General features: G+C 39.8%; 1 protein-coding gene across 1 annotated transcript; it reads right to left on the bottom strand.

Moving 5' to 3' along the window:
* Positions 1-18,115: 18,115 nt before the first annotated feature.
* Positions 18,116-68,109, bottom strand: syt9a (synaptotagmin IXa). Its single transcript, XM_089135392.1, has 7 exons — positions 67,691-68,109; positions 56,841-57,285; positions 50,541-51,093; positions 32,598-32,718; positions 31,281-31,452; positions 22,166-22,295; positions 18,116-18,758 (listed from the first exon to the last, which is right to left on the bottom strand). Exons 1-7 carry the CDS (start codon positions 67,836-67,838, stop codon positions 18,690-18,692), a joined length of 1,638 nt encoding a protein of 545 aa, XP_088991518.1. The 5' UTR covers positions 67,839-68,109; the 3' UTR covers positions 18,116-18,689.
* Between the last annotated feature and the right edge of the window lie 3,980 nt (positions 68,110-72,089).

Here is a 72,089-nt window from a genome sequence, read left to right as displayed (position 1 = left end):
GTGTAGGGTTTTATCGATTTCCTTCAAAAAAAAGTAAATTTATCCAGCGGAACCTGTGGGTGAGGAGGTTAAAGCGAGTGGACGTCGTCAAAAGTAACAGTGCTACAGACAAGACGGCAAGACTGATTGGTGGCGGATTAGCCATTTCTATGGGGGCAGACTGGGAACCAAACATCCATCATCGGGTTTGTGGAAGACATTTTCTCACAGGTAATGTATAAAATGTTTGGTTTGGTTGTCTTTGACTTATTTAGCAAAACATATAGCTATCCTGTTAGCTAACGTCAGCTCTCAGTTTTGGCGTTTGCCCAGCTGTAAATAAACATCCACAGCAACACAGCTGATGGCTTAAAACTAGCTGTCACCGTCTTGACTTAGCTCCATCAATATGCTTTCCAATTGACACAGTACAAGGTGAATTTAAATGTGTAAATGTAAATGTGGGAGCTGTATACTGAAAGCTTGCAGTCTTTTTTAATGTAATGTAGTGCAAGCAATCTAAACGTCGACTAACTTATCGTCAAAGTGTTTGTTTACACTGAAAAAAGACTGCAAGCTATTACTGAACAAAAGTGCCCCCTTTTTTCTAAGTCGGCTATTCTACTGAAGCTACTGTGTTATGTGCAGTTTTTTAAAGGATGAAACGTGAACTGCCCTACTACATTTAAATTAAAGTTATAACGCTAGCCTACATTACAGAGGGGACCTTTTTTCTACAATTAAAGTCTAGGCCCAGGCTAACAAACAGCAGTGTTCTTTGTAAAGCTTGTTAGGCCTAACTTGAACTCTCCAGTGTCTAAAATTTAAGTTGTTAACATTTGGTAAAATATAGTTACTTAAGAGTACATGCTTAAATGATCTATGTCCTTATGTTTTTATTATGCAGGTTGTCCGAACCCTGACCCCGACCACCCTGACTTTGCTCCTTCCCCAGACAGCAAACTGACATTGAATCAACGTGGAAACGACGTCTCTCATAACATTGAAACAACGTTGATTTTGCTCATCGAATTAATGTTGAACCAACGTCAGACGTGGCATTCTTCAAAGCTAAATGAAAATCGAAAATTGGTTTGCTTTCATAACGTTGAAACAACGCGTTGATTTCAAGTTGATTTTCCGTTAGTTTTGAAAGAATGACGCGTCTGACGTTGGTTCAACGTTAATTCGATGAGCAAAACAATGTCAGATCAACGTTGTTTCAATGTCATATTTCCACGTTGATTCAATGTCAGTTTGCTATCTGGGTCGCAACACCTTGGACCTGAGTCAGCCGATCCAACCGCATCTGCTAAGAGAGCAGCAGATACACATGGTCGGTACAATCAAGCAGTAAAGAGGAGAAAACTTTATTCTGCAGCTGGATCAGAAACAGAACCAGAACCAGCACCAGCACCAGCGATTGTTACTGACTTAGAAGACAACCAGGAAGAAGAAGGGGACAACCAAGAAAATGCAGGGCAATGTCAAATGTGTGAAATGCTACAGCAAGAGGTGCATAGGTTGCGATTAGAGAGAGACGCTTACAAAGACAAGTTGTCAAAATTGTCCATCTCTTCAGAAAATTTATTTGACACAGAGAATGATGCAGCTAGTCAAATTAAGCGCAAACAGAAATTATTTTCATTTTATTTTGGACTGCCATCTGCCATCTGTTTATTTGGATTTTGAACTTAATTGCACCGTTTATTTCAGAAAGAAGGGTTATCTCCAAGGAGAATCAACTTCTTTTAACTTTGATGGACTTGCCCATTTAGACCTTGCTTTCCGGTTTGGTGTGTCCTCTGCATGTGTTTCAAATGTTATAAACGAAGTCATACCTGTCCTTGCAAAGCGTCTCCAATTTTTAATCTCCTGGCCATCTGCAGAGGTTCTTCGGAAAAACATGCCACAGAAGTTCAAGAAAGGGTTTAAAAATTGCGTAGCTATCATTGACTGCACAGAGTTTTTCATTGACAGGTCATTCAATCTCAGGGCTAGAGCCCAGACCTGGTCAAATTATAGACATCATAACTCTTAAGGCTCTAATAGGTATCACGCCCTATGGCTCAATATCATTTATTTCCAAAATGTGGGGAGGGAGGATATCAGATAAAGAGATTAGTGGTAAGTCTGGCTTTTACAGTAACATTAATCCAGGAAATCAGGTCATGGCAGATAGAGGTTTTCTGATAGGTGATCACCTGGCTAGGCTTGGTGCCACACTGGTCATGCCTCCATTCTTGAAGGGGAGAAAGCAGCTACCTGGGTGTGATGTTGAGAGGGCCCGCCAACTTTCAGCATTGCGTTTTCATGTGGAGCGAGCTATTGAACGCATCAAGATCTTTAGAATTCTGAAAAACACGCTCCCTCTGACCCTTATTCCTCTCTCCAGTGACATATTGACCATCTGTTGTGCTCTAAGTAATCTTAGACCTAAACTTATTAAATAATACTGCTACCGGACTACGATTGCTTTCCTCTCACTTTTTAACAAATTGTTAAGCTAGAATCTCTTGTGATTACTCTTGTGAAAATGTTTTTGCTGCGTAACTTTTGTTGTGTACTTCATGGATTGATTTTTGGATTATTAGTGGGTGCTTGCCAAATGCAAGGCAATGTTTTATTTATTTATAAATAAATAAATGTAGTTATTAATGTATTCATCTTATTGTTATTATTTACTTTTTTGTATTTTAAGATAAATATGTATTTACATCTTTAAGAAATGTCCATTACCTTTGTATACTTGGTTTCATTGTCATGTTCTACCCCCCTTAATGCTGTACCTATAGAACTAGCCTCATCCACAACTGAATAAACAGCACATATCCTAACATAACTAATAAGGTATTATTCATTCGTGGAGCATAAAGGTACACAAAGATTTTTGCAACATCAATAAATATTTATTTGGTAAGTGTTGTCTCTTTTTTTTCTTTTCAGCACAAGTTGAGCTAACAGTCTACTTTCTATTTAAAACATTAAATGAAAGCACAATAAAAACAATTACAATATTTACTAGATGAGAATGAGGCAAGAATAGATCAAATATACTAATTAAGATTTACATTGAATTGAAAAAAAAAATGAAATTGAAGTAGTTAAAGTGTTAGTCATGTATATATTAATGTCTACATTATCTACATTTGCCACACAGCCACTGTTTTGTCTTTCTTTTGATGCCTACACAACTGTAGTGGTACATTTTCACACTGCAGTTTTCATTAGAGCATATTATGGTCCTTCCAAACTTGGGTCTTCTGCAAGTGCAAATGACTGCATCATCCTGAGTTGTTTCCATTTTTTTATTAAGGAGTTCTGGGATAAGGTGTGTTTTAACAAACACTTTAGTTTGGTGCAACACATTAGTGATATGATCTTCATCTCGAGACACATTGACGATGATAAGGCCATGCTTTGTCCAAATAACAAAATTGCACTGGGTACAGTTGGTAACTAGCATTTGTGTTTGTACCTGATCAGAATACTGGTGTGACTTCTTTAGATTACCATGGGTATCTAAACAAAAAGTTGGATCTTGGATTTGTAGGATCTCAATAGAGCACAAGTCCTTGTATTTGAAAGGGCATTTAATTTCCAGAACTGCGTCTCCATGACAGTCACATGTTGAGATCCCATCAGGTGATGCTGCAAGGAATGGGTAAGGCTGGTAGATGACAAGGCCTGTGCGTTTCAAAACAAAGTTTGTGAATACTGTTGTCATGTGCCAATAAAACTTATCTCTTGCAGTGTCTTCGTGTTCAGTACCCCATTTTACTGAGGAGATGTGGGAGATGTTCTTGGTATCATACTGCATGATGGTCCTTACAGCTGAAGCTCCATCTGCTTTGCATTTGATGACCCTATGGATGTTGCTGGCAGTCACTCTTCCTCTTCTCTGGGCACTCCAAAGATGTGACTGGGATTGAGCAACAGTTGCTTGAGACAGATTCTCAATCTGTGCCTTGGTGGGAATGGCATCATCGATTATAGTCTGTGGAGAGCAATTGTTAACATTAATTAGTCTTGCTAATCTGTATGGGAGTTGTGGATAGTCTACAGCATCCTCTGATTCTGAATCTGTGTCAGTGTCACTGCTGTCCCTGTTGCTATTCAATACCTTACCATGCTTTGGATGTGACATGTCAAGATTTTCAGCAGTACAGCTAGCTATGTTTTGCTTTTCACATTTCTTCCATTGACATGGGATATATCAGTACATGACACTTCAGTTCTGTCTCTGCTTTGTGTAATGCTTTCAATGGCAAACAGTAGAGCAGCAATGTGGCTGCAGGCCTCTCCTAAACCTGCGGCACAAGTGCAGTGGGTTGCAACAATACAGCCATTTCTACTAACACAAACCCATGGTTTGTATTTTTCTTCTTTAATCCGCTGTCCTGGCGCCACTGTGGCAGTGACAAAAGCAACGGGACTTGTTTCTGATAGATCATGCTGCTCGATGTTTTGGAAATGATCACAAACAAAATAGTTATAAGCCTCTAGTGACTTATACGCTCGCAAAGCCTCACCTGTACAAGGGCCTGGAGTGTTGATCAGGTAGTTAAAGGTCAAGATACTGAACCGGGGGCAATTTATTAGCATCAGCAGCATACCAGCCATCATCTAGATTGTATCAGATTTGTCCAACTGAAGAACATATGCAGAAAGATTAGACTCCCTCAGTCTGTCTCTGAAAGCAACTGCCTGCCTTTTATCTGTCTGGACTTCTATCTTTCTGGACTGGATACTCGAGTCCTGCCTGTCTTTGGGCTCCCTCTCATTGACACACTTCTCTATTCTGCTTTACTCTGTCAGGTCCCTAGTGTTCAAAACAAAGTGGTTCTGTTAAATTGCAGAGTGATGGGAAGAATGTGTAAACAACCAATATTAAAACTGCTAAGAGGAAATTTTAATGATCTCCTAAATTATGATTCATCCAACGTTTACCTTTCTGCTGCCAACCCTGCTTGCTCTTCAACTCTGCTTCCATGTATTCTCAAAACTGTTAAAACGGTTGAACAAACAATAAAAAAATATTAAACAGTTTTAATCGAATCGTATCATCTCCTGACTGTGCCGACTAAAAGTTATGGATTTTCTATTTATAGATGGAACTGTTTTCAGCAGCAAAGTTGAAGTATGATGCCAAAATGACTATTCAGGCTATATCTCAGCAATGCCTTAACATATTGACAGTAAACTTTGTATTTGTCTTTGTCTCCTCACTCTGACCACACCTCAATTTCGTAACTGTGCCACCCACTGGTCAAAAATATCAAACCATTAAATAATATTATTAATGACTGTCTATGTTTTTTTTTATTATATAATAACCCCGATAATGACTGCTTGCAGCTATGTTTGAATATTAAATTACTTGAATTTTGAGTGTTGACTGAATTTCCATTCAGATATTAAGACTCCTTTAAAATGTTAAAAACAAGTAGAAAACTGTCCATCTACAAAATCATAGCAGAGCATAATTATCTTCAGCTATCTTCAGCTAGGGAAGACTAATATTAGTAAACTTGAGGTCTCTTTTGAAGATCAGACTCATTGCCAGTCACTGCCTTAAAAAAAATATTAATACAAGGAAGAGACAGAACTTCTAGTGTCTTGTAGGCTACTGATCAAATGTCAATGGAAGAAATAGGAAAAGCAAAACATAGTTGTAGGCTACTGCTGATGGATGATTGATGTGTGTATCACATTGTTTTCATCATCACCGCCAGTTTAGTTTTAGTGAATACCTAACGTTAACTGAGTAGCGCTAGACTGCAGCACAGAGCGCACTATCCATTTCACTTTCAAAAGTGAATTCACTTTCCGATTAAAGAAACAAAAAACCATAGCCTTTTAAGTCAGATAACAGGGAAATACACCATCTAATGGCGCTTTTCCACTGCATAGTACGGTACGGTTCGGCTCAGTACACTTCGACTCGGCGCGGAACAGTTCGGCTCGCTTTGCGTTTCCACTGCAGTAGTACCCCTTCAAAGTGTGTGGGGCTGATCGTTATTTGCGCGCGCCTCTACTGCCATGACATCATCTTAAAAGCGCCACATTTTCAAACCCACAACACAGGAACAATGGAGACTATCGAGGGGATGGTGTTCCTGATTCTCGGTATGTGGTTGTTTTTAACTGCTAGACGGAAAAATGTGTTTAAAATGAGGCTGATGGCAGCAAAACAAAAATACTGATAAAAAAAGTGTCTTGTGTCGCAAATCCAATGACGCTAGTAGTGACGCTGGTAGTGACGATTCTGTCTGACCAATCAGTGATCTGCAGTGTTTCACGTCACATTTTAGTACCGGTACGGTACGCTTGGAACCTCAACAGACCAGGTACCATGCAGTGGAAAAGCACCACAAGTGAGACGTACCGAACCGAACCGTACCGTACTATGCAGTGGAAAAGCGCCTGAACGTTACCATAGCCTAACATATTGTACGTCAAACAACAACACAGTCACTAAAATAAATAACAAATGGTAACTTAGGCTGAAGCTCATTTAAAAATTATGGTAACGGTAGACTAGCGCTACATCTACTACTATGACCAAGTTTAGGCATTTCATTTATTGCCATCTCCTTAATTAGTTAATCAGTCCCTCAATTATCATGTTAACTATATCTGAATTTCCACCACGTCTGTTTTTAAATCAACTTACCTGTTGAAATATAGATTAGGCTGTTCTGTCGATTTTTGCTGCCTTGTCGAAAAATGCTACCGTAGCGCGAATTGATCACAGAATGCCGATTAAAGTTGTATGAAATACAATTCTAATACAATTATGAGTAGCTACTGTATACTGACTACTGTTTTTATTTTTAAAACGGTGTGAAAAGTAAAAATTATCATAAAATATTCATCTTTGACTTGTCAAAGTACACCTTTTCTTATAGTAACTGAAACTTTCAGTTATTCCTTTTCAGCTGGCTGACCGTACAAATATTCATATGGTAGTAAGCATTTTTTAAAGGGAAATTATACATTATAACAGGAAAATGTACCTTTTGTAAAAAAAATTAAGTCTGCACATGCGCATAACTGGTAAGTAGGAAATCTCGATGGGTAGCATGAATTGTCAGAACATAGGCTACTGCCGATGGTGGGTCTCCCAAGCAAATTACTAGCGTTGCCATTAGGAACGCTTCAGCTTTTTTCCACCCGGAAGAGCGTCTGTTATTGTTGTGACGTCATGGTGAATTGTCGTATATAGAGAGGAATAAAGTTGATAAAGGCGACACGCATGCATTATGAACAAAGTAATCTTAACATGTAATTATATTACATGATTTTTTTTTATTTTATTTTTTTACCACAAGGTTAAAGTCAGTGTTGGTAAGTACAGCATTGTTACAACAAAATTCTCAATATCAGATGGCCGACATTACAGAACTTATTAAGGTTTAAGCATTATTAAACTATAAAATAATACCCATTATTGTGTGGCTCAATGATTCTAAAAAGCTCAAGCTCATAATTTAGGTAAAAGTATTCAAAAATTATTTTCTTTCTACCCACATACTGTAGTGTACAAACTATACTCAGGTGATGACATTTCAAGATTTGTTAAAATAGCTCAAAGAGTTGAGAAGACACAGCATCTATTTTAATTTGATGATGGATGATTTGGTACTGCAGAAAGCATTTTCTTTTTCTTTTTATGATCATAGTATGAATATAATTTTATCCTAAAAGTGCTTAACGTGTTCCAATATATGTAGAAACAACACATGCAAAATATTTTTCCAGTACATGATGATTTAGGGGTGCCACCACACATCTGTTTTTGTTGGATAAAGTGATTAAAAGTGCTCAGTGTTAGCCATGGAGATCTGAGGTAAACAGTACTACAGCTCAAGAAAACTGAGGTGATATTTCTGTTTGAGTTATTCTTTCTGTGTTGGGTATGTATTATTACATATTATCATATCTGTAGTTGTGTCTACTTATTTATCATAAGACATTTAAGTCACATTTATAGGCATTTGGTGCTTATTATATTTAGCTATGTAAGCTATGCTATTAAGCTTAACATCAACAGTATTCTAGAGTGGACAATTCCACTCCTCCTGAACCAGGTTTTCACAGACCTGAAGGTAGAGTCATCACGTTCGCCAGAGGTTACCTCATTCACACGTCTGAGAGAGAAATGGAATCTGTTACCACAAGAATCCAGCAGCCAATGGTCCTGCTACATTCCTGGCAACACCGAGCAACCACTCCTGGGCAATTTACGTGCTGAACTTGTGCCGAGCGTGGTGTCAATCTCACATCCGACTCCGTCGAAGTGGCAAGGAAGGAGCAGCATTGTGTGCTGCAGGCAGTTGAACATGACCTCAAGCCAAACCTTCGCCGCTGCAAACACAAGCCAATTCCTGAATAGGACGGTTACTCCTGGGTGGTGAATGGGGAGGCATATCTGGGGGGAGATGCCCTGGCTAGGTTCAGAGTTCAGGTTAGTTGCCAGTGAGTTGGCCACTAGAGAGGGTTTGTTCTTTTACGTGTGTCAGTATCGCCCCTTGTGTTTAATAATAAAGTCAATTAAACTTTATATGTGTGTCCGACATCCATCACTGCTGCACACAATTCAGGGTAAGGCCACGTGAACATGTCCCATTGACCTCCATTCATTTTGTCTATAGGACAAATGAATAAAGAATCTTGAAAGTTGAATTCTGAGAAATGTCCAAGTTGTCCGAAGGGCAAACAAACAACTTTTACTTTGATAACCCTATAGAACAAGTTACTCTATAAAAGTTCACTGTACTCATCATTTCTAGGTCTACCTTTTGGCAATTAGGCAAAAATTGCTAATTTTTCAAAATTTCGCCAAAGTTCATGTGTTAGGTGGCACCCCTAAATCTCAACGGAATTCCTCAAAACTTTGCAAAAGTCATTTTGATATTAATTGGAACAAAATGCAATGCCAGCCAAATGGATATTTTGAAATTAAATTTTACCATTCAAATTTGATGCACCCTAATATATATATATATATATATATATATATATATATATATATATATATATATATATATATAAACTTGCACTAATTAATTGTTCACCACAAGACTAGTAATATGCGCTAACAAAGGAAATAGGTTCAATTTTGAATTCACGAGGAGACAATGGTGTGCAGGCGAAGTCTGCTGAATAGAGGCTTGCTCAACTGAAGGGCTTGTTCTATGGCTAAATCGAAATCACAGTAAAGAGGTCAGGGACATGAGTACTGTCACTATAATTCTGTAATAATGGCGAATTCAGGGGCTCTGACGTGGGGCTAGCTCGTTGGTTTGCACGTCAGAGTCGCCCGCGCCATTGGATGTGTAGTTGGTGCAGCACAGCCTCTGAGCATGTCTGATGCTCAGTGTGCTGGCTGTGCAGCTGCAAATGCGTTTTACATTAGGCTTCAGTAAATCTCTACGCAATACGAAGTGACTGTTCGAAAGGGAACAAATTTCAAGATGTTTCCAACTCTAATTTTGAACCAATTTTGTTGAATGGCGTCATATAGCCTATTTGAACAAGATTTGTTTCCAGGTATGACTATGTACTAAAAATGTGCTTTTGACTTTCATATATATATATATATGAAACAGCATACTGTTCATACCTTCACATACCTTCAACATACCTTCACAGCAAACTGACCCAGCTGAACATTCACCCCCTCCTTTGCTCATGGTTTACAGACTTCCTCACCAACAGGACTTAGTATGTCAGGCTAGGCCCACATCTTTCACAGCCCCGCTCAGTCAACACTGCCCCCCAGGAGTGTGTGCTGTCCCCCTTGCGATTCTCACTGTACACCAATGACTGCATCTCTGGAGACCCTTCTGTCAAAACCATCAAATATGCGGACGACACCACCATAATAGGCCTCATCTCCAACAACGACGAGTCAGCTTACCGCAGAGAGGTCAGTCTCCTGGATAAAGTAAGTAAGTAAGTAAAGTTTATTTATAGAGCACTTTTCACAGATAAATCACAAAGTGCAACCACAAAATAAAACAGTATACAATCAGTAAAATTTCAACATTTCAAACATTTAAAAAGCCCAAAATAAAACCGAGTTAACTAAATGCTTGTCTAAATAAAAGTGTCTTAAGATGCCTTTTAAAATAATCGATCGAGTCGGTCACACGGAGGAACAAAGGCAAGGCGTACCACAGACTGGGGGCTACAACCTGAAAGGACAGGTCTCCCCGGGTTTTATAGCGAGTCTTTGGGACCATTAACAGACTCTGGCCTGAGGAACGAAGTGCACGGCCTGGGGAGTATGTGCATAACATATCAGCAATCTATTGAGGGGCCTGACCGTGTAAAGCTCTAAAAGTTAAGACTAATATTTTAAAATCAATACGTAATTTGATGGGGAGCCAGTGTAAGGAGGACAAAATTGGTGTAATGGGTGTGTGTAAAATGGGTGTCCTCCTGCCAGATCTTGTTAGGAGCCTTGCCACAGCATTTTGAACCACTTGAAGGCGATTTAAAGTAGATTTGTTACAAAAAGTAAAAAGAGAGTTACAGTAATCTAACCGTGAAGAAATAAAAGCATGGATAACCAATTCGAGGTCAGAGTCTGATAAAATTGCTCTCAGTTTCGCAATATTTCTTAGGTGATAAAAACAGTTTCTGACCAAAAGTCTTGAATGACAATCCAAAGACATTGACTGGTCAAACCAGACACCCAGGTTTCTGATGCTCAACTGGACAGAGGAGCTCAGAGAACCAAGGTTTTGAAGAATGGATGGTATTTTATTGTTTGGGGCAACAATTAGGGTTTCAGTCTTTTCTGAATTTAATTGAAGACAGTTTCTAGCCAGCCACGATTTAACTGTAGAAAAACATTCCAATAAATCTGTAAGTTTGTGGAACTCGGAGTCATTGAACGAGCAATACAACTGTATGTCATCCGCATAAAAATGGTATGACACATTGTTAAAATGTCTCAAAATTTTTCCCAAAGGGGTAATGTACAGTATAAACAAAAGCGGCCCTAGGACAGACCCCTGTGGAACTCCATACAAGAATGGATTGGTTTCAGACAGTATATTATTTACATATACAGAAAAAAGTTCTGTCAGTCAAGTAAGAGGAAAACCACTTTAACACAGACCCAGCGATACCAAACTCTTTTTCTAATCTATTCAACAGCATTTTGTGGTCCACTGTATCAAACGCTGATGATAAATCCAATAGAACCGATACTGAGTACCTTCCAGAATCAGCAGCCATGTGTACATTACTTTGAGGAGAGCAGTCTCAGTAGAGTGCATGTTTCTGAAACCAGATTGACATTTCTCCAAAAGTTCATTGTTACTTAGAAAAGCTGTCAACTGCTCAGCTACTACCTTCTCCATGACTTTTGAGATAAAAGGCAATTTTGATATTGGCCTATAGTTACAAGGCTCCGCAGGGTCCAAATTGGGCTTTTTTAAAATGGGACTTATCACTGCCTGTTTATACAAGTTTGGAACGGTCCCAGTGGAAATTGAAGTATTAATAATTTTTACGACAATAGGAGCAACAAGATGAATCATTTTAAAGAACAAGGAACTTGGTAATATATCCAATGGGCATGATGATGGCTTCATCTTTTTAAGTAAGACCATAACATCATCTAATGAGACAGCAGCAAAGCTAGTCCAGGAGCAATTTGGGGTAGTTACAACAATGGTACTCTCATCAGATGGTTTTACACATGCTCTAATCTCATTCACCTTATTTACAAAGTATTTTAAAAATTTGTTGCAGTCATCAGTGGTGAAAACAGGCACCAATGGAGTTGAGGGTGAAACAATATTCTGAATAATATCAAAGACAACTTTAGGGTTTCTCTTATTCTGACTGACAAGATTAGAAAAATACCTAGATCTAGCTTGCTTTATCATTTCGTTAAGTGATACAATCAGCTCCTTTAAATGCAGTCTGTACACTTCCATGTTAGTGGATTTCCACAGGCGCTCTACTTTGTGACAAGTTCTCCTGGTTAAAAGTCTTGTGGCCACATATTTAGTATGTGTTTTGTGGCCAGAAACGTTCAGAAACGTTTCTTTTTTTTCAATAACCATACATAAACATTATTATCTCAAAAATACAAACATGTACATACCTTTTGCTTACATATTATGGTAGCCATGTTTGTGTTGAATAGAGTGTAATGACACCTTTGCCATTAATATGTTTATTAGCAACTGAAAAAAAAACAAATGTCACCTTAGATCCCAGAGTAAATGTAATAGACGTAGACTTAGACAGGCTTTATTGACATTCAACAGCACATTCACAATATACATTTGAACAAGATTTCGTTCTTGGCTCTGAATAAAAACAGAAGACAAGTAAAAGAGAAACAGTATACATATAAATATGTGCAACATATAAATATGTGCAATTTTAAGTTTAACATGAGACACTTATAAAAGCAGCAGGATGTGTTGCAGGGAAAAACAGAGAAATGGACAGTATAAAATAAAATTATTGGGATTTTTGCAGTCTTATGACGTGGGGGATGAAGCTGCTGTGAAATCTGGATGTTCTACATTTGAAGCTGCTGAACCTCTTACCAGTGTCATGGATGGAAGGAAGTGTTGTCCCAATAAATGTCCCAAACTGTCCTCACTACCCGTTTCCACTCCGAGGCGTTGCAGGCCCCAAACCAGACAGAGATGCAGCTGGTCAGTATGCTCTCTATTATCCCAACTGTAAAAAGTGGTGAGGATGGGAGGGGGGAGATTTGCTCTTCTCATCTGACGCAGAAAGTGCAGACGCTGCTGAGCAGAGGTGTGGAGGGACTAGGTCAAAGTGTCTGTGATCTGCACCCCATGGAATTTCATGATGCTGACCTGCTCCACTGCGGCGTTGTTGATGAGGAGGGGTGTGTGTGTGGTGGTGGTGGGGGGGGGGGGGTGTAAACAGCAGTGATGATGATGGTGGTAAATTACCTGGGCAGATAGAAAGGTCTACATTTTATGGTCAAAAACTCGATATCTGGAGAGCCATGACTTGAAACCACTTTGCCATTTTTACACCATCTGTTGTTATTGTAGATGCAAACCCCACCACCCCGGGTTTTACCACTGAGAGCGTACCCGACCGGAAAGTTGTTAGCCCCTCCATACTAACAGCGTCGTCAGGGATGGATGGGTTTAGCCATGTCTCAGTCAGAATTATGGCACAGCAGTCTCTCATCTCACGATTTTTAGTTAAATCCACCTTCAAGTGATCCACCTTGTTCTCCAGGGAGCAGATGTTAGTGAGCAAAATGGATGGAAGCGGCGTTCTGAAAGGGTTAGCCTTTAGCTTAGCTGTCAGCCCTCTGCGGCTGCTGCGCTTCCGCTTCCTATCACACAGTCTCCATCTCCTCCGGGTGAGGCCCGAGCTGATGGGAGCTCCTGCTGCTTCGTCGGCCACTGGATCTTGATGACATAGCAGTCAAAGGCAGTTCAGTGAGTGCAGAGTTGTGATGTCCACTGTCGTTGATATGCAGTATAAGCGTAGTTCTAGGATAAACTGCTGCTCATATGTTAGTCTGCCATTATTACTCCGAGCGTTCACTGCTAAACTAGCCGCTGTAGATGCCTTATTTGGCGTTAAATGTCCATTGTTCTCAAGAGACATTGCAGCCGCAGCCGACCAGGGCGCCGCCATTTTGTTTCACCTATCCTTTTGTTTCACCATTTTGTGATGTTACTTTAGTTAAGTGTACGTGGGAAACCATGGCATGACCAAACCAAAGCTACGATCAGAGAAGTAAAATTGGTCGGCTTATATCTAGTGGCCATGAACTGAAGAAAACACTACCTTAGTTTAAAGGGGTCATGAACTGGCTTTTTAAATGTTATTATATTGTTGTCTGAGGTCAACTTATAACGTTCGCTTGGTTTTTGCATTCAAAAACATCAAAATGAACAAGTAATAGGCTATTTTGTACTCTGGTTGTGAGCCTACCTAAAAAACAGTCGGTTTTTATGGGCGTGTCGCACTGAAGACTTGGAAGTAAACACCCACTGCTGCGAGTGGAGAACAGTTTTGCATATTATAATGAGTTTCACTCACCCGTCGGTGTATATGTGGGGGAAAACGTACTATGTTGTCAAATGGCAACCGGATTCGCCCATACATGTTCGACCCAGAGTCCGTGTGTTTCACAATATTCCTGTCAGATCCAATATAGACGGCACAGCACCGTTCTTTACTCTTAATCGGTCTGCAAATCCAGTCTTGTTGACAAAACAATCCTCAGTGAAATGAAGCGAACAGACGACGATGTTTTACCTCATCAGCTGGAACGTCATTAAAAATAAATTTTATCCATGCAGTCCTATTGGAATCCACAGGAAGCTTATGCAGCGACTGTCTTCCACAACCAGGCGCTGCACAATATTCTGTATTGCTCCGTAGCGATCCAGTTTGTCATCACGAGGTAAGCATGTACATGTATGATACTTATGTGTGTAATGCGCGAATCGGTGGGCGGGGCTAAACTGCCCGTGGTGAAGCAGGCGTTGATCATCTTCTGTGGGGGTGTTGTTTTATCCTCTTTGTCGTCATAGTTCCCCACTTTTAAAAACGAGTCGTTTTTAGAGGCTGTGTCAATAAAAGCTTTTATTGGACTAACAAGGACGTTTTCAGTTCTGAAACTTACAGGATATTCTTATAATATGATGACCTCTTAGATGTCAAAAGCTCAAGGAAAATTTGATTTCTCAGTTCATCACCCCTTTAAGTTTATACAAACCAAAGGAGCCTTTTTTTTTTATTATCTTTATTTGATTATCTATCAAATATCTATGTTAGCGTGAATGCGACCATCTAAGATATTAGCCATTTACCTCTGTTTGGTGATCAGAACTGACCAGTTTGTGATCGTGGGCCAGCATATCGCCTGGTGTGAAGCCCCTGTGTGACTTTGGCACCCGAATGAACGATTATAATAAGAGTAAAGAGATAAATAGAATAATCAAATGTATTGCTAAACTATTATACAAATGATCAATAACAGATTGGCATTCCAACGTTAAATTCAAGGTTGTGATAAAATGGAGTCAGATAAAAGTTTAATTGTAATTAATTACTTTGCCACGCTGAAAAGACAGTAACACACAGTAAACCTTCACTCACTTATCAGAAACTGACGCTGGACCGATTGGGCAGGCCTTGCACAGGTATACAGAGAATGAGTAAACATTGTTCATTCACATACTACTGACATTATAGCAATAAAAAGTGGGAAGAAAATCAGCAAAGTTACACTTTAACTTGGAGATTTTAGTTTAAGGTACAGTAGACACAAAACTTGGATGTTGTTCTTTTAGGGTGACCAAACAGATACTCAAATGATACTCGAAGTTTACTCAAAGATGCCTTATTAATTTCAATACATTTAAAGTAGGCTATGCCTCCTCTGTATGGATAGAAAATGGTTTTAGTTCAAGACACAAATTCAGATAGGCTTCTCAAATTGAACAAAAATAGCTCTCAAAATCTTACAAACAACAACACAATATATTTATTTATATCTTTAGTTTTTTGGTAACACTTTATTTTACGACCCACAAATAACTGTGTAAGTACACCGAAATTACGGTATAATATGGAACAATTTGTTAAGTTTTGGGTAATGCACATCTTTCAAACCGTGTAGCGTGCGCACGAAAGAGAGAGAGAGAGAGAGAACCCTTTCGCATGCATAGTAAAAGTATAACCAGTGGGGAAAAAGAAGTTTTAAACCTTATTTTGAGGCAAAGTCATCAAACTTTTTCAGTGATTTTTATCATATTTTACTGCTCTTTTTATACATGCATTTTTTTATGTCCCGGTGACCAGTGAAAGTGCAGTTCTGACTCTCTGCCCTTTTATTTAGATGGGAGCCTGGTCTTGTTGTCAAAAATAGCTGCCCAGAGGTGTTGCCAAGATGGCGGCGGAGTGGCATGACTTGCCTAAAAGGACTTTGATTTCTCCACATCTTGTAGTTGTATTTCCATCTGGCAAATTCAATTTTTCTGATGTATATCCCAGACAGCAAACTGACATTGAATCAACGGAAACGACGTCTCTCATGACATTGAAACAACGTTGATTTGCTCATCGAATTAACGTTGAACCAACGTCAGACGCGGCATTCTTCAAAGCTAAATGAAATCGAAAATTGGTTTGCTTTCATAACGTTGAAACAACGCGTTGATTTCAAGTTGATTTTCCGTTAGTTTTGAAAGAATGACGCATCTGACGTTGGTTCAACGTTAATTCGATGAGCAAAACAATGTCAGATCAACGTTGTTTCGATGTCATATTTCCACGTTGATTCAATGTCAGTTTGCTATCTGGGATGTGACCGTATGATATCAGACAACATGATATCCACATACATGATCAACACAGTCATTGATAAACAGATCATATTGACAAAACAGTGATATTGAATATGATTTTTTCACATCCTTTGAATACAATGCAACATAAGTGATAATGTGCTGAAGCATAGGTTTTTGTTTAATCCTGCTCTTTTTGTAACAAAAGATTCACCAAAGCTATTCCCTATCTGGAGGAAACAGATGTATCTGATGAAAGCAGATGTATCTGATGAAAGCAAGTGCTCAGGACTCTGACAGGAACAAATGGAGTGTGATTGGCGACAAAGCGAACAGATCAATGAATGCCTGAATCTATCTCTGTGAATCAGAGCCATCTGACATGAGTTGCACCATCCCTGTGACACTTAACACAACACTTTCAACACGTCTGTTGCTTTGGTTTTAATAAGCATGCTTGTTTAGAGCTGTATGAGAGCAAATCATTTTTTGTCAGACTCTGTATAGGACAATTAGCGTATCTCAATAGTCTCTGGAGTCACTGCAGGGAAAAATACTGTGGGTTTTACTACTGGGTATTGAACACATATGCTTTTTTGCAGTTTTGCAATTTTTTTGTAGTTTTGAATGAAACATTTTAATGTTTATAAAACAATTTACTGTATAGCGGCGTTTAAATGGTTCCATTGTGGGTGTGTGTTTGTGTGTGTCCACAAAGAGGGCAATATCTGAAATCCTTGTCCTTCTGGGGAGATTTTTGGTCCTCATGAGGAAAACAGCTTTCTTTCAGGGGGATACAGAAAGCTTTCTGTGATGGTAGGTTATAGGGTTAAGCGATATAACATACTGTTTGTACAGTAACATACTGTTTGTACAGTATGTAAAGTCCCATAAAATATGGGGAACAAGATGCTGCATCGAGATGCTGTGGCATGGGCGTCAGTATGGTTTGAAATGTGCTGGGGACAGAGATGCATTTGATAGTAAATAGTACATTGTGTTTAATGAGATCTAATATGTGCTGATGCCGAGAATTTTCACGTGAAGAAAAACATAGATCCTACATGTACACGCATGTACTTTAATGGTCCAGTGGCAGACCTTTTGCCAAGCGTGTTGAGTTGAAGTTCTGGGTTCTAATTCCGCACTCGTATAGTTTTTTTTTTTTTGGAAAGGCGAGACGTCATAGGCGAGTGACATCATCGACCAGGAAACTATAAAACACACCTGAAATCAGACCACGCTAGCTTCTGATAGGCCAAAGCAAGTCGATCACTGGCATGCAGGGAGTATGGCAGGTCGACGCAGCATCTCGTTCCCTCTCAAGCTGCGTCGAGATGCTGTGGAAACACAATACCCACTACACTATAATAGCAAATGTCTGTTCTGTGTGAAGTCATTGCACACACTAAGAAGCTAGCACCCTAGACCCCGGAGGGGAGCCTAGATCAACCCGCTCAAATAAGAGAAAAAGTCCCCTGAGCGGAATCTCCAGAGGAGAGTCGTCAAGGAGAGACTCAAGGTCCGAGAACCATACTCGGGCCTGCCAATACGGGACTAATAACAGAAGATGGGCCCGTCCTGGCGAACTCTCTCCAGAACTCCTGGGGGTTTGAACCGGGACCGGCGGATTAATGCGTGCATGAAACACAGGTTTTATTTTGGAAACATGGAAGGTACCAATGTTTTGTAGACCAAAGGTTAATTTTGCGCCGAAGTTGTCCTTTAAGATAAGAAACTTTGAACCATTACACCCTTATATTTTAATTACTGTAATTGAGAAAACTGCATTACAACAAGCTTAGTTTTGTAAGAAAAAGATGTTTAATAACATGAGAAATAACATTTTACTTGCAAAGTCTGTAAACAGTTCACCACCATGACGCTTGATGACAAAATCCACAGAGCATTTCAAACAAGTAACAGAGAACATCTTGAACTTTACCACACCAAAACACACTCATGCGCAGTGGGAGGGTATAAAAAGGGAAGTTGACATTCTAACCTCAAGAGCATTGAGTGACACACGGACACTCCATTTAAAAACACATACCGAGACTGATTTAGAAAACAATTACTTGGAATCGAAACTATGAGAACAAAGAAATACTCTTTTCCATATTTTTCCACTAAATTTTCTTTTCCAATTCACCATGAGTAGCACAAAATAACCATACAGTGTGTGACCACTCAACATGCAGCTGAAACAATCAAGTATTCCCATGCAGTGGAAGGGCTTCCAGGTGCACAGGCAGAAGAAAATGGCACGCCTCTGATGTCAGATACAGGCTACTGGAGCTCTCCGGATTCCAGGACAGAACATCTTGTGCATAAATTCTCTTTTATTGTTGGTCTGAAGATGAGAAATTGGACCTCAGGCTATGGCGATGGAGGAGTCTTCAGGGAATTACAGGAACCTCCCTGGCTTCCTCCTCCAGAACTGTGATACTGCAGAGAGCATAGAAGAACAAAGCACTATAGTAATCTTAGTTCACTCAAAACATCAGTCATGCTTGCACTGATTTGACAGTACTGCATTGGACATTTACATTGATTGTGCTCCTGTTGTAGTGAAAAAGACTCGTCCTGCTATTAAGGCGGAATACCAAAAAGGTTTTGAGTTTTGGTCATAGTTCGTGTGTTAGGTTTAACGGTGGGTTAAGGTGTAACGGGAAGGGTCAACAGTGTAATTCTAGATGTAATTACAGAAAATAGTTACACCTGGCAGATATATATATAGTAAATAGTGCATTGTACCATAAGATTCATTTATATGTAAGTACAAAGAAGTAGAAGACACAAAATGGGGCCAAATTTATCATTAATTAAATAAGTAATAGTAATTTTTAAATAACATTTAAAAATAGTTAGAACAAGAATTAAATCAATGGTTCTAAAAATAGACCTAATTGTGTTTTTTTTTTTTATTAATCATAATAATAATGAAAATAATAATTTGTGCTGAAGTAGGTGTGGTCTTACGTAGAAAGTTAAGATTTGAGGTTGGAGGGTAGTGTTAAAAATAAGTTGGCCTTTAATAGGCAAAAAAAGAGAGAGATTTCACAGTACCTCACCTCAGCCTTCAAAACCATCTGCTGTTAGAGAAAATTATTTGTTCTAACTCCCTGCAATGCCACAAATGACAGAGCTACAGAGAGCTGTGATTCTCTGGATTTTTTGGAATCGATTCCGATTCCGATTCCTAGTTCTGGAATCGAAAAGAATCGATTCCAGAATCGATTCTTCAGTTGTTGTTTTTTTTTTGTTTTTTTATACCAACCGTGGCTTACCTTTCCACACAGCGACAAACTTTCTACATCGGGCGTTAGACTATTGCGAGTGCTGCATGGTCATAAAATATAACGAGGCATTTACTTCCATGCATGAAAATGAGTCTGGGGTGAAATAGGTTAAAGGAGTACTAGGGGGGTCCGGTGGCATATGCTCCCCCGTAAGAAAATTTTAAATATTCCATATTTTAAAGCATCAATCTGATGCATTTTGAGATGCATTTTTTGCAAACATGGGGAGAGAAACTTAACTTCAGTCATGGGTCAAAATATGGCCTCCGTATAGCGTATGCTGTGTTCAACGACTCGTCAATTTTACCAGCGCAGTTAAAAAAAAGTACAATTTCTATAACTCTAGCGTTGAACTGACAATCACTCTTTTGTGTGTTAAACACAACCTAATCAATACAGACAACTTTATTATTGCTAAAGAAAAACAACAAATCAAAAAAAAAAAAAAGAGAGAGAGAGAGATCAACCTATGACAGAATTATTTTATACTAGATTAGTGGATACCTCAGTAAAATTTAGTCTAGAAAAACAATAATTGTATAAAGTCTGAACATTTAGTGAAAAAAAAACATGTGGGGAACAAATAAGAGACAATACGTATATATATTATTTTTTGTGAACGGCCCGAAGATGTTTTATCATTGGGGATGTTGTTTGGCTAAATTTATCGCAAATTTTTGTCGAATCTCACGTAACTTAGCACCATGCCCTACAAAGCAAAAAGGCAGTAACTGCAGTTTTGGTAAAGCATTAATTATTACAAACTTCATGACATTCAAGGCATCCTTTGTTATATGACAAAACATCTTATCTTAAGTGCGTGTCGTTTTAGAGAAAAATGGTAGTCGTTTGTACAGTACTTGCAAAAAGCCCTAGCAAAACTAATTGTTCTCAGTTCTGCACTCTGCGTAGTTACTGCCTTTTTGCTTTGTAGGCTTGACCTTGGAGGCAGTGGCGATTCTACTTTGAATTACACCCAGGGCGAGACCCCCTTTTGAGCGCCCCCCTGAAAAAAAAAATACTTTGCATATTATAGGCTACTGTAAAAACTCATAATTAAAGTTGATTTTAGTTGATCATTATGAAAAGTATTAAATAATATAGAATATAGTGACCAAAATGATCACAGAATCTTGTTTAAAAAGCCTAATACACAGTGTCAATTTACCAAGTTAATAACATTAAAGATTTGTTTTAAAGGAGTGTCTTTCATCTTACCTACTAAACTTTAAAAAAGGTTAACACAAAAAAAAGGTTTTATATAAAGATAAACCTCATATTTTAGCATTTAAATCATCTCTATAAAAAGAATGAGTCAATAAAGATACATTCCTGACATTTATAATGCACAGCTTATCTGTAAAATTCGTACCAATTTTCCCATGGCTGTCGTTGCTATAGAACCATGCACTCATTACACTGCGCTCTCCAGCGACAAAGAAGTTTTAGTAGCTAATGTATTTCCACCACAGAAAAACGCTTGCTGTAGCTTTGCTAAAAGATTTATTTACGGAGAAGAGAAAAAAAACACCCAAGTGTTTGGGTGCACGTGCACTCCCATACTGAAAAGTTTATGAGCGTGCTTCCCGTGCGCCTATTTGAAACAGAGGATTTGAAATAACAACCGATACGTGAACTAATCAGGAGATCCCCTTGATCCCCTCGCTTCTGCGCACGGCACCTTCTCAGCAAGCAGGGCGCCATTGCCAATAATTGAATCGAAATGATAAAAAATAGAAAAACTTCGCGGCACAGAGGATTTTTTTTAACTGCTCGTGCCGCCCCCCATGTAACATGAAGAAATGCCGCCCCGGGCGACTGCCCGGTTCGCCCGTGCCTAGAACCGCTACTGCTTGGAGGCATTCTTCATCGCGTGAGTGCGATTGATTTCTGTCGACTGATTTCATTAATCAGATTTATTACTTGTCCTAAATTACAACGAGTAAGATAAAACCCTGGAACCGATTCTAAAGATTTCATTGAGTCAGTCATTACACTGATTGCCCTAAATCATACTCTGTGTCAAGAATGGATCCATTTATTTAGTCTGAACTTTATTTACTTACAGGTGCCGTGATTGTGTTGACAAATGAAATTGGTGACAGGCTGCGGTTTGTGTTAAAAAAAATCTCAAAGGAGGAGTCGATTCCCGTTAATGGAATCGATTCCAACCTTTGGAATCGACTCTCAATTCCTAACGCCTCGGAATCGATTCTTTTTGGAATCGATTCCCAGCCCTACCCTGCAGCAAAATCCAAAGTATTTGCCATATAAAAGTCTACATTTACGTTATCTGGAAGATTTAATTTCTTTGTTCAAAAAAAAAAAAAACATGCACCCAATGAAAAAGTTATATACAGTACATTGAAAAGATACCTGCTGTCTTTGTAAAACTATACAAGGGATTTAAACAGAATATCAAACAAATCACAGTTTTTATAATTTCATATTTAAAATTGGAATTCTGTATTTGGGACATTCACTTTCATGCCTGGTATATTAGGCCTGTTGCACAAGTAAGTATTAAATTCGAGGATGTCCATGTGTTCTTACCTCGATGAGAGGATGCCAGTGTGCGATGGGTTTGCGTGGGTAAGTCAGCATTTCATTCCAGTGTTCTCTTCCCAAACCCTCGGCATCATTACCTACTCGGCACACACCAATGACCTCATTGTGACCTACACTGTGAAAAGAAACAGTGAAATTCTCTGTTTACTTCGCAAGACTACTCCTTGCAGAAATATTCTACAAAAAACAAGATTTTCAAACTGGCCTTGTTTGCAGTGGTCCAAATCGGAATTTATCGAACACTGGTTCATTAGTATTCATCACAAACGAGCACAGTTCAATATACTGTGTGGGTTTTTTTTTTGGTGGTATTATGAAAAGTAGAGTGAACATTTGTATCTACTGTATGTGTGTCGCATGGAGGAAGCTTTCTCCTGCTAGCAAACTGACACTTTTGAGACAGCTGATAATGAGCCATTCATTTGCTACTCAGCTTGCACTTATTATGCATGACAACACTGCATGCTCACGCTCACTCTTATCCAAGATAAATCATGACCACCTACATTATTTCATATACTTTCATATTCACTGGAATCGCACCATAGTTCCAGTGCATCTGAACTCAGATCCCCTCCTAAAGGTAGTCCAAGGTTGGGTACCACAGTGTGATAAGGTTGGTGTCACAAACTGCTTAGTGTGAAAACACCCATATATCCTAAGCCACATCAATAATAATCACATACATACCCCTTCATGAAGATCAAATTAAAAATGTTTGTATACCGTATATATACTGTACTATTGTCACGCGGTGCGGGGGTGGAGTGCAGGAGTGCAGACAGAAGTAGCGGGAGGAATCCAGATTAACAACGTAACGTCTTTATTTTAAACATACAGGCAGGAGGACGGGGTTCACAGAGGTAACATTCACCATAAGAACAACATCGACTGACAAAGACAGACTGACTAAGATGCAACTAAATAGACAGAGGAATCAAACTAAATGGAGTGCAAACAGGTGAAAATGATGATGAACAGACGAGGAACAGGTGGCTGATGAGGGAGTGAGATCAGGAGAGGAAACAAAAGGATCCGGGGAAGCGTGGTGCAGATGACGAGACAAACAGGTGAAGACGAAGACTGTGACATCACTCCCCCCTCCCGGTAGGCGTGACCTCACGCCGTAACATCAGCGGGGAGGGGGGGTGGGCGCCCTGGAGGCCGTGGAGGACGTGGTCAGGCGCAGGAAGCCCCCCAGGGCGGAGCAGGATGAGGGCGTGGCCAGGGCGGAGCAGGATGAGGGCGTGGCCAGGGCGGAGCAGGATGAGGGCGTGGCCAGGGCGGAGCAGGATGAGGGCGTGGCCAGGATGGAGCAGGATGAGAGGACCCTTCGGGTGGCCACGGCGGTGAGAGCCCTTCAGGAGGCCGTGGCGGTGAGAGCCCTTCAGGAGGCCGTGGCGGTGAGAGCCCTTTGGGCGGCCACGGCGGTGAGAGCCTTTCAGGCGGCCGTGGCGGTGAGAGCCCTTCGGGAGGCCACGGCGGTGAGAGCCCTTCGGGCGGCCACGGCGGTGAGAGCCCTTCAGGCCGCCGTGGCGGTGAGAGCCCTTCGGGAGGCCACGGCGGTGAGAGCCCTTCGGGCGGCCACGGCGGTGAGAGCCCTTCAGGCGGCCGTGGCGGTGAGAGCCCTTCGGGAGGCCACGGCGGTGAGAGCCCTTCGGGCGGCCACGGCGGTGAGAGCCCTTCAGGCGGCCGTGGCGGTGAGAGCCCTTCAGGCGGCCGTGGCTGGGACACTGGGCCCCCCCCCAAAAAATATTTGGGATGAGTCCCCGGGTGAAGGGCAGATGGGGAGTGGATGGTCTCGGGCAGGACGGTCTCCGGCGCTGGCTGGACGGTCTCTGGGGCTGGTCTGGTCGGGCCCCGCGAGGAAGAGAGCTCGGGCTCGGAGAGACTGGACGGGACCAGCAGTGAAGAGCATACAGTCTCCGGAGGGCTGGACGGAACCAGCAGTGAAGAGCATACAGTCTCTGGATGGCTGGATGGAACCAGCAGTGAAGAGCTTACAGTCTCTGGTGGGCTGGACGGAACCAGCAGTGTCGAGCATACAGTCTCCGGAGGGCTGGACGGAACCAGCAGTGAAGAGCATACAGTCTCTGGATGGCTGGACGGAACCAGCAGTGAAGAGCTTACAGTCTCTGGTGGGCTGGACGGAACCAGCAGTGACGAGCATACAGTCTCTGGATGGCTGGACGGAACCAGCGGTGAAGAGCATTCAGTCTCTGGAGAGCTGGACGGGACCAGCAGTGAAGGGCATTCAGTCTCTGAAGAACTGGACGGAACCAGCAGTGAAGAGCATTCAGACTCTGGAGAGCTGGACGGAACCAGCGGGGAAGAGCATTCAGTCTCTGGAGAGCTGGACGGAACCAGCGGTGAGGGGAGTTTCGGCTCGGGAGGGCTGACGGTGCGCGCAGGTTCGGCAGGGCTGACGGTGAGCGCGGGCTCGGCAGGGCTGACGGTGCGCGCAGGCTCGGCAGGGCTGACGGTGCGCGCGGGCTCGGCAGGGCTGACGGTGAGTGCGGGCTCGGCAGGGCTGACGGTGAGCGCGGACTCGGCTGGGCTGACGGTGACCAGAGAAGATGAGGGTTCAGGGGTTGGAGTGGTGCTGGTGACTTCTTCCACGGTGAACGGGGATTCACAGCACACCAGCACCCACTCCACACAGGCGAGGAAATCATCTGCTGGACCGCTCCCTGGGAGGCGTGCCCGGGACCGCTCGCTGAGGCTGGCGATGTAGAAAACACACAGCGAGCGGTCCGAATAGTGAGTGTGGAACGCCAATTCCAGAAAGTCCCTGGTATGGGACTCCAGGGAGCGGTCTTCCTGGTCCAGACAGAGGAGGCTTACCGCTGGAAGGTCCATAATTCTCCGTTATCTTGTTCAGTCGATCTGTCACGGGGTGTGGGGGTGGAGTGCAGGAGTGCAGACAGAAGTAGCGGGAGGAATCCAGATTAACAACGTAACGTCTTTATTTTAAACATACAGGCAGGAGGACGGGGTTCACAGAGGTAACATTCACCATAAGAACAACATCGACTGACAAAGACAGACTGACTAAGATGCAACTAAATAGACAGAGGAATCAAACTAAATGGAGTGCAAACAGGTGAAAATGATGATGAACAGACGAGGAACAGGTGGCTGATGAGGGAGTGAGATCAGGAGAGGAAACAAAAGGATCCGGGGAAGCGTGGTGCAGATGACGAGACAAACAGGTGAAGACGAAGACTGTGACAACTATAATACATTTTCATTATTAAATACAGTATATTAAATACTTAATATAATAACATTATTACACTTAGTTTTAAATTGATGTAAAACAAGAAAAACAATCATTTTTTGAGTACTCTTTACAATACCATTAGTTAACATCAGTCAATGCATTGGCTAATATTAACAATACATTTTTTACAGAATTGATTCATGTTTGTTAATGTTAGATTGACTTTTTTTTACTGGGAGCAAAGTAGTCCCTTACTGAAAATTTTAGGGGCACAGGCAGAAAATGTAGCGGCACACTTTAAATGAACTGGAAATGCAGTTATTAACATTTTCCATTTTGCCTGCAATACTGACAAATGACTTGGTAATAAACAGACAGAAATTACAAAGTGCAGTTTTATTTTAAGTTCCCAGGGCTCCAGTTTTCCAACATCTTGAAATTCTGGTAACACAATACTATCTGTACACTATTAATTGTCAGTTAATGAGATCTAATATGTATGTTGTTAGTGGTGAGAATTTTCACGTGATTAAATACATAGATCTGTCTACTATCCCCATGTACTTTAATAATCCAGTGATAGAACTTTTGACAAGCGTGTCGCCAGGGCGGAGCAGGATCTGCAGACGACCAAGGTGGAGTAGGACGTGCCAGCGGCCGTGGCGGTGACGACCCCTCGGGAGACACCAGCTCAGGAACAGCAGACACCGGCTCAGGAACAGCAGACACCAGCTCAGGAACAGCAGATACTAGAACAGAAACAGCCACAAGGACAGACACAAACACAGGAACAGACGTTGGCTCTGGCTCAGGAACAGTCGCTGGCTCGGGCTCAGGAACAGACAACACACACGCTGGCTCGGGCTCAGGAACAGACAACACACACAACTGGCTCAGGACTGGCTCAGAAACGGCCACAAGGACAGACACAACACTGGAACAGACATTGGCTCTGGCTCAGGAACAGACGCTGGCTCGGGCTCAGGAACAGTAGTAGTCAAAAGGAACGTGAACAGACTCTTGATCGGCCATCTTGTCTGTAGACACTGGCTCTGTAGAAGTGACGTGAAGCTTCTCTGGCTTGGCAAAAGTGACATGAACAGACTCTGGATCGGCCATCTTGTCCGTAGACATTGGCTCGGCAGAAGTTACGTGAACAGACTGTCGATCGGCCATCTTGTACGTAGACACTGGCTCGGAGGAAGTGACATGAACAGACTCTGGATTGGCCATCTTGTCCGTAGACACTGGCTCTGTAGAAGTGGCGTGAAGCGTCTCTGACTCGGCAGACGTGACGTGCACAACAGCCTCTGGCTGGGCAGACGTGACGTGAACAGTCTCTGGCTGGGCGTGGCTGACATGAAGCTCTGGCTGGACGTGGCTGATGTGAAATGAGGGCTTGGCAGGAATAAGCTCCGGCAGGTCAGTCTCAGCGGAACTGACATGAAGGAATTTAGGCTTAGGGGGTACTGCAGGTTCTTCATCCGCCAAGCCCACAGTAAAAGCTGAACTGCTCAGAAAAAGGGCCAGGTCGATATACTGGTGTACCGTCCCATGAGGATCATGGTTGGGCATCAACGACCGAATCGGTTTAGATAAACCCCCGCGGAAAATGATCGCTAAACATAAATCGTCCATACGAGTGAGATGAGCCAGCTCCAGAAAGTCTCTTACCAAGTCCTCGATCGGACGATCTCCTTGACGAAGACACAACATCTGGGCACAGGGGTGGCATGGCTGCTGGATCCATCTTTTGGCTAAGTCTTCTGTTATGAAGCATAGGAGTCATTCAGATCCAAATGCAGCTTGTCTTTATTAAACAGAGTAGTCACCAGGCCAGGGTCATACAACAGCAAACTCAACAGAGAAGATCAGGCAAAATTGTGGTCAAAAAACAGGCAGGATATGAGGGCTGGCAGCAAACAAACAGGATACAGGAACCGGGCAGAAGATCAGGAACAGGCAGGTAAACACATGGAAAAATGCTTAGAAATGTTTGCAGCAGCAAAACAAGACTTAGCCCAGAGTTGTGTGAGTGTGGCTTAAATAATGTTAGAACATGAGGTGTAGGTGTGTGTGTAATCAGCACAGTGCAGGTGTATGCTGTAATCAGTCCAGGGAGATGCATAATGGGAAATTGAGTCCGTAATCACCAAGGAAGTGCGTGGCTAATTGTGACAGAGTTTATGGATACTCGAGTTTATCCGCACTAAGTATAGTTTTTTTCCTCATCAAAACCGATTGTTTATTAGTAGTTGTATATCAAGCAGGGACATGTTTTTTTGTGCATAGGTTTTATGATTTCACCATAACACATATAGAGAGTCTCTCCGCAACAGATTGAAGCGTGCGTCCGTACTGGGATATTTTCATCTTCCAGGAATTGTGTACAGATCCTTGCAACATGTCGCCATGCATTATCATGCTGCAACATGAGGTGAACATCGTGGATGAATGGCACAACAATTTTGTCATGGTATCTCTGTGCATTCAAAATGCCATCAAAAAATGCACCTGTGTTCATTGTCCACAACATATGCCTGCCCATTCCATAACCCCACTGCCACCAAGGGCTACTCGATCCACAACGTTGACACAGAAAACTGCTCACCCACACAACGCCATACACGCTGTCTGCCACCTGCCCTGTACAGTGAAAACCATGATTCATTCGTGAAGAGAACACCTCTCCAAAGTACCAGATGCCATCGAATGTGAGCATTTGAGCCAGCAGCCATATCACCCTGTAGCCCAAGACTGGTTGCCCACTGAAGCTAAGCAGGGCTGAGCCTGGTTAGTACCTGGATGGGAGACCTTCTGAGAAAGCCTGGTTGCTGCTGGAAGAGGTGTTAGTGACGCCAGCAGGGGGTGCTCACCCTGTGGTCTGTGTGGGTCCTAATTCCCCAGTATAGTAATGGGGATACTATACTGTCAAAGAGCACCGTCCTTCGGATGAGATGTCAAACCGAGGTCCTGACTCTCTGTGGTCATTAAAAAATCCCAGGATGTCTTTCGAAAGAGTATTTTTCGAATTTGCCAAATTTGCCCAGTGGCCTCTGTCCATCATGGCCTCCTAATCATCCCCATCTATACCAATTGGCTTCATCACTGTCTCCTCTCCACCAGTAAGCTGGTGTGTGGTGAGCGTTCTGGCGCACTATGGCTGCCGTCGCATCATCCAGGTGGATGCTGCACACTGGTAGTGGTTGAGGAGATTCCCCCTTCTATGTAAAGCGCTTTGAGTGCAGAGAAAAGCGCTATATAAATGTAATGAATTATTAATTATTGTTATTATTTGCCCACTCAAGTCAGTTATGACAACAATCTGCAGTCAGGTCGAGACCCCGATGAGGAAGACGAGCATGCAGATGAGCTTCCCTGAGACGGTTTCTGACAGTTAGTGCAGAAATTCTTTGGTTATGCAAACCAATTGTTGCAGCAGCTTTCCAGGTGGCTAGTCTCAGATGATCTTGGAGATGAAGATGCTGGAGGTGGAGGTCCTGCACAACTGCGCCGAATCTAAATGCTTCTCAGAAGATCTCACAGCGATGTTATTAATTCTGTGGCGAATTCAATGGCTTTCATCACTAGATAGTAATGGTTTCGCATGATCGAGATCAAAAAGCGAAACTCGTGACAATTGTGAGTTGCTCGCACTGCGCTGTCTATTAATGGTCGAAACTGATAAACGGCCTGTGAAGTACAAATGAGTAGTGCAGTTTCATTCCACGTTCATTGCATTTGTCATTTGATGTGGTGTAGAGGTTTCGCCAGCGCAACCTATTTCAAAATGTTGTCCAACTGGCAGGAAAATAAAAAAACATGGTCGCAAATTACGATTATTTGGTCACAGTCTGGAGCCCTGGTTAGTAATTAAAAATATTAAATAAAATATTGTATAAGACTTCATTTGCATTGTATTTGTTTCATGTGGCACATTGTGTCACATTGACTAAAAGTACAACAGCATTCAAACCCCAATGTAAAACTAAGAGACTTGAATGTAAAGTGTAAAGAAGAAATGCCGTTGAATGTTGTTGATTACCACAGAAAATAAATTTGACTTCTCAGTCAACAAATTAAAATTATTCAGACTTCAAATCCCTCGCTCAATATGAATTCAAAAAATGCTGACCCAGGTGTAACTTGTTGGTGCTGGAGAAAGTTATTGAAAATTGTTTAAGGAGTAATTGGGAGATTAGGAGTAATTAACATAAAATCAAGATAATCTTTAATTAATAAACACTGAGAAGATTGCTGTAGAAAACTGGGATAATTACTCAAACACAGCAACATATACTAGGGAAACTCGGGGTTTATATACACAGAGAACATAATTAAAAGAGAAACCGAAAAGGTGTGTGGAATTATGACTTATGGAAACTATGGAAACAGCGATTTCTGTGCTCGTGGCTCCTAAACGGTAGTCCAGTTGTACAGTGGGTGTTCAAAGGATGTTCAAATATGGCCATTGACATGGTCTTGCAACCAAAGATAGCCTGCGATAATTTTCTGATAGTGTCAGAAAATGTAGCATGATCATCTCACAGTGTGTTTGCTAATACGACCTACGTCTACTGATTGGCCAATAAATATGTAACATGAAATGGCATATTGATCAACGAGACACATTTTAAACTTAAAACCATTTACCCCAATCTTTTGGTAACACTTTACAATATGGGTGCACTAATAAGCATTAGTTCATGCTTAACAAATGCACAGATAATACTGAATTAATGTGTAACTAATGATTATCTAAACTATTCATTAATGATTACCTCATTAGGAACTAATTAAGAGTCTGTAAGGTTAATGTATTAGTTCATACATTAATTGTTATAAATTAAATATTTAATTGTGAATTAATTCCATAATAACTCATTTTTTAACTAATAGTGTTAATTAATATGATAATTACTAGAATGAGTCAAAGCCTTGTATTTCAACTTCCAGATAATATGACATGTACACTAATATTAATTAATACATGATTAATTACTTCATTGTTAGTGAAAATTCATGTGCAAATTACTACAATTACTAAATGACTAGTTAATAATGATGTGCCTCAACAAGTAAAGTCATAACATAAAGATACCTTTGCAAATCATTAACTAATGATTAATTAAAGCAGACAACTGGAAGTTGAAGTTGAAGACTAATTGTGGTAATTAACACATTAATTTACACAATTAGTTAATAAAATTTGTTATTAAGGAATTAATACACAATGACACATTGAATTAATTGCAATTCATGTATTACTTAATCTATTAATCATATACTCTTTATTAGTTGCTGATGCAGTAATCATTAATTAATGGTTTCTCTCTTCATGAGTTATACATTAATTCATGATTATCTATGCATTAGTTAAGCATGAATTAATGCATGTTAGTGCACCCGTATTGTAGTGTTACCGCTCCATTTGCAAAATTGGCCAAAGTGGGACTCATCTTGCTCTATTTGTTTACCATTAGAATTTGCAGATGACGTTTTATTCTTCTATAACTTGCATCGTAGCCTTTGATTCAAAAGGTGTCATCATTGTACAGTCTACGTACATGTCATACAGTGTGATTTGCAATGATCTTTCAGATTGCCGAAATCACGTAATATGTATCAGGCATAAGGAGAATGGGAACAGAGCAAACAGAGTGAAAACCAAATTAAAACAATATACGGCAGTGATATCAAACGCTCATTGGCCTGTTTCGTCACAGATTGCTTTTGAAACTGGTAAGAGTGCTTAAAAATCAAATAAATCAGAAGCAAATAAATAAATAATAGCAACAAAGCAATCATGTTCAGGTAATTATGCTGGACAGAAAGGACACATTAACATTAACAAAAAAATATTTGTGATATTCTCACCGATCATAGTCCATAACAGCTACGAGAAGGCTGATTTGGTCAATGTTCTCTGGAGGGACATCAAACACTATAGCTTCATTGTACACAGGGTTTAATGTGTTCCTCTTGGTGGAGGTCTTCCTTTTCTTCAGTCTTCGACCTTCACACATCAGAGAAACTTTCACATAAGGGTCTAGGAAAAGATTCAAAGTGGAAAGTGAAAAATAAGTTACTTCATAATTTACATTTAAAGGAGAACTCCGGCGCAAAATGAACCTTTGGTCTAATTACACATTGGTACCTAGTCGACCGTTCTCTGAAATTTGTTTTCATGATAATGGAATGTAAAGAGTTTTATCTCTAAAAACTGTTTAGCGTAAACGCTAGTATATAGGGGCATTCAAAATAGCCCCACACTAACACAGTAACATAATGAGGGTCCCTACATGCAAAACAAAGCATTGAGAACTTTGTAAGTGTACAGACCGTTTAATAAGAAGATATTTTATAAACACAGTGAATAGAAAGGTAGCTATCTGATCTGAGAAAACGCATGAAGTGGCCAGATATAAACACCCCCTTTGACTACAGGCATAATTTTTGGTCTTTCTGAATTATTCCGAAGTCATATTTATTACATGCATTTATACAAATGTGAACTTTTTTTGTCATATGCTTTGCAGTGGGGTGTTTAAACACTCTTTATTCATGAACTTTAAACTTTACCTATAAGAGAGCCTCTTACTTATCATACCATAAGTTCCAAAACTACAGTATAGAGTGCCGAAGTTACGACGTCACTTTGTAGGCCAAAACACAGAAGTGAGTTAGCTCCTGGTTCCCTCGCTCTAAAGTCTATGGGATTTTTGAATGGGTTTTTGGTAAATTGCCTGAAATAAGGTCTGTGGTGAACAAAGCCTCTAGATATTTTCGCGTTTTGATCTATGACATAGAACACAGTTATAACCTGCTTGTGTTTTTTAAAACTTTATTGTGTCTGCTTGTGTTTTAAAAAAAAACAAAAAAAAAAACTTTATATAGGCTTCAAAATGTATACATTTTGGATTAACTTGTAAAGATTATCTTGAAAGACAAAACGTGTAAGGGTCACAACCCTTTGTTAAACACAGATCTTATTTTTTGCGATTTTCCAAAAGTCTATGGGGAAAATGCATAGCTTTTCGATCGAGGGAACCCATGTGCCGCTAGCTTCCGAGTTGTCCTACAAAGTGACGTCATCACTTCGGCACTCTATTCTGTTATATTGTAAAATATTGTAATATACGTTATTTTAAACTAATCTGTAATCTAATCTGTAATCGGAGTGTGAACTCATACCTGAAGCTCCAGTGATGTCCATGGCTTTCAGATTTCGTGCTTTGATCATGGTGATGGTCAGCCGTCCGGCAGTGGGCAGGTAGCATAGAGAAAACATCAAATCCCCCAGATCCACATTGTCCTGGCAACAGAAATAAGATTTAATTACTCTCTTTTGATATTCTACCTGTACAGTAAACACATTCATTTCTTTCAACAGTGTTGGGAAAGTTCACTTTTTTACATGAACTAGTTCAAAGTTCAGTTCACAAATTTTAAAATGAACTAGTTCAGTTCATACATCACAATTTTGAACTAAGTTCACAGTTCCAAATAATGAACTAGTTTATCATTCTTTTTTTTCATGTGTTGGATGTGCCAGAACTTTCTTCAGTTAAACAAAGACAAAACTAAAGTCTTAGATTTGTAACTAAAGTTTGGAAACAAAGATGAAGTTCTCAAGGTGAAAGCATACCTTGATGCTAGGGGTCTAACAACTAAAAATCAAGTCAGGAATCTTGTTGTGTCTCTAGAGTCGGAGCTTAGTTTCATTAGTTTCACAGTTTCAGTCAAATCAGCATACTAACATCTGAAAAATATTTCAAGAATTAGATGCTTTGTTTCCAATCAAGACTTGTACATGCTTGCATGCTTTTCATGCAAGTAGCCTGAATCAGTAAAAGAATCACAATGTATTTCTAATACATGAACGGCAAATTAGCATGTTACCTTTTGCACAAGAAAATTATTGAATTAATAAATAAATTAATAAATATGCTGCTAGTTAAACCCCCCTACCCCCCAATGGTAGACCCAAGTAAGTAAGTAAGTTAAGTTTATTTATAGAGCACTTTTCACAGATAAAATCACAAAGTGCTTTACAAAGTGCAATCACAAAATAAAACAGTATACAGTCAGTAAAAATTACAACATTTAAAAAGCCCAAAATAAAACCCATAACTAAAGGCTTGTCTAAATAACAGTGTCTTAAGATGTCTTAGTTTTAAGATGTCAGCTCAGCTGCTACTACCTTCTCCATAACTTTTATATTGGCTTATAGTTACAAGGCTCTGCAGGGTCCAAATTGAACTTTTTTTAAAATGGGGCTTACTACTGCCTGTTTATACAAGTTTGGGATGGTCCCAGTGGAAAGTGAAGTGTTAATAATTTTGACAACAATAGGAGCAAAAAGATCAATCATTTTAAAGAACAAGGAAGTTGGTAATATATCCAATGGGCATGATGATGGCTTCATCTTTTTAAGTAAGACCATGACATCATCTAATGAGACAGCAGAAAATCTAGTCCAGGAGCAATTTGGAGTAGCTACAACAATGGTGCTCTCATCAGATGGTTTTACACTTGCTCTAATCTCATTCACCTTATTTACAAAGTATTTTAAAAATTTGTTGCAGTCATCAGTGGTGAAAACAGGCACCAGTGGAGTTGAGGGATATATATATAGTTTGATATATATATATATATATATATAATATATATATTGGGACAAGAGTCGCGACTCACAACCTTAAATTGCTTTCACAAAAGCACTTGATCAGCACTCAACATTTGTTTGTTGTTGTTCATTTAAACCGACGCGCAGAGAGAGGGTGAAAGAGAGAGAGTGCCTGCGAGTCCAGACGAGCCAGAGTGAGCTCTGCGGTCTTGGCCCTTAGTTGATTTACTTGGTTTTTTTTTTTACGTTGTCAACTATGTTTAAACTCAAATAAACTACCTAATGCAAGTAGTTATGTCTCTTTGTATTAATTTAACCTGTTATTGATGTAATGCGTGTCACTGACAAAATGCGCAACGAGATGTTCGAATATGTTTTTTAGAGGGAATATGCAAACGCCATTTGAGCAATTTTGACAGCCCTAGTATGCATACGGGTGCTGTTACGAACACTGGTCATAGGATTAAGTGATGCCAACGTTGTTCCGAGCTTTTTGTGGGAGATTTATTCAGAGCCCACCGGGCTGAGGTTTGGACGCGTGTGGTGTGTGTTTCCCTCGCCATCGCAGTGATATTAGAGATTAGACATGCTCATTTTATTTTATGTAGAAAAACTGAAACCTTGGCAGTAAGTAGTTCATTATATACACAAACTAAAATGTAAAATGTTAAAATGTAGTACAGTGTGCACTTTATTATGCTGGTGTCACAGTCTTCGTCTGCACCAGCCTGTCTTTTTTGTCATCTGCACTTCACTTCCCAGGATCCTCTTGTTTCCACACCTGAACTCACTCCCTCAATCAGCCACCTGTTCATCGTCTTGTTCATCTGTATCACCTGTTTGCACCTTGTTATGTTTGATTCTTGCTTGTATTTAGTTCGCCTCAGTTCAGTATGTCCTCATTGGTCGATGTTAATGTTCAATGAGTGTGTGTGTAGTCTTCTGCCTGTCTTCCTTGTACCCGTTTGGAGTTTTTGAGTAAATGTTTTGAATTGGAGCTTTGCGTCAGCCTCAGCCTGTCTTCATTCCACACTACACCGTGACAGCTAGTTGCTACTGTGTGCAATAGTGTAATTATTTTATTTATGCTTAAATATTTATTTTCAGGACTGAACTTATTTTTTTGTTCTACCTCATGTTTTTAATATTTATTAAATATTGTTTATCTTCTTGTTTTCTACCTCACATGTTTTTTACTATTTGTTAAATATTGCTTTTTTGAGTTAAATAAATGTTCCTTTTATTAAATTGAGACCTGTAACATTTGTTAACATCATGCCATTTTTATGATGTAAATTGAGAGAGCAAAAAGTATCGGCTCAAGAAAATCAGCAGCCCCTATCGGTCATCAGTTAAGGCTGATGGGAAAAAAAAAAAACGGAATCGGTACTAAAAAAAATCCATATCGGTCGATCCCTAATAATATATATATAACTGTATATTCACATATGTTTTACATATCGTTCTTAAAGCAGCACTATGTAACTTTTTCAACCTTTACAATATATTTCCGAAACCCAGAAGATGGTACATCGACTTACAATAGGTTGAATTACAGGTCTGCCATAGCCTGACAGTGTCTGTATCGCATTTACTGGCACTATGTAACTTTGAGGTGCGGGTAGGAACCAGAGCACAAAAATAACTACAAAATTCTACTGCTGTACGGCACACATCACTTCCCAACACTTTCTCAAATGGTTCCGGTCCAGTGCATCAATCTTCCCCCGCCTAGTAAATGTGAAGTGCGTCTGAAACAGAGTGCACACGCAATCAGTTTACTGTTGGTAATGTGTCGTGTCCGCATCCAATGTAGACTGCATTGCTTTATTTTGAGGGCGCTTAACACACTCAAGCATCCCCATAGTGCCGGGGCGGGCAGCTTGCGCTAGCTTGAGACGTGAAAGTAAATTAAATACTGAGTTTGGTAGGGGCTACATTCTTGTAAGTAAATAATACATAATTAGACGGACAAAATAATCAGTCAGGATAACTATCCTATGTCTGCAGGATGATAGTCATGTTTGTTATTTATTTTTCTGGTGAAAGTGTCTTGCCTCAGGCTATAATGCAAATTGATTTTTCAAATTTGCAGATTCATGTATGGTAGCTTGATATTATAATATTGACAAAGTGGCTAATTTCTACCACACAAACATTGAATTGAATTAGCATATCCATTATGTAAAACAGTAGCCAATAGGCTAACTTTATCAAATGTTTACACAACAAGCGGGAACCCAGGGTGCCTAAATCTTTCTCTATTGCTGTTCAATTACATGATAGAAAATCTAAGGCCTTCAACAGCCATACAGCAAACCTATCTAATCTGGGGTCTCATTTATAAAGCATGCGTACGCACAAAACGGGGCTGGAAACGTACGTACGCCAGTTTCCACGCAAAGTTTGTGATCTATAAAAAACAAACTTGACGGGAGAATGTGCGCACCATTAAGCAAACTTTGAGCCGTGCTTACGCACATTCTGGAGACAAAGGGAATTGGAGACACCGATGGTAAGCTGTAGTTAAATGTCTTTTTGGTCACTTTTAGACCAAAAATCTAAAGAAAATTATAGCCTATCTATAGGCTACAAAAAGAAAATAGCCTACAAATAAAATTTCACTCCCCAAGCCAATATCCATCCCTTCTTAAGTGTCCGCGCCAGCACACGCATTGGGCCGTTTAGTGAAACTGACGCACATAATCTAACGGCAGATGAACCTTAAATCTTCATGAGTAGGCTAATAAATACAGTGCACGTTCTCAATAACAGTTTAAATAAATGAAATAATGATTTAAACTATGTTTTACTTCTGATAAACATTTAGATTAAATATGCCATTCTCGTTAATGAAGTTAAACACTTCATGAAATCATTACTGAGAAGTTACAAAAAATATATATTCAATAAATAGAAATATATATTTGTTGTGGATGCAATGCTTTTAAACACTTTCCCTCTGGCATGCACTGCAGTGTTTTAATATTTTATCTAGAGATAATTGCTAACCATGATAATAGCAGATTGTCTGAGAAAATAGTTCCAAATAATCCACAACCATGTCTATCTGTTTCCATTAAAAATATAAATTCATTAAAAATACTACTTGGCCAGTGGAAAAAATCTTTCCCTGAAATGTATTTGGCACTATTTGATTTATTCATTTGAAAACAAGGCAAGGATATAGGCTACTAAAAAAATAATAACAATAATAATAATTTATTGTGACACGGCACATCTGTATTTCATATTTTCCTAACGTCTTGTACGTTAACATGGTCGCACGTGGATGAATAATCACATGCAAATGATATGTAGATGAGGATATGCATATTTAAACAAAGCGTTGTAAGCTCCATATATGGTTATTTCGGGGAGGAGACGCATGTGCGCGCATTCTTCCGTTGACTGGGATTTATAAAGGGAATTCTGCGCAGGTTCTGGCGTACGCACAGTTTTATAAATCTGGCGTACGCCATTTTTGGCTTTCGGGTGCACGTACACTTTTAGTAAGGATACGCACAGTTTTATAAATGAGACCCCTGGTGCCTATTACACGCCAAACTTAGCTTAGCTGCTCTTTTTAAAGATGTTTATCAATGTAAGCAAATATCATTTGGGAATTACCCCTCTTTTGAATATCTGGGTGTTGTGTTAAAAGGTGCTCCACGAATTTTACTTATCATTGTTTATAGGCCTCTAAAATACTCTCCAGCCTTTGCGGAGGACTTTACAGAACTGTTATCAACAATTGCCTCTGAGTTTGACTGTTTTGCCATTGCTGGAGATTTTAACATTCATATACAGTAGATAATGCAGAAAACAATATGGCAAAAGAAATCAAAACTTTTGATCTGACACAGCATGCACATGGTCCCACACACAATCCTGGACACACTCTAGATTTACTTATCAGTACAGGTTTAAACGTCTCATCGATTGTTATTAAGGATGTAGCACTGTCTGATCATTTCTGTATTTTCTTTGATATATTGACCTCTCCTGCCATTGAAGCTAGATCTGTGTCTGTCAAGAAGAGATGTTCAAATGAAAACACTAGTGTGCTATTTATGAAGGCTATATCTTTAAAACCAAGCATATCTGTCAACTCTGTTGATTTTCTCCTTGATTATTTTAACTCAAATGTTAAGAGTGTAATTGATGATATTGCTCCTGTGAAAGTAAGGAAGAATAGTGGTAGACAAAAAGCACCTTGGAGAAACTCAACAGCAGTGCAAAACATGAAAAGACAATGCAGAAGAGCAGAGTGCATGTGAGTGCAACACACACACTCTTTTTTGCTACTGTAGAGAGACTGACAAACCCCCCGAGCCAGATTCCCATAGAAATGCTCTCAGAAAGGAAATGCAGTGAGTTTGCTTATTTCTTCTCTGAGAAAATCAGTAACATCAGAAAGGTGATCAGCACATCCTTGAGGTGCTCTGGTTAGGCAGATCAGACCACAACCTGAGAAAGTAGTTACTATGTCTGATTTCGAAGAAATTGATGGCACAATTTTGGTAGAAACCATACAGCACCTTAAAACATCAACCTGCGCCCCTTGACGTACTTCCCACATCTTTTTTCAAAAGTGTGTTAAACTGTTTAGAAGCAGATCTCATAGAAGTGGTAAATGCCTCACTTCGCTCTGGGAGTTTTCCAAACTCCCTGAAAACTGCAGTTGTCAAGCCCCTCCTGAAAAAGAGCAATCTGGATAAGACCATCTTAACACTAGAACGGCCACAACGGTCATTTTGACCGTTTTGAATTTTATATCTACAATAACTTTGTTAAAAAAAAATAAAAAAAATCCTGCTGGTACCTGACTTTTCCTAAAATTGTCTGTATTTTCATTTAAAATGTTTTTCATATAAATTAAGTTAGGTAAACGTAAAGCAAAACAAAAAAATGAACATATTTAGCTATTTCGCCTATAGACGGTCATATTGACTGCACTGAATTTTGCAGTATTTTTTTGTTAAATATCCCGCGGTTGATAGTATTCTCTCTCAACTGTCAACAGAAAGGTCCGTCCGGTCACCTCTGTAGCGCTGTTTTACCTAATAATTTCTACATTAGTTGTTGATCAGAAATAAGCAAATAAAACCGGACTACAGTTATCTATAATACTTAATGTTATCTATAGGCTATATATAGCCTATAGATAATATATATATAGCCTATGTATTGCTAGGCTAAAATGTCTTAAATGAATGAGCGAATGAGGAGGAACATGACTCGAACCATGGCCCTGGAGATGCTTCAGAACTTGACGAGTGATGATTCGGATCCAGGCCAGGGGAACAATCGGAGGTGGAAAGTGACAGCGACATTTCCTGGGAATTGTAGAAATATTTTTATTTCTTCTATGTAAAGCACTTTGAATCACCATTGTGTATGAAATGTGCTATATAAATAAACGTGCCTTGCCTTGCCTTACTATAAAGACGCTTGCTTTTAAACGTGAGCTACGAAATCTTTTGACGTTTGAAAAAAATAAAGCCCATGAAACTATATTCATATGACATGCTGAAATACACTCACTTAAAGGATTATTAGGAACACCATACTAATACTATGTTTGACAGAACTGCCAGAACTGTCTACGTGGCATTGATTCAACAAGGTGCTGAAAACATTCTTATAATGATTCGAATAAAGGTTCGAATAAACCGGTTAATGGTTAATGGTCGCGCCTTAACTACTGGAGGAAATACAGTATTTTAAGCCAGAAATACCTCCATAAGGGCGACATGATCTGGTGAGAGTGTGAAAGAAAGGGAAGGACACATCTCCTGCTCTTCACTTATCGACACACAAGCCCCTTGATTTCATCACAGAGGACACGCAGACTCGCTCTTGTCTGATATATGCGAGCCTGGAGAGGAGCAATTTGATGGGAAACGTCTCGCAGTGCTCATACTATGCGTTCTTGGGAGCTGATATTCTTTCCCCCAGACATGATTCTCTTTTTTTCTACACTTTTTGTGAGAGAGAAAGAGGAAGAGTGGGATTTTTTCTTTCCTGCCTGACAAAACTAACTGCTAACAAACGGATAGTTGATACAAGTTTGAGTTAAACACACAAACACTGTGCGGTACTGAAGATAAAGGAACCCGATGAGCGCACCTGTCACACATCTATTTATAGCCATCATCTGAATGTGCACATTCAGATGACGTCATCATCAGCTTTTTTAAGACAAATTCTTTGCTGTGTTTGCCACACGTGTTCACAACCTGTCAAACAAAGGAGTTTTACCTATAGCGCTCTTCACGCAGCATTGAGAATATCTTTTGAAAGGGACCTGTCTAAAACTTGATGGATTTTTTTGTCAAGTCTTCATCGTCAGTTAGGAACCTGGGTGTGCTCTTTGATAATTTCTCATTTAAAAAAGCCACATTTCTAACATCTGTAAAACTGCATTCTTCCATCTTAAAAATATATATATAAACTACGACATATGGTCTCAATGATGAATGCGGAAAAGTTAGTTTATGCATTCGTGACCTCAAGGCTAGAGTGTAATGCTCTACTGGGTGATTGGCGTGGATACTTGAATGCAGCAGTTAGAGTTCTTACTAGAACCAGGTATGGTTAGACAAGCTTAGACAAGTATGATGATGTTAGCCCGGTTCATTCAACAATGCATTGACTCCCAATTAAAGGGGTCATATAATGCCATTTTTGTTCAAGTTAATATGAATTTTTAGGGTCTAAATGAAAAATGTGTAATATATTTTTATTAAAAATTCCCCTCTGTTCTGCGGGTGTGAACGCACGCGTGAACGAGTGTTGTCTTGACAACAGTTGAAGGTTTTGGAGAGAGAATGACAGCAGGAGTCTCTGAGGACACATCTGTGCAACCCTATCAGTTTGAACTGGAGTAACTGTTCACCAGGACAAGATGACGGCCACAAAGAAGTTCGACAATTAGGCTTGAGGACGTTTCTGAATGGTTGGTTAACGTAATGTTACTTTGATCTATCTTTGGATGCACTGGCATGAAAAACTTTTCCCCGCGATTTGCAAAGATTAATATAAAGATTAATAAAACTTTAGGTGTAGAGGGAACATAAGCAGTTGGTACCGGTAATTTTTTTCAGGAGCAGCTTCAGAGCAAAACTAGCTTTATACTGATCCTCGTTATAAAGCAGTCTGGTGAGAAATGATTCGCGCAAACAAGAAAGCAGAGACTGTGTCAACTGAACTATACCCTGCTAAGGAGTCATCGACCCCGACATGTTTTTTTTTCCTCTGTACAGATGAAAATGTTATCAAAAGATTGTGATGGCGCAGTGGATAAGACACATGCCTTTGGTGTGAGAGACCCGAGTTCGAATCCACTGTGAGGAACTAATGTGTCCCTGAGCAAGACACTTAACCCCTAGTTGCTCCAGAGGCTCTGACAAATATACTGCCCTACAAAGCAAAAAGGCAGTATCTACGCAGAGTGCAGAGCTGAGAAAAATGACTTTTGCTAGGGCTTTTTGCAGTTACTGTACAAACGACTACCATTTTTCACTAAAACGACATGCATTTAAGATAAGATGTTTTGTCATATAACAAAGGTTGGCTTGAATGTCATGAAAATTGTAATAATTAATGCTTTACCAAAACTGCAGTTACTGCCTTTTTGCTTTGTAGGGCAGTATAGCAATTGTAAGTCGCTTTGGAGAAAAGCGTCAGCTAAATGAATTAAAGTGTAAATTTAAAAGGATTCCCATTCACATGGATCTGTGGAAATGAATAAAAAGCTGTGTTATGCATGCCAGAGAAGTAATTGAAAATGTCACTTTGCAGTTTACACAAAGATGATAACTGGATAATTTTCAAAAACTTGCAATTTGGTATTTGAAGTTTGCATTCTCAGAGCACCAAAACACAGTTGACATGTAAATGAATGGCCAGAAGGAAGTTTTCTGTTTTCAGTTGAAAACGGTGTCATGTAAGCGGCCCCCAAGTTAATAACTAATGTTTTTTTTTTTTTTTTTCAACTGAAATTAATCAATCACAGACTTAAGCGGGTCAATAACTTTTTTTCTAGAGCTGCTGTATAGCCAAAAACAATGCAACAAACAGCTTTGTTGCATTAATTTTCTTTTATCACTGTAAAGCTGCTTTGAAACAATCTGTTTTGTAAAACGCGTTATATAAATGATGTTCACTTGATTTAGACTTAATAATTCATGTCGATATTTTTAACATACTGTTAAAACTAATCGTGTTATTGGTATCTTTGCTGCAATAGATGCAAATTCGCACCAGGTGACGCAAATTGAGTGTCACAATTGCCGTGAATGTGCGATATTCACCTAAATATTGTCTTCGGTGCAAGTTGAAGGCAGGAAATTGGCATGACGCGTTGTCGTGCAAGCCAATTAGCGAAGAGCTTATAGACATGTCTGGTTTGACATGACTGGTTGTATCAGCAAATGGAGGAGAGCATTATTGTAGCTGTCTGCGGACACCCCAGAATTTATGGCAAAACTTCTTATTCATAGAGACTGGACAAGAAAGGAGATGGCTTGGAGAATAGTACAGGAGGAAGTTGGACTTTCCGGCATATTTGGGACTTCCACAACAGGTACAGAGCAGCAATAGCAGTTATCTCCAACATGGTTGATGACAGAAAAAATGTCAGAAATAAATGTTGTATTTGATGTGCGTAAAGAGACTCATCATTGCGCAATGTTTAATTTGTATGAGTGACGCGAAAAACAAGTAATCCAACAAGTAAACTTAAGCGAGTAATGCAATGCGACTATTCACTTTGCTTTTGTTGTGCACACACAATTAGACAACTGACTCTTTAAAACAGTGGCAAGAAGTAGAAGTGGGCTCCATCTCATGAATTCGTTCACAGCACTTTGCATCATATCAGAACAACACTAACGTCAGCAGCATTAAAAAAATAACAGCCGTGTTATCACTTGTTCTGGAAATAACTCATCTGAGAATGTGAGATGAGCTTTTTAACACCTATTCATCTGAGCTTCACAAAGATGACTTATAAAAAGGAGGGAAAAGGAGGATTTAACTGAGAACTCACTGCCACATTGATAAGTTTCACACTGATATCCAGAAGGACAATTATTTTCAAAGCACATCACCATAAGCAGTTATACAGAAAACATTTAAGCATATATATATAAGCATATATATATAAGCATATATATAAGCATATATATATATATATTCTATGATGTCATTTACCTATCATGCCTAAGCACTCAGTATACAGGGTTCAGAAAAGGAGGTGTTCGGGATGAATGAGATATTATTATAAGTTTGTATCTGACACTCCATTGTATGCCTGAGGCTCATGATGAAGATAACCATGGGTCGTGCTGGTTCTGACAATAAAAGGTCATTCTAGTCCTGTGATGAGTATTGTATAGGATCTGAGAAGCTAGTGGTCCTGCCATTTAGAAAGGGTAAACAAATGCTCAAGGGCAACTGCTGCTCTTTTATAATATGTCATATGCAATTTGCCTGATTTACTAAAACTTTAATGTTTTGATACGAAATTCGGTAACACTTTATTTGAAGGGGTGTGCATAAGACTGACATGACACTGTCATAAACATAACACCTGTCATGAACATGAAGGAGTCTTTATGAATGTTTATGACTGTTGTCATTAAGTGTCATTCGGTAAATTATGACACCTTTAATGCAAAGTTAACATTGTTTAAAATGTCTTTGTTATGACAACTTGACATTAACCAAGACAAAAATGTCTTGATTATGACAACTTGACATTATCCAAGACAAAAATGTCTTGATTATGACAACTTGACATTAACCAAGAGCTCTACTTTTCTTTTTGAATCACAAGAAAGCACCTCGAACATAAAAACACATCATGTGTGCTGCTAATTTAAGACAGTCACCAGTGGTTTTATTTCAAAATGCCTCTCAGAGTCAGTTCACTGCTATGCACTTGAAAAACTGCTATGTTTACTAGACTCTAGATCAGTGGCATGCACAGACGTCTGCGGGGGTACCATACAATCGAAAATTACGATTTTGCTTTCAAAATTAAAGGGTAGAGGATAGCCTAGAAATCTAGTCTCCCCTTAGCGGCTGCAAACATTATTTGCATCCAGTGTAGTCTAGCAACTCTCCGTTGACTCTGAAAAACCCAAAAAACTCTAGTCAGGCCAATCACATAGACTCGGCGAGCGGGCATAACATAACTACGGTTCACTGCTACTTAAAATTAAAGAATGGCTTCTGCTGCTGGCGAACAGCTGTCTTTCGATTCGGTTTTGACAGTGACTCTGGATGATTTAAAGTTAAGCTTTTCTTTGAAACACGAACAAAGAACGACACTTGATTAAATTTTTTTAAAAAGGAAGATGTGTTCAGAGTTTTGGTTCCGGTAGCGCTATCCTATTGCGTCCAGAGGGAATTTGAAAGACAACCGTTTATCCCGCCCCTCGTATTGAGACCTGTCAATGGTGAGTTCCCAGACCTAACATCCTGATGTAGGTCTTTGCACGCCAGGGTAAGTAGAGGCTCAAATATATCCATAAAGCTCAAAAAAAATAATAATCGAGATTTATATTTTCTTAGCTCTATCATCCAACTTGCTATGACCAGAAGACAGATATGCTCCATTCAAATTTAACATAGCTGCCATTTCACATGATTTAGTTGTGGCTTTTCAAATGAGTGTGATCATGTAAACTGATGAAGGTATATGATTTGTACTGTGAGGGTAATGGTTTTATAGATTTGTGCTGAAATTGCTGAAGTACAAAAAACAAATGATTTGCAATGAACAGAAGATTCTGATTAATTAATTCCTCATAATCATTGAAGTTTGAAACAGATCAATATGCCATGGCAGCTTCCAACATTATCAATAAAGACAGCCTTAAAAATACAGCCTCAACCAAATAAAAATATTATAGAATTAAAGCAATAGTTTACCCAATATATCTTAATACCCCAAACAATGTATATAATATCCAAAACTTGTCAATCAGAATATGTTATGCTTCATTGACCCTCATGTCATTCCAAACCTTTATGACTTTCCTTTAAGTTAATATCCCGAAAAAACAAATTTTGGCCAATTTTATTATTATTTATTTATTTATTTATTTTCAGTTAGCATTGTGCAAAACATCTTGGGTTACGACTGTAACCCTTGTTCCCTGAGAAGAGAACAAGACACTGCATCAGAACGATGTCAGCTCCCCGATTCTGGTCCCTTGGGATGTATGTTTTGGTCCCCTGGGAACAGTCTCCCCTGGTACCTGATGCACCAGCCTGTATAGAGGGTGTGATGTCAGACCCCCTGATGTTTTAGATAGGACACCACCGACATGTTGTCTGTTCTCACAAGAATGTGGTGACCCTTGAGGTCTGCCAGGAAACTCCTCAGAGCTCAGAAGACTGCCAGCATTTCTAGGCAATTTATGTGCCAGAAAGAATGATGGTCTTGCCACAGACCTCTCCTAGTCATAGCCATCCATGGCCACACCCCAGCCTGTGAGGGATGCTGCTATCGAAACGGCTTTGTGGGGATATGACGCTCCCAGCACGAGACCTTGGGACAGGAACCAAACTAAAACTAAACGAAACTGTCAACAGTTACTAAAACACTATCTAAAATAAAATAATAATTAGCAAAAATAAATAATGTTTTTTGTAATTAATAAGATCTTTACTTTGGTGTAAAATTTGACCTGTGGCTGTTTAAGGAAATGCCTGATATGGCGCTTCATATGTGTTAAGTTGCTGAGGCGATTAACTGGTGTTCTGTGACGCGCTCAATGATGGACTGCAACATAGAACACATCGCCAGTGCCATGCGGCTGTTCATAAAGGATGCATCTGTTAAAGTGGAATGAGAAAATATAGCTGCGAGCAGCGATTGCGGGCCCAAGCCGGTGGCACCGCAACCCCGGTGCTTTTAGTTACCTGCTAAAATGACTGCTAATAATATTATTATCCATGTGGAGACATTTCCCCGCGTATGGAATACCAGGACACGACACACTCACACACACATAAGCGCACGCTAGTGTTGTCACGATACCAAAATTATTGTTTCGATACCGATACCAAGTCAAGTATTGCGATTTCGATACTTTTTCGATACTTTTCCTGAAAAGGAAAGTATTTCTTACAAGGCGTTTCATATGCACCTCCTTTGCATATGTCTGTGCTCTTTAATGCTGTAATAACCTAATATAAATAAATCACTGACATGCACATGCTCTGATTATAATCATATAGCCTGATGTTTTGTATCCTTTATTTTAGCAGCTTGCAAATTATTTATGCTATCTATGAAAGTTGGGGGGGAAGTTGTACACCTAATACAAAAATAAATGAAACATCTCCAGTTAACTAGCAGATAATTCATTTAGTTCGCTATTAAATAAGAGATCTAGCACTAAAATCTGTTGTTTTTTTTTTTAAATCAAGCACCGCTCTTTTTCGCTGCTATCAGTTGGATACAGTGTCTTTTGCGGCTCGCGCAGTCGCGCACCGTCTTCACACGGACACGCGCTTCAAACTATCGCCGTTGCAGAGACCTCTGGATTGTGTTGCTAATAACTTGCAATGTATAACTATCAGACCGGCCCTCGCGGCCTCGAAACACCACCAGCCCACCGGGAAAAGATCCGACTCTCCTGATTGCCACTCCGCTACTGACAGACGGCCACTGTATCACGTGTGCTCGCGCATGCAGCCGTCTCGCGGTAGTGTTTGTCTCATGACAGCTGCAGCTTCTTTGCTGCGTGCTGCGTGCTGCGTGCAGCGTGCGTGAGGAGAAACACAGACGTTCATAGGGAGAGACTGGAAGCGAGCGTGACACACACTAACATGAAATACGTCTCTTACAAATCAGGGTCGCGGTCATTCATAAAAGTATCGATACTAATAAATTTAGGTATCGTGAGGATTTTAATTTCCGAGTATCGCGATACTTTTGAAGTACAGTGCACCGTGCAACACTAGCGCACACATACAAAAACAGACACACACATGCACACACATACTGCTCGAAGGGAGCCAAAGCCAAGCCCTCCAGTACAACGACCAGATCCCAGGCTGGTGCTCTATTGCGCTATGCAGGCCTCAGCCTCAGGGTACTAAGGAGAAAACGAGTAATGAGAGGATCTCTTCCTAATGAAGCACCACTCAAAGTAGTGTGGTAAGCAGATATAGCCGCCACATACACCTTCAAAGTGGAAGGTGATAATCCAGCAGAAAAACGTTCTTGAAGAAAATCAAGTACTGTACCAACAGGGCAGATAACAGGATTCGTAAACATTCTCCGCACCAGGCAGAGCACACTTTCCATTTTAAAATAGTTTTCTCATGGAGGGAGGTCTAGACTGGAGTATGGTCTCCACAACCTTATTCTATGAGTTGAGCATGCCCCCTGCTTGGGACAGAAGGTCTCTCCAGATCGGAATCTCCATGGGAGAGCCATCTATCGAACCAAACTCGGGCCGGCCAGTACGGGGCTACTAACAATAGACAGGCCCTTTCCCTCAGCCCTGATTTAAATGCCCTGGATTATAAACTATGCTGAGAGACTATGCTAATTTCCCCTGGGCCCATAGGAGGATCCGATGAGCCAGTTTGCAGACATGGCGTGACCTCAGACCCCCCTGATGGTTTATATATGAGGCCACCGACGTGTTGTCCGTACGGACAAGCACATGGTGACCTCTCAGGTCTGACAGGAAGTGTTTGAGTGCTTGAAACACCACCATCCTTTCTAGATGATTTATATGCCAGGAAAGAAGATGGTCCTGCCAAAGAAGCCCCCAACACTGGGCCTTGGGCGAGTAAAAAATGTTTGTTCCACATGACCATGACCATGGCAAGTAGGCATCGCCGCGTGACCTTGATCATGCAAAACCTTGATCATTTCCCCTCGGAGAAAACCCCTTGGCCCTGAGCCACCACTACAAGGGTCTAATGTACAGAAGGCCAAAAGGTACTACATTGGACGCAGCCGCCATGAGACCCAACAGTTTCTGAAACCGTTTCACAGTGAGTACCTGGCAATTGTGCTCACATTGTTGTCGAATCCCAAACTACACCTAGGAAAGTGGTCCTCTGAGAAAGGAGGAGCACACTCTTTTTGGTGTTGAGCCTTAACCCCAGCATCTTCATGTGAGACAGAACGACATCTCAATGCCGAACTGCCATCTGCTCGGATTGAGCTAAAATCAACCAATCGTTGATATAGTCCAACACGCAGATGCCCTGGAGTCTCAAGTGAGCCAGAGCTGCATCAATGCATTTCGTGAAAGTGCAGGGTGATTAACCTAGGCCAAACAGAAGAACCCGATATTGGTATGTTTCTCCTACCAAAGCAAACCTCAGGAAATTCCTGTGATGAGGATGGATGGAAATATGACCTAGAATAGGACGCAACCCCCCATCCTTTTTTGGAACAACGAAGTACTGGCTGTAAAACCCTGACTCCCTGCTGGGAGGGGGAAGCCTTTCTATAGCCCCCTTTCATAGAAGAGTCAGCACTTCCTGCTCCATAACCAGAGCCTGCATCCATGCATTTGGTAAAGGTGTGAGGGGAGATATTGGAACGCTTCAGCCCCAAAAGCGAACCTCAGGCACCTCCTATGAGATGGAAGGAAGGATATGTGGGAGTATGTGTCCATCAGATCTATTGTGAAAAAACAATCCTCACATTTGATCTGACTCACGTTGGTGGGAATAGTGAGCATCTTGAACCTGAATCTCCTCAGAGACAGATTCAAGTGCCTTAGATCTAAAATTGTACGCAACCTCTCATCCTTCTGGGAACTATGAAATAGCGGCTGTAAAACCCAGACTCCCTGTCTGGCAGAATAACACTTTATATGGCCTCCTTTACCAGCAGGGAGTTAACTTCCTTTTCCAATACCTGACCCTGCTCTGGGTCGACTGCAGTCCATACCACCCCACTGAGTTTCGGTCGGCGGAAATTTAACTGCAGTCTGTAACCCATCTATATCGTATGCAGGATGGTGTCAATTGTTCCACGATTTACAAACAGGGAAAAAATATAAGACCCCGGCAGTGAGTGTTTTCTCTCTGTGCTGCAGAAAGCGCTCGCCCAACTTGCTTTTCGCCTATGATTCCTACCTTTCACATGGAAAACTGATATTTAATCAATCCACGGCACAAGAAACAAGCTTGACCAGCTCCTCATATCTTATCCCATGTGGGGACAAGGAGTGGGGAGTCATCTCCAATATCCCTGCCTTCGGTGCTGAGCACATCCACACCCTCGGAAGCAGACAGCTCAAGCATCGGGATCTCCAATCGTGCAGAAGAATCTGCTGGGCGGGCTTCTGCACGAGGAGGGAGAACATCAGAACTGGGAGAGGAATTATGAGAATGTCAGAGCCATCTGCAAACCCCATGATGTGAGCCACACACACAGGGACCCGAACCATGGGGAGCAAAAGCCTGACCATCGTCACTAAAGATGGCCAAGCCAAAATGCAGCACTTTGATTGGAAGTGCATTACAATCTGCACAAGCAGCCCCCTCGAGAGCTGCCTGAGCGTGCTGTGCTCCCAAACCACCCATAAATGAATCTGGGGCAGGGATGCACATACCTCTAGTACTGATATATATATGAAGAGTTCAGATGCAAAAGCCTCTAAATGCCATTTGAAATTTTCTTCTTTAATGATGATTTTTATCAAACTTGTATATTTAAGTTCAGTAATTTCACTTAAATGGCAATGATAATTACCTATTAATTGTTATTTAAGTGAAATTACTGAAATTAAATATACAAGTTTGATATAAATCATCATTAAAGAAGAACATTTCAAATGGCATTTAGAGGCTTTTGCATCTGAACTCTTCATATGATATGACATAGTGGACAGACACAGACACAGACACACACACACACACATATATATATATATATATATATATATGTGTGTGTGTGTGTGTGTGTGTGTGTCTGTGTCTGTCCACTATGTCATATCATATCATATCATATCATATATATATATATATATATAGTGGACAGACAACACCAAATACGACTATGAATTATTATATCCATATATGATATGAAAGCTAACTTTTGGCTTAGTTTCATTTATACTTCAGTGGTGCTATGCTGAGAGGCATTCTCCAAAGTGTTGTTCTGACGCAGTGCTTGAAAGGTTACCTGTTTTTTTATTTGTCATTCTGGTTTTAAAGTTCTGAGGTCTTGAGAGCTAAATGAATGTTTTGATGAACAAACAGTTCTTCTTAGAGTGCCACTGTGCCATAGTGTTTGCACTTTTAGAGGTTAAACAACCCATGCATTGTTTACTTAAAGTTGTTTCTGCTAATTCAGCATATTTATAAAAAGAAAGATAAAAATAAATAGTCTATAGTCTCTTAATATCTCAACTGACTCTCAAGTGTTTTAGAGTCTCTCTTTTTTGTGCCCAAGTGTATCATTATCTCTTAGAATATACCTTTCAACAGAAGAATAAAAATCTACGCACCGAAGACACATACTGGATGTCCCTGCTGAGTTTGGTCTCCCTGGGAAAGTCCACTAGATCCAGAAAGTTGTCAACAACCACCTGGCCAATAATATCGTGGTGTGAAAAACGATCAAAATCGTAGACACTGAAGTGCAGCTTCCTTGTGGGCAGGTCTGCATATGCCACAGGAAAGAGGAAGACCTCGTCAAACACAGGGTTTAAAGTCTTACGATGCACCTTGGTCTGGTGCTTGGTTTTGCGGTCTGGGAGAAGGTAGATTTTTACATATGGGTCAGAGGTTCCGGAGAAGTCCTTGGCAGGGAGGTCTTGGGCTCTGTGAATCTTGACAATAAGCTGCTCCAGGTCACAGTCATATTTAAGAATAAAATGGAGGCGTCCACAGCTGCCCACATGACTGCTTCGATTGTCCTCGCCATCTAGGGATCGTTGTTTGTAGAGTTCTGGTTTTAGCTGGCCCAAACTCATTCCAGTTAGAGAGTCCTGCCTCTGGAACTGGGATACTGTGAAGTCAGGGTTAGACTGGTTCATCTGACGCCGAATTGAACTTTGCCTGTTGACAAATAGTAGGAGTTAAAGAAAATTTACTGGATGTGAGTCTTACTTGGTTAGCCAAATGAATAAATGGGATGTCTCATTCTAAAGAAATATTTTTAGTCAGGCCTTACATCATCAAACAATGATAATAATTCATCATAAACAAATTCAAAACCAATAGTCAGTCTAACAAATAAATATGTCAAGTTAAATGCAAAGTTAGTGAGTCAATAATCTATTGACAGACCAGAAGCCAGAATCTGTTTTACGATAAGTGTTACTTTATCATGGTAAAAGGATGAATGTCTCAGTTATGTATGTAACCCTCATTCCCTGAAAGAGGGAACAGAGACGTTACGATGGAAGGCCGACAAATAAGAGTTTTGCAAGAAATGCCAATCTACTTCGAGTGTACCTAAATCAAGCCAATGCACATTGCATTTCATAATTGCATCAGCTGTGCTGCATCGTGACACGCATTTGTAAAAAAAAAGCAGGTACAGCACATTCTTCAGGTTTTCGCTGAGCTGCTGAGCCGCTGACATGGCTGTCCCAGCGGGGCACAGCAGGTGTGGCGACGGGTTGTAACGTCCATAGCCCCCTTAAGGAACCTGAAGACCAGGTCACGTTTCCCAACCAACTTCCCAAACAACTGGCAGTGGGTGGTTTCTGGAGAGGCATATTGGTCTACCTGAGTGGCCCTGAAATGCCACCAAATCAGCTGGACCACCTGGAGATGGAGACACCACTCTCCCGGTAGGGCAGTCAGTGAAACTTGTTGGCCACACGGTTGAGCAGCCCGGGGACATGAATAATCTGAAGCGAGCTCAGATGCTTCTAACTCCAGAAGAGGAGATGGCAGCATGGACGGGAGACCACCTTGACGGTTGATGTACGCCATGGACGCATTGTTGTCCATGTGGACAAGCGCATCTTTGCCCTGTAGCGGCCTCTTTAGACGGCTCAGAGCAAGACGTACTGTAAGCAACTCGAGGCAATTGATGTGCCAATGCAGATGTGGACCCGTCCAAACCCCAACAACTGCATGGCCTGCATGGGGGAATTAAGGCAAGACACGGCAGGTGAAAACATTGATTTTTCATGCAGTGGTCAATTTTGAGATTTTGGGCCAGTTTGCTCCCTCAGCGTGTTAACCTTCAGTCTGTGCGCCGGTGCTCTGAAGCATTTTTTATTTAGTTCAAAATCAGATTTAATGTTATACTTTGACAAACTATACATCACTAAAAAAATATAAGACTCAACTTTCAGTATTTGAACCCTATTGTATTCTGGGAAACTTATAGTGACAGTTATGTCTTAATTTGTTTCAGGAGTTATGAAATGAAGAAAATGAGTCGATACCTTTAATATGAATTATGAGCATCAGCTGGTCCATTCAGAAAACAAACTCTGTGCTGTCGCCATGACACAAAACAACATCCCTCAGGGCTTTAGCTCAAAAATGTGCAGACTTGGAGAAATATTGATAGATTCTCATAGATTCACATCATATTTATATAGACAATATTTATTGAATTTATACTAAAATGTGTCAATGTAATCATTATGAGCGCTTCTTACTGAGATGTGCCGTGTTTTCAATTCATACCAATAGCCTGAGGGCGTTCTCTGCACAGAATATTCCATATATGGAACATGAAGAAGAGCCATAACCATGTGACATTCCAGGAACTGCCTGACGTAAACACAGCTAACAAAGATCGCTGTAGCATGCAGATAAAGATGTTTTGAAGACAATAAACATGATTGCAATGATATTTGAGTTACCTTTGTTCTTCAAGCCGTGCCAGGTATTTTCATAATAACAGATTATATTTATAATGTAATGCTAATCGATATAGATTTTTTCATTGTGCACAATACAATAAATAATATATTTTCTGTCAGATTTTTTTATTTATCTGAAGCCAAATTAGATCACAGAAGATTATTTAAAACTCTCGACTTACGTTAGAAAGTAAGTTCGGAGTACAAACATGGTTTTAATCTCATAAATGGTCGTGTATTGATGGTGTGCTAAGCTAACATGCTAGCTCGCCCAGGTGCACCTGCCACCTGCCAGACCATGATTTTTTATTTTTTTCTAAATATGAATGCTTAATGAAATGTTTCAGTGCATTTGATACAGTTTTAAATGTGAAGCTAGAACCTTAATAAAATATATTAGGGTTTGAAACTATGAACAGCCTGTCAATTAACAGTCATTAGTAGCTATAATGCAGACAAAAAAAAAATGCAAATTTATAGCCATAACCAATCTGGAGAGGTGTGAATGTGTGCATGGGGAGACTGAGACTGAATGGGGTTCATTTGCACCACAAAACAATAGAGACAATAGACTGAATAGATGACTTAGAAGATGACTAAACATCAGTTTGCATTTTAGAGTCTAATCAAAATAAAGTAATTTGACATGATCTTGAAAAACATTTAACTAAATACAGAGTTTTAGACTTATCGTTTTCAGATTTTAAATATAAAATGCTCACTCATGGCTTTAGCTGCAGTACATTTCTAGATAGCTACAGGGCCAACATCAATTTTATTTTCATGAAGATGTTTCATAAAAATACATTTCTAATAACTTTACAAAAATTTGAAGCTATTCAAAAAATGTTTTTCATTATGACAATAATTAATTCTACATTTACAATAAACTACCAGGTATCAGCTTTCAAATGAGATCATACTTGTGGTTTTAGAGCAAAGGGTTCATGAACTGTATCTGTTTCAGTTTGGGTATGTCATTTCTGTGGATTTTTCAAAAGTGGGGTTGAAGCTTAACATGTAAAAAAAAATTCCAAATGACAAATTAAGGTAGTTATTTCATTATAGTTTGTGAACTTGCGCCTTTAGATTTGTACTGGAAATCACCAGAAGCTAGCATTCTAATGCGTGCTCACGTGGAGTCCCCATTCGCAGAAATATGTCGTGCCTGTAATCATTATAAAGCTCTCAGTCTCCTACACAGCGCTGTCTAATCCAAATATGGGCATTTCCTTTGTAGAAATAACCAACCACGAAAGTTTCCCGGGAAATCTTTAGCCGAAAACCACATCTGATTGGTCAATGTGTCAAGGTGTAAAGTCACCGACAGGAGATCGAAAAGGGGCCTACATATGGTGCAGGTATGGACATTCAGGCTGTAAAAAGATAGGGAGATTAAATTAGTTATAGATGGACATACAACAACATCGTTTGCAGTTTGCATGTTGTTATGTGTGTTTGTCAAGGTAGTTCTAATCAGCTTAAGGCTATTTCTATGAATAATTTATGAATTTCCATGTGTTTTAAATATTATGCAATACTGATATTAATGAACTGAATATATATTTTGTTTGTATATTGGGGGTTTCAATAGAAATGTATGAAATTATACAATATAAAACTTTAAAGGCCCTTTTCTCAAAATTATTTTTTCTCACATTTAGAGTCAGATATATCCACTTCAGTAGTACCTTCAAGCAGCAACTTTTCCATTATTATCCTTTAACTATATTCTGAAGGCTTTTACAGAGGAATTTGTTGATGTATTATTCCTATCCTGAGTTATAGGTCCTTTTACTCTAAAGAACGTAGCAAAAATAGATTTTTTTGTTTAAGGCTATTGTCTGTATTCTCTAATTTACTAAAGCACAACATAAGATCCAGAATTTCCCTTAGAAAAGACCCTTCATCTAAAGTCAACACAAAGAACCAACAATTGAAACCTGGTCCTTTCCAACTTCCAAGTTTTGTTCTTGGAAATGTATGTAAATTAGCACATATTTTAGTATATATGGCCACTTTCGCATATTAAAATATTAATTTACACAAAACTTGTAAACTTCATACATTTTTTTTCTTATGTTTATGCCAGTAATAAACTGGAGAACATTCACAGTGATATCTTCACCGGTAGTGTCTCGCCTTAAGAAACCCGACTTTGTCGGTACCCCTTGTCAGCCAGGCACAGCCAGACATGCCGTTCCCAGAGACCACGCAGCAACCTTCATCACTGGAAGCGCGAGATACGTCGCATTTCAAAGTTCTTGTAGAACATCTGGATCATGCCCCCCCCCCCCCCCCCCCTTGTGGAGGTCTTTCAGTGCCTAAACCTGATGGACTTGCAACAATGCTATAGTGTGTATGGCAAAGGCGGCTTCCCCACAGGCCTGATAAGCCTCGTAGGATAGATCAGACGAGAGCTCACAGGCCCGAGAAGGGAGACACAGATTCCCGTTGAGGTGGAGTTAAGGCACAGTTGCATAGCAACGGCCAGTTCCACAGGGGAAATCAACGTGTCAAGGGTGATGGGGGGGGGGGGGGGGGGGGCAGTAAAAGGTGCCGTCCGTGACTTAGTGACCTCTTCATACACCAGAAAGAAAGACACCAGGGCAAGAACCAGCCCAAACCGTCCCGAGAAACCAAACGTCCAGCCTCGAGGGATTCGACGCAAGCCTGATCCTCTCAGTGATAGCCATTATTTCAGGGTCTAACTCCATGCTATGGTTGCGGAAAGAGGCAGCACAGCTGAAATGTCATTCCCAAAAAAAGTCAGGCTCACCCTCTGATGTGGAGATTGATGATACAATTATCGCTGATGCAATTATCGCATGCCGTTTTAGGTACACTCAAAGTAGATTGGCCTCTCTAGCGAGATTCCTGTAACACCGAGATTGACCAACTGAAAGGGAACTCTCCTTCACTGAGTTTCGCAATGTGAACACCTTTACACATGGCCATATTCCCTTTATTCCATAAAACACACTTTTGGTGATGAGGAAGGGAGGAGATGGCTGGATGAAAGGATTTTGTTTGAATAAGTAATTCATGTACAGTATTAAATCCAAATTTTATATTTATGTGATGCGATCTGGAAAAAACCGTCGGATGTCGCACAGGTACGTTTTCAGTAAGGTCTAAAAATAGTTATATATATATATATATAGTATAATAGTTAGTAATAGTTATGTAAATTATATTCTATAACATATTGGGCCCTATCTTACACCTGAAGCAATGCAGCACCAAGGGCAAAACAAGTGTTTTTTGCTAGTTTCAGTCTGACGCAGTTATCATTTTCCCATCCTGTGCCGTTGGCGCGTTGCTATATTGAGGCAACAGAAATAGACTGCGCCATTGACCAACTGAAACCTTGGTGTAAAGTCAATGGCGCAATATATATATATTGTTATTTAAAGTTATTTTAAAGTTATTTAGATGCTTTTTTTGATTGATTGATTGATTGATTGATTGATTGATTGATTGATTGATTGATTGATTGATTGATTGATTTCATATCTACACACCAAACCTACAATTCATTCGCTTTAAGTTCAATCAGATCGATTGAGGTGTTTACATGAAGGATTTTCAGTCTGACTGAAGTATCAATCTGATTACTAACTAATTATATGGGTGCATGTAAACATAGTATGACTTAATTCTCTTACAAAATCTCATCAAAAGCAGTATGATTGATGCAAAAGACTTGATACTTCCTTATTCAGGAATGCTCTTATCATTTTATGCTGTCATTTTAAAATGTCCAAGAAAACACTGCAAACTGATGGGTCTGCCTTAACATTGTCCAATTTTAAAGTAAAAACTGCATCTTTTTGAGGTCAGTGTCCTCGAATATAGAGACACTTAGTGATAAACTCTGATTAGAGACCAAATTGACCTTTCAGCCAGTTCTATTGTTGAGAGACTGATGTTTTTACCAGAATCCACTGAAGTAATTTTAGAAGGATGAATTACCTGACACAGGTCGAGGAGGGATCTGTGATTTGCCTCTGCATGCGTGTGTTGCCATGGACACCATTTTCTTGAGTTTTAGACTCTACCTCCAGCGGAATATCAGGTGAAGTGTGGCTTATTTTGAGGGCTGCCTCAGGCACTGGCACTGCAGGAGGAGATCCTGGAACCGCCGGAGAGACTGGAGTGGGCGGCACTGTTGTCTCTTTTACCACCGAACATCGGGCATTATTCCGGCGGTCGAGGGTGGTGTCCACCTCTGGACGCTGGGGCTGAAGGGGTGGAGGAGGAGGATAAGGAGGGTCTGAATGTCCCTCCTTGGTGCTTGGAGAGAGGCTTCGCTCGCGCCATGGAATCCAGCACAATTTCCATGAAACAAAGAGAGAGACTCCAAACAGGGCCAAGCCACAAGCGGTCACCACCAATGACAGCAGGCTAATGGATATGTCTACGAAGAAAGAATTGAGTGCATACAAAAAGAGGGTGAGGCAGAAATATAGGCCACATACATATGTTAATTTTACACAAATGCTTTCTAGAAACATGATGTATGGGATGCTTAGACTTCAGGGCTGTTGGGAGCACAAGTTGTTCAGGTCCAAATAAGACTTTAAAAACTAGTATTTCAGTTCTGTACATGCAGTTCAGATTTAATACAAATTTGTTTTTCACTTACCAACACTTTTCAATAATTAATTAGGTTGTATAATGCAGTTGTCACTGTTATAAGAAAGTCTATTTGTACACAAAGGAATGGACATCATTTTCTGCATTGTGTGAGTGGCAAGTGGAATTACATCAAAAATGCAACAATGCCATTTAATAGAAATCAAATTATAGAATACATATCATATCACACTTGTGCATTTCAATATTCAATGAATAAAACTGTAAATATTATCACAAAGCATTTTCACAGTATTGGTTTAGCATTTTTAATCTGTGACTTTGAAGGACTCATAGAGTCAACAGGCTTCAATGGCCTATAGCATTGAAACCTGTCTACAGTAGTCTATATCAGACACCAGTAACACTCATTTCAATAGATCAGAGATTACGGTTCATTGGAAAGGTGATTTAAAAACATTGGTAGAGCTTAGGAGAAACATTGCATTCACAAAAACAATCTTAGGATCATATATTCTGAAGTATATCATCAAAAAAAAAAAAAACACAAAAAAAAAACAGCAAATTGGCTCTATTCGTTTCACAGCCTGAAGTCTGAAGATGTTTGAGCAGCTGCTGAAAATTTAAAGAATAATTCAATGGACCTCAAGTTAGAGGCTACATGTCATTTACTACCTTTTCCTCAAACCTCTCATATAGACACTACATTAGAATATTATTTAAAACATGTGGCACCTGATTTACTTTGATTTTCCGTTTGTACAGTTTCCTTGTTCCGATTTTCAAAAAATAAAGCTCCTTAGATTCTAGCCCGTTCTCATCCTTTAACGTCATATAGAACGCTATATGCAAAAACGGCGCTATACTACGCACATGGCACCGTTTATCGTTAATATAACACGCGAACCCAAGACGTTATAAATCCTTTAGCGTGAATATGACACGCACACCCTACCCCACACCTAAACTTAGCCCTCACAGCACGTGTTATATTAACGATAACGGGTGCCATGTGCGTAGTATAGCGCCGTTTTGTCATATAGCGTTCTATATGACGTTAAAGGATGAGAATGCGTTGCAGATTCCTACATTAAACTAGCCCTATTCGGCACACTGTATTCCCAAGACACCTAACTGAATGTCTATTCTAAGACAGTGCCATTTAAAACATGGATATTGTCACTGTGATGATTAGCCTTAACCACCAGTTACTCTAATGAAATCCATGAACTTTAATTAAAATCAGGAACTGAAGTTAATTAGCAGTAAGCAGTAAAAAACAGAACCCTCACACAGTTCATTCAAAGCATGTGACATGTTTAATTAGGATGGACAAAACTGGTTTAATTTAACTCCACAGAGATGAACCCTGTTGGACAGGATCACCCATTGGACAGTCAAGGCTCCTTACAGAGAAAAAGGACACTAATGCAACGCAGACTGCTTTTGGTTATTATCCAGAAATATTTGACTGATCAATGTCATGACTGACCAATCAGAATTAAGTATTCCAGATTTATGATTAATAATTATTAATATACTGTAAGTATATTGATTTGCTTTCACCGCATTAGCTACGGCCCTGATAAAAGCAAATGGCACTTTTGTATATTCACACACAACAACAAACGTTTTTAAGCCAATTATTTATAAATATTGTTGTGGTGTGTCAGTAGGAATTATCAAATTTCCAAACATTCCCTTTGACATCCTTTAATTGTAATAATCCAGTGAGATTTGTGTAAGCACAAGGAGTCTGACAACAGCCAGTATGCTCCACACGGAAGATCTCATCTCACCATCATCGAGTCTGTGATTACATTAAGATTTATATTAGCATATGGTTAATGGATTGATTGGGGAATACTAAGAAACCCACTGCTGCTGTGAGTCTCCTTCTCTGAAATAATGCTCTGGTTGGGAGACAGATACTGCACATTATGCATTTTTTTCTAGTGGCATAAAATAATAGTCTTTAATGGGTCTCTTGCTACTTGCTCCACATTTATTAGGTTGGACCGTCAGGTACATGAGGAACCTGGGAAATCTGATCACGGGTTCCAAATGTTGAAGAAAATTGGGCATATGCCTTGCTGTCTGTCTAATTCCCATTAGAAAGCTGGCTAGTTGTTTCCTACCATAACTATCTTATATCGAATGCTGAGAGTTTCAGATAATCATACTTAAAACCCTTGGTATTCTGAGACAACCAATATGGGTGTAACTTTCTTAAACCTGTTTCAGAATGATTGTGGATCAAAGGACATTATCTAATGAAATTACAATTCATGAATAAAAAACAGTGTTATTAAAATGCTTTTTTTTGACATTGTACCATGGATTTATATAGAAAATAAAATGTACTTTTAAATTGCAAGCTATATTTACTACAGTTCAAAATGCACAACTAGCGCTGGCTTAATCTTTCAAAGAAACAGATTATCCAGTTAAAAAGCAATGTTGAACATATTGAAAGAAGAAAACATTAGTGGAAATGAAAGAAAAAAAATGGTTCACAATTTAGAATAATAGAGAGTCATTAATAGATAACTAAAGTAATGCAGGACAAATGAGTAGTACTGCATTAACGCTTCGGCTATTATTACTAACCATTGGAAAACAAATTATAAAGATTTACCAATTAATTATCAATTCCAACATTAACATGTGTCTGAAATGTGAGCAATATATAATAGCATTAGAGTAGCAAGGTATTAGCAGGTAATAAACATGTAACAAACACGTAAAAAAAATATTATTAGTTACAGCTCTATGAGATAACTAATGAGGATTGGAACTATTTTAGATCAATTAAACTGTTTCATTATGAAACCATGGCATTTTTATGGCTACTAGATAGAACTACACCTGGACTATTAATGCTTTTTTTTTCATTAATAGCCCCCCTTCTTCTTTTATATGGCAGCAGAGACAGCAGCTGCCAAACACTATTTGATTTGAGCTGTCCCTGTTGAGCAGAGTCCTCTAAAGCAGCCTAACTCATTCCAGTCAACCGAGTGTGTCAGTTACACTTCAAAGTGAAAGCTCCACAATGGCTCATATCTAGTAACCCATAGAAACATTCCAACACACAAAGAGCTTCAAAGAGCTCTGTAGCTGAGATTCCCACTGCACTGCAGCTGCCTGTACGAAAGCATTTTTTTCCAAATATGTTTATTGTCCTTTTCTCATTTTTTATAACAACAGAACAAGTTCACACGTTACACCCTTTTACACATACATCTTCAATTTACACTTCTTAAAAAAAATAAAATAATAATAGTAATAAAAATAATAATAATAAATTAAAAAAGAGAATAATAGTAAATTAATTTCTTAGAGATAGTATTTACACAAAGTCTTATTCTGTAAGTTTTTCAGTAAGGTCTACATTCCCAGTTTACATCATATTTATGTATGGCTCCCACATCTGATCAAAGTCTTTCCTCTTGCATTTAACAATGCAAGTTAGCCTTTCCAGTCCAATACAGTTTGATATCTCCTTTTTCCACATTCTCATGGACGGAGCATTCATACTCTTCCAGCATAATGCAATAGCTCTTCTGGTTTGAAACAGACCAAAGTCTATAAGTTGAATCTGTCTTGATGTTTGTATAAAGTCCGTTGGATACATTCCAAGAATACAAAGTTTTACATTCAGAGGAATTTTTATGTTAAACATATTTGACATACATTTTATAACCTCCTTCCAGAAGTTTTGTATTTCTGGACATTCCCAAAGGCAATGATATAATGTACCTTTATTATCCAGGCATTTAGAACACACATCTGGAATATTACCGGACATTTGATGAAGTTTAACACTTATATTGCAGTAATTTAAACCTTGTATTTATTGTCCGTGTTTGTGCTTTAAGACATGCATATTTCCAATCAGCCTCATCTATATCTTCCTGTATATCCATTTTCCAGGCATGTAGTTTGTCCAATGTTCATTCAGTACTGTGTTTGACCATTAAATTATAGTACACAGATACGTGACCTTCTAAATTTCCAAGAGCTATTTCTTCTAATTTTGATAAAGATGGCATACAGATTATATGTTCTTCCTTTGATAACATGTAACTTTTCAACTGCAAATACTTAAAAAAAAATGCTTTTGGGGGATTGTATATTTCTGGCACAGCTGATCAAATGAAAGTAAAACACCATCTTCATATAGATCCATAATTTTCTGAATGCCTCTCATATTCCAAAACTTAACTCCTCCATCTTTAGGTATAAATTGTTCATTACCTCAAATAGGAGTAAATTGGGATAATTTCGGCATATCTCTAATACGCTTATGTGCAGCGTGCCAGATTGAAACAGTGTTTTTGAGGAAAGGGTTTTTGTTTTCTTCTTCAATGACTTAATATCTGAGGAGTATAGATAAATTTTGTATGGTATATGTCTACCCAAGCTGGAGGCACTGTTTAATTCTGAACATTAAAGTCCCTGTAAAGTCAAAATTAAGTATGTGTTCTGAGTTTGTCACACCACAGAAAAATGAGTTATTAGCCACCCAGCCAAATTTGAATGATAAAAAAAGCCGGCAAGTACATAAAATAAGCTATCAAAATCTTGAAAAATGACCAGTTATCTCTGTTCTCAAACGCTGGGGGCGTGTCCGCTGGCTGCGCTGAAACCACGCCCATTAGCGGGAAAGCTGTCGACGGTGATATTAGCTGATACTGCTTTTGGGACGGGAGGATGAATGCTGAGGCGGGAGATAGTCGTTTCGGCCCCGTTCACCAGTAGCGGATCATCAGTAAATCCTAGTTGTCTCTGAGGAAAGTTTATAAAACTATCCAGTGTAAAATGATCACTTCAGAGGCGGGTGTTGATGGTGATCCTCAGCTCTTCATCAAGGTTGGTTCTCTAAAAACCTCTTCTTGATGTGATCGTTTTTGTGGAATTTAAATAAAGATACCAATCTGTTTTGTACATGATCGCATCCAGGTAGTAGCCTATGCATTTCTGTGTTGAAGGCATCGCTAGATAGAAAACTGTAGGCTCGGCTGTAGTTGTACTGACAGTCACTCGTGATTGAGCGGTGAATGCGAATGTGCTCGGGGAGTGTTATTGTGTGTTAGGGGAGAGATCAGACTATGTGCGTCATCAAATAGGGGCGTGTCCAGGAGCTCATGGGCTACAGTGCGTCATCGAGCCCTGTTTTAACCCCGCCCAAACAATCCGTAAAATTGCAAAGGTGAAAAACTGTTTAACGGTCTAACTCCGTATTTCTGTACTTCACAGTTCACAGCCTTTTAATATGTTTTAGCAATACATATGCAACATTTATAATGTGTTCTTGTGAACTGTGAACTTGTGAACTTTTTTGTAGAATTGCCTTTACAGGGACTTTAAACAGTGTTTAATGTTCAGCATTATACAGAAGTTTAATGCTGAAGTCAGCTGGGCAGCCATATAGTACCATCTAAAATTTGGAAGTCGAAGCCCTCCCCTTTAATAGGGCAGGTGTAATAGCTTAAGGCGAAGTCTAGCTTTTCTGTCATTCCTAATAAATTGAGAAATTAGTTTGTTTAGTTTATCATAAAACATGTTTGAAAATGGCAATGGGAGTGTTTGAAAAAAGTATAAGAATTTGGGTAGAATAGACATTTTAATTATGTCAATATGTCCGAACATATCTATATAGATATTGGTAAATTTGACCATTTTTTTAATGCTTCTGTGGTTCTTTCCACCAGGGGATCGTAATTTATTGAGAGGTAATTGAGAGTAATTTCACTAAGGTGTTGGTTGGTTTAACATGTTGGTTTAACACCATAGAGATCACCCAACTGTGTAGATTCTACGTTGACTGTGGGATGCTTTTGTAGAACTTTTCAGCTTCTTGCGGCGTGTGTAGCACCCGAAGCTTGCAAGGGTTATGCTGAAATCCACGGAAAGCGTTTATATCAACAAACAATTTTGTGACTGGATTAAATCCCCGTCGAATCCGTACTGTCTCTGCTGAGAGATCTTGAGCAAACGATATCTTGACCCCGTCGTGCATGATGTCTCGCCGCCGTGATTCACGGTAAACAAATTCTTTCTCCTGAAACTTTAAGAAGCGGATGAGTATTGCTCTGTTTTTGTTGGGCTTCCCAGATCCGAGTGTGCGATGAACCCGTTCTAGGGTGAATGATTTGTCTGGTCCCAGCCATTGTGTCAACTTCTCGTTTATAAATTCGAGGAGAGTTTTCTGACCATCGGCGCCCTCTCGAATACCATAGAGCCGGAGGTTTTTCCTTCTGTCTCGGTTCTCCAAGTCGTCAGTCTTTGATTCGAGGTAAACGATTCGTTTGATGGCTGAATTGAGTGCGGCTTCCGTTTTCTCAAGTGAATGCGGCCTTCAGCCTCCTCAATACGCGTTGCATTAGAAGAAGCATCTCGTTTTACATCAGACACTTTGCTTTCCAACATGACCATTGAGTTCACCAAATCAGTCAAACGGGTATCAATGCTGTCCAACTTCGTTCCGATCTCTGCTCGAAGTGATTTCAGTTCGCTTAAAACTTCGGCTAAGCTATCCATGTGGTTAGCTTCCACTTCCTCTGGTGAATTCGACGAAGTTGTTTTAACGCTGCCCTTGCGTGCACGAGTAAAGATGTCACACTGTTTAGTTGATGGAGGTTTTGACATATCAACGGCAAAACTTTGCTCGAATATTGTGAATATCGTATTTATAAGGGGTTTTTATAATAAATTGTTTCTCTGAGCCTCTGCGCTAAGCTGCCATCCAGGTTCTGGCCATGCGACACCCCCACAAAAGCATTTGTTATTTGTTAAAGCATTATTTTTTATTTATTTATTTATTTATTTTTATATATTTTTTTTTTTGTTGTGAACAAACGGAAAATATTATCAATTTTCAAATAATTGATCAGTTTGGCTAAACAGAATGCAAAGAATGTGAATAATTATTATTTTATTTTTTATGTGCATCAAATTTGACCAAAAGTTGCTCATTTTGAAATAAGGTATTAAATACTAATAATGCAGCAAACATATCTATACATTTTAAAAATGCTGTTTTCAAATGCAAATGCTTTTACGCAACACATGTACTGAAATATCATATGGAAAAATGCAGGGTTTTTTTGTATACATCTTTACAAACTAGGACTATTACACATGATCCTAAACCGCTAAAAAAGTGCAATATCAACATTTAAAAGTACTAGGCTAGGCGGTACTTTGGCGGTACTTTGGCTAGGCAGTATCTTGTCACATGCCAAAGCTCAGAGTGGATATTCTAGACCCTCTGACCCCATTCCGCAGCTTTCTGTAAAGCGGGATTGAGAAGATGAAATGGGATTTCCAATAAGAGGTTAATAAAGCGATGGAACTCCACCCTGTGGTCTTTCACGTTGCAGCCCTTTCTCTGAACCAAAAACCGAGCTGAAGAATACCAAATGTTAATTATGCCAAGCATTTTCATAAGAAGGGGGATTAACGAATGAATTAACAATGTTAACATGGTATTCAAAGAAAGGGGACCATTCCGGTACAGTGAGATGCTAGATAATTATTGTTTTGCATCTTTCTTTTCACTCTGGCTTCATGCTGCTGATTATTTAATGGTAGTTTACACAGCCACTTGGTCTGAATGTCCTGAACTCCCATAGAGAGAAAAAAAAAAGTTTGCTGCAAGACTGATCAAATGCATATCCAAGCTATTGAAGCTACTGTAAAATAGCATAACCCTCTACCGTTCATAGACTGTAAAAAAAAATGGACATAATCATGGGCGTCAGTTTGGTTTGAAATGTGCTGGGGACAGAGACGCATTCGAAAGGGTATTTTCAAAAGTGCTGGGTACAATAATGCATTCATTCTTTTTTTTTTTCTCTTTCGAGTAGGTCATGTTTTGAAAGACGATGTCCTGTAGCTTCCTGATGTAGAATTTTTGCCTAGCGTGTCGGGACTCGGGGGGTTCGAGGTTCTAATCCGCACTTGAATAGTTTTTTTTTTCCCCTCATCAAAACCAATAATGTTTAGCAGTGGTTGAATTGATATAATGTTTATCAGTGGTTGTATATGTTTTGATTAGGGCAAAAAAATATACGAGAGCGGATTAGAACCTGTGAGAAAAAGGGACACGTTTGTGTGCATTTTGATTTGTGATGTCACCGGAACGAATCTCCACAACGGATTGAAGTGCGTTTCCGAGAGAAGACAACACATTTCAGAGCTAGATCGCCTGTTATTTAACAATCAAATGAATGATGTTAACTGGAGATGTTTTATTTGTATTGGTACATCTGTGCCGCGAGATGTTTCAAAAGTGGTGGGGACAAAATCGACCCTGGCAAAAAGTGGTGGGAACATGTCCCACCCGTCCCCCCCGTAAATGACGCCTATGGACGTAGTGTCAGTGACGTCACCCGTAGGTTTCTGAAGAGATTTCTGAAGGCCAAAGTGGGCGGAGCCGGCCGTCGCCATCTTCGCAGCCATATAACCAAAAATGGGCAAAGAGATGGGATTAGCTGAGGTGATGTGACCGCTAACAGACAGCAAACAAACAGCTAGTAGTGACATCAGCGGCAATCCACTGGACACTCAAGCCCCTGCAGAACTTTAAGGCTTAATATAATTTAAACAGATGAGTTACAAAAAAATTCACCCCTCTCACAATTGTCATGAAGGGCAAAATTAGCTATAGACAAAAAAAAAAAAAACACACACACTTTTTATACCAGGCTGTAAACATTTGTTTTCTGCTTTAAAGTTGGGCACATTAAAGTGGTCAAAGGGACTGACTCTCTTTTGGAGCCTGTCTCTAGTGGCCAGTTGATGAATTGCAGTTTAAGTCACTTCCGTGTTGGATTCAAGAGAGAGAGCGGTAGATTGATGCTTGGCTCATTTCCTTGCCAATGTTTTTTTTTTTTTTTTTTTTTTGGAAAGAGATGACTATAGTTGTGCATTGTGTCTTAGTTAATCTACACAATATATTATGTGAAGTAACAGATGCCACATTTGAATCAAATGCAACAATTATCATCTTAGACAATGTTGCTTCAGCTATAATGTAGTATCTAAAGAATAATAATAACAATAGTACTAATTAAAAAAAAAAACTGATGAAATGTGGTAAATGTGTAATGAGTAAGGCTATTTCAAGGGACATGGCATTAAGAGAATGGATTTTAATAAGGACTGGATTGGTGTGGAGCTGTAAAGGGTTCATCCTACCACCATTTCCTATAATCTCTCACAGCTACAAGTCAAAGTGTGTATACTCTGCTGAGGTATTAGGTACTCAATTTCGGTTTTGGCATGTTTATTAATTTAGAATTGAAGAGTTCAGATGCAAAAGCCTCTAAGTGCCATTTGAAATTTTCTTCTAGAATGATAATTTTTATCAAGCTTGTATATTTAAGTTCAGTGATTTCACTTAAATGGCAATGATAATTACCTATTAATTGTTATTTAAGTGAAATTACTGAACTTAAATATACAAGTTTGATAAAAATCATCATTAAAGAAGAAAATTTCAAATGGCATTTAGAGGCTTTTGCATCTGAACTCTTCAATTATTATTATTATTAGATTATTTAGTTAATGATATTAAATGGACAACCATGAAGGTTCCTGGATAAAGCTGAGCTAAGTGTTTCAATTAAGGAAACAATTGTAATAATTCATGGATCAAACAATCTTTTGGCACCCAGTGATTCATCCATGTCATAAGGAACACCTTTTCTCAGAGTAATGATGACAAATAGCCTATGTGGGGTGGGTTGGGGGATCTGATTTTCTATGAATTCCTAAAAATATCAGGTAAGATTGAAATAAGGTCTGCTGCATTAACTGCAAATAAATAAATAAATATAACATATACACGATTTATTTATTAGATCATTAACTGTAGGCTATTTCATTATTGTTGTAATTCGTTCCAAATCATGAGAGAAATACCGTTAGCATTTCTCTACAATTTCTGACAAAAGAATTTGAGTCTTTACACCAAACTCAGACACCGAAAAATAAAGTAAGATAAAACATGAAAGTGGTCGACATTCCTCAAGCGTGATCACACCTGGAGGTTGATTTAATAAATTGCTGAGCAACAAGTCAATAGCCTAGCTATGAGAAAAAAAAAGCCTAGATAGCCTATGAAGTTAAGATGAGACTGTATTAACCTTGTTCGTGATGCTGAGGGGGGGGGGGGGGGGGGGGCGCATACAACCGTTATGTATAGAAGTGTCGCCTACCTGAGTCCGAATACCTCGGCCTGGCAAGGTCTCGAAAATAATAAATGAAATCCAAACAGTTTTCGTTCTGAACCTCCCCTTTAGAACAAAGATCCGATAAGAGTTCTAGTGCTTTTTGACAAATCTCGTCCTCTCTGTCGACAGGCATTTCCCACCAGCATCCTTCTGGATTGTGGAGCTTCTAAAGCGCAATCCCCTCACAGAGAAACATCATCTCACGGACGGCATCCCACTCTCGCGGACAAACCGAGCTCTTTATAACGTGGAAAGTGTTTTCTTATTATAATTATTATTCCCTTTAAGAATTCACTCGACACGGTAAAGTTCTTGCTTGACGTGATCCCAGTCGCTACTCAAATGGAGTCAGAAAACAAAATCCACCGGTTGAATCTTCAGACACACTCACGAACTGAAGTGTGAAGCAGAAGCTCAATGTCCACGCTCGCCGTGGTGCTGAAGACAGTGCGCATGCTCACAGCCTGTTCCAAACGTAATGTGTCTTGGTCCTTTAAATAGTCGTTTTACAGCTGAAGCTGGGTAAGAATCATTTTCTACCACAAAACCAGTAAGTACAATATTCATACAGAAAAACCTGCGAACTCTAAATAGAGTTACGTGTGATACTTCTCATGATACGATTTTAGTTTGGAAAATCTTAAAGCCAATGAAAAGCCTGCATATGATCTAGCCTATCTTGGTGGTGTTTTACACAAATAGACTAAGACTGACCATTGCCTGATGGTAATTTGTTCAATATTAGCTATTTTATTCTACAGAGGTGGAACAAATATCAATTATTACATTACTTATTTAAAGGATGAATATTGCAGATAACTGAAACAGATACACAGATAATTAATGGTCAGTTAATCAGTGTTTATTTGAACCTTATAAAGCAATGTAAGGTAATCTCTAATGAGGCAGAATATGAGCAGCAAAAATTTTTAACCAATTTGTTAATCTCTGAAAGCTTCTTTAAATCTTGTTTAAAAAATTAAACATGTAAGATATCAATTAGCGTGTGTGTGTTTCTTTTATTTATTTAACTTTTTTTTTTTAAATCTTCAGAATTAAATTTATCAAATAATAATTCTTAGCCTATATTATATTTGATACATTATTAACACTGCACCATAGTCAAACTTTTTTCATCACACTTAGTCAACGATTTCCAAGAGACTGTCTCAGTGACAGCGGGTATATGCCCAATGTGAACAGAAGTGCAAAGACCTTGTCGAGCACCAATAATGAAGATGCATGCACCTTGTTGGAGAGCACTGCCTGATCATTCATCACATGCTCCTTCAGAGGAGAGTGCACCATTTTTGATACTGAGGGCATCTTTCTAGACAAATGTGAATTAAGTACAAAATATGTGGAATAAAAAAACAATAAGGACAAACTAAATAGTGAATATGGTTGATTCCACTGTCAGCCTAATGTTCACCCTAAGCAGAAACCTAACATGACTGAAACTTTTAACCCTTGCATGTGCTATAGGAAACATATGTCACAAGTAATTAGGCAACCCCTGCGGCCAGACAGTTTAAAATTAACAAATACAAAACTACTTTACACTAAACTTCATTGAAACAGCAAAATTAAAACTTCACTCTTGTTCTGTTTTAAAACATTATTCTGGTGCTTTTTCATTCTAGTGTTGTTCTAACCCCAATTTTAAACTTTAAAATGTTAAAATGATAACTTTTATTACATTATATTTACTTTTTTTCAGTTTGTTTGTAAAATGTCCACACTGTTGATACAAAAATTAAACAATAAAAATAGCAGTGGTCCGTATGACTCTAATATTCTAATATTCAGAGTTGTATGTTGTAATCCTAGGTCACATGCTATTGTTTGTGAGGAATATTTTTTTAGAGTTTGTCATTCAGTGATAGCTGCCTCATCCTTCGATCTCACGCTCATTTTAGAATTCAAGGATTAGTTATTATGAATTATGTCATTAATGACTCACCCTCATGTCATTCCAAGCCCGTAAGACCTCCACTCATCTTCGGAACACAGTTTGAGATATTTTAGATTTAGTGAGAGAGTTTTCTGTCCCTCCATTGAAAATGTATGTACGATATACTGTCCTTGTCCAGAAATGAAATAAAGACATCATCAAAGTAGTCCATGTGTCTACAGTGGGTTAGTTAGAATGTTTTGAAGCATCGATTGACCGGAAGACTACAGTGCTGAATAAAGTCATAGTTCTCTTATGATAGGTTCTCTCGTACTGCGTAATATTTTATGCTAGGGGAAAACCTCTTTTCCACGTGATATTGAAGCCAAAAATTATCCTTAATTTTGAATGAATGCAAAACGCGTTGTGGCAGCATGCAGACATAGGCAAGGTGGCTTAGCGTGCCTATTGGCTGTCCTGCGGCACCTGCAGCAGCCTATCAAAAGAGGCCCTTTGGTGACGGTCCAATGGGGGCGCTTCACGCCCATTGCGTCCCATTCCCGCCAAAGTGGGCGTGGCCTAGCCCTATAAATATAGCTCGATGGGCTGATATAAATATATATTTTCATCTCTTCAGTGAAGCTCACGCAACGCTGGATCCAGAGTGAGAAGCTGCGTCGTCTAAAAAACCTTCTGCGGGACGAGCCATTGCACGTGAAGTCGCTGGCCTTCATCTCACCACCTTCAAGGGATAGTTCACTTTGAAATAAATTTTTGATATGTTTTCACTTACTTCAAGGGCATCCAAGATGTAGGTGTCTTTGTTTCCACAGCATTTTCAATTTTGACATTCTTTTGGTCAAACCGTTGTTGTCTGACAGTTAAACACTGGAGGTTAAGGGGGTCCACGTCAAAGAGCATGCACAGAGAAGTCAAAATTAAACATAATTTAATGACTCGTAAATGTAAGTACACACTGGTGGCCTAAGACACGAAACGAGCGGTTTGTGTGAGAAAACGAACAGTATTTATATTGTGTTTATCTTTTGTTAACAGCCGTCGAACTGATCTGAATCAGATGTCCAACTGAACCGAACTGAACTGTCTCCAGACGTTACGCCGGAAGTGATCTCTCACGCGTCTACGTCACGCATTGGTTACATGGAGATTTCGGAAGTTTTACCTTTCACTAAACATATTTAGATATACGGGAAATCGCAATGGAGGACGATTTCGATATATCTAAATATGTTTAAAAAGTGCGTCTTTTTAAATATGCCATCCTCCTCGTCCCGAGCCCCACTCAGCGACGGGGACCGCCATGTCATCTGCGTTTCCTGCCTGGGAGAGGATCATGCAGCACTTGCACTTGCCGACGACAGCTGCCCTCACTGCGAGTTATTGCCTATGGTGACTCTGAGGACTTGCCTGGCTTACTTCTCTGAGTCTGCACCCCCACCCGCTACAGTGCCGCACCATAAAAAGCGTTGTACTCAACAGGTCCCTGAGCTTTCTCTAACACGCGAAAGCGCGCCAGTTCACCCACCATCTTCACCAGCTTCACTCGGCTCGCTCACCAATAGACAACGGCCGACGTCTGCCGTTTGCCGACGTCTGCTGGATCTGCAGAGGAGGCCAGCTGCTCTTTACTGGCGTCGGACAGAGAGGATTGGGCGAGCTCTGTGGGGGACCCACATCAAGCCAGCATCAAGTCGGAACTGATGCGTATACTCTCGCAGGCCGTGGCGAGCCTCAGCCTTGAGTGGGAGCCGCCTGCACAGCCTGCGCACAACCGACTGGATAGGTGCTTCCTTCAAATTGACCATGCCCCACCGCTTCCAGGCCCGCATCTTTTCTTCCTGAGCTTCATGAAGAAGTCGCGAAATCCTGGAACGTCCCATTCTCAGCCTGAGTGCAGTCCTCTGTCTCTGCAGCATTCTCTGTGGTGGACAGTGCAAAATACAGAGGTTACCTCTCGCTTCCCCCCCATCTCCTCGACCGGCCTCTTCAGATCTTCCGTCAAAGACTTCCGTCAAAGACTACACACTGCATGTCGCATGGTTTCTGTAAAAATTAAACCAACACACATACAGTCACCTCAGGCAGATGGTGTTTTCAGTGCAGTAAATGTGCCCACTGTCCCGCACCCACATTCACTCACGGACCACGCTCTCAATCTGCTGCCCACGACCCAGTGCCCACTAACACTACACACTGCATGTCGCTCGGTTTCTGTAAAAATGAAACCAACACACATACAGTCATCTCAGGCACACAGTGTTTTCAGTGCAGTAAATGTGCCCACTGTCCCGCGCCCACATTCACATCGCTTCACAGACATGTTAAGCTCCACGGGGCTCGCCTCGCTTGCTCTTTCACAGCAAACTGCTAAGGGTATCAAGCGCGGCCAAGATGCCCGCCACCCGCCTCACTTAATGCAAACACAGTATATATGTTACAGCTCACCAGAGCTCTCGCGTCGCCACTATG

Source organism: Pimephales promelas, chromosome 10 (genome assembly GCF_988280905.1).
Source record: "Pimephales promelas chromosome 10, fPimPro1.hap1.1, whole genome shotgun sequence".
NCBI lineage: Eukaryota > Metazoa > Chordata > Actinopteri > Cypriniformes > Leuciscidae > Pimephales > Pimephales promelas.
This window is presented reverse-complemented; position numbering and strand designations above follow the sequence as displayed.

Bases quoted from the DNA above. Each gene is read 5' to 3' on its own strand.
- syt9a (XM_089135392.1), bottom strand. From the start codon at position 67,838: ATGCCTGTCGACAGAGAGGACGAGATTTGTCAAAAAGCACTAGAACTC. The intron at 31,453-32,597 runs GTATGAGTTCAC...ATCTTTTCCTAG, and splicing joins GGACATCACTGGAGCTTCAG to ACCCTTATGTGAAAGTTTCT. The intron at 22,296-31,280 runs GTGAGAATATCA...TTCTTTTCACAG, and splicing joins GCTGTTATGGACTATGATCG to TGTAGGTCACAATGAGGTCA.